Raw genomic sequence first — 72089 nt, 5'->3', positions numbered from 1 at the left:
CCCGCTGTTAGCTGACATTCAGCTCCCTCCCGGTTTACATCAGCACACCATTCAGCTATTGGAATAACCACATTTATTAATGTCCCAGCTGTAATAGAGGAGAAACTGATCATAATTGGACTTCAAAATCTGCAGCTTAGAATGACACACACCTTACAGATATTGTTAAACCTGGGATATTGAAACGTCACTTGATTCAGTGCATAGGTACATATCTATATATAGTTAGATTCTTTCTGCAGTGACTTTCTCTCAAGGGATTTTTAGTGATCACCATCTTAATCTTCACAAAACGACAGTGAAAGTAAATTGAAAACAAACCCAAGTTTGCACAATACAAGGGCCCAACATAGCAACAACAGTCTTGCTACGGCCAGGATTCAGTGTCAGTATACAGATTTCTTTATATGGACAGCAACACTATTTTCATTAATACACAGGAAAAGGAATTAATTTATTATCTACCTACTGTATGTGCACCAACTTAACAGTTTATGGCCAGAATACACAAATTTCATAACATTATAGTGTGTTACTAGTACTTAACGTAGGTAAAGTTCAACTTAGTACAGCAGGATACATTCTTATGATTTAGGAAAGTATATATGTTATAGCTAGAGATGAGCAGTTCGGATTCCTTGGAATCCAAACCCATCTGAACATCAGCAATCCGTGTCAATCCGAGCAGCAGCTCTGGTCTTCCTGTCTGACTCGGATTCCACTTCGAGGCAAAACGTCATCCTCGCGGCGTCAGATTCTTGCGGGTTTTGGATACTATATACGGCATCACGGACGATACTCTGTGCCATTTCCTTGTCAGGGACTCTGCTTTATGCTGTGCTTTACTCTATTGCAGGGGTCTTCAAACTTGGCCCTCCAGATGCTGTGGAACTACACATCCCAGCATGCACTGCACATAGTTTTAGCATGCTGTTATATCAAAAAGGTGGCAGTGCATGCTGGGATATGTAGTTCCACAGCAGCTGGAGGGCCAAGTTTGAAGACCCCTGCTCTATTGTATAGGCTGTGCTGTGTCCAGACTCACAAGTGGCTGTTTTGCTTCGTGAATGTGTATGGGGGTGTGCGCTTCTGTATGCTGTGCTGTACTCTGCTGTATAGACTGTGGCCAGACTCACAAGTGGCTGTGCTGCTTAGTCAATGTGTATAGGGGGTGCACTCTGCTGTATGCTATTTATAAGCCATGTGGCTCCAGTCCACGAAGGAATAGAGCGCATTACATAAAAAAAAAAATAATTGTATTGTTTGTACTGTTTGGTACACTTTGTTCACATGCATATATAAGTCCTGTGGCTCCAGTCCACGCACGAATAGAGCTGTGACATATAAAAAATAAATGAAATAATTGTACTGTTTGGTGCGCTTTGTTAACGCACATATACCAATGAAGAGGATATTTTGTGATGGTATCTGGAGGTGTTCTCCCCCCCTTCCCTCCCAGTCTTCCCATACATAATCCCAGAAGCACGATTATGAGAAATGTTTAGTACCAGACTTTAATAATCCCTCTGTTCCATTCCTGTTCAGAACTTCCGTTTTGTGTGCTGCCACATTAATAGTTCTTCCACCCATCGACCTGAGTAGGTGCGACAACAGCATTACTCCCGTTGGTGGGAGGGTTCAAGGACAATTCCATCTTCCACCTCTTTTCTTTGCATTATGCACTGATTGGGGCATTTATAACTGTCTTTTTGTATAGATGACAAACATTATTGTTATTGTTTATTAAACTGACATTCTGTCTGCCACTGCAGTGCCATTCTCTTTCCTCGATGTGCCATGTTGGTAATTGAACTGGCACAGTGGTTGATGAATGCCAAAAATGTCCACAAATTTTTATGGCCACAGACAGCATCTTCTGCATGCCACTTTATTTTTTTTTAAAAGTCGGGACTACCAAAGAGCTCAACTGGAGCAAGGGCTGATGTGAATGAGTCAATTTTATTTGTAAATGCCTCCGCTCCTCCCTAATAAATTTGCTTTGGAATCCAAAACTTAAATTACATTTACTACGAATTAGCACTTCCTTTCCCTGGCTTCAACTACATACATACTCCATCACCCTCAGGCCTCTTGATTAATAAAACCATTTGTTTCCTGATGTGCCAGGTTGGACCTTGAACTGCCACAGTCACTGAAAAAAGAACAAAATAGGCTCAAATTATGTGATTTATAACTTTTTTTTGTACATTTGTGAAAAAAAATCCCAAACCAAAACCAATAATCAGACGACAAATTAGAATCAAAACCAGCAAAAATGGTCTGACGCACAGCTCTAGTTATAGCATGTGTATTTAATGTGAACTACTAACTCAATTTGCCTATACAGTACAAGCATTAAAGAAGTTCCAGTTTAATAAATATTTTGTACCTTTTTGCAACTTTTTGTGTTATATAAGTGTGGAAAGTTTGCCTTCATATACTGTTGTATTGAAAAAAAAAAATCTCTTTTAATTTTAATGCTTTGTTTCATTGAATAACTAAATAGTTCTTGAATAAAGGAAATTCTTCTTTAAAAAAGTGTTGGTTATTGTGCTAAGGACCATACTCCTTACCTCTCTTTTGGAGCCAGAAGGAAAAAGGGAACACAATGGTGCAGAGGAATACGCTTATACCAGGTAACATATGCAATCAATTGGGATTGTACCATTTACCTCACCCGACGAGGTGTCACACGTGCTCACTTGAAAATTACCCTGTAGCCCTTTCCTATCTTGTGCATAGATATGACTTTTTCTTTAATTGTCTTAAAGTGCTTTTTTGTCTCAATTTTCACAGCTTTCCTTCAGTATGACCAATGTTATTTGAATTAAATTTGAATTATTTGAATGCAATTAAATGTTATTTGAATTAAATTTGCCAATAGGGCCGATGGCCTAATGGGCTAGTCGGCTGTCTGGAGGCCTAGCTGAGCAACTCCGCCTCCCAGCACACTGCTCAGCTGACAAACTTTCTTTAATTAGTGGGCGCAATGTGATGTTATGACGTCACGTCGTACAGCCATATATTGGGTATGAGGCGTAATGCAAGGACATGCCCTTACAACTCACGGCACGCACATGTGACTCATAGCAACACATCTGTTCCCATGCTATGGTGCGTGTGGAATGAATGCCAGGGCGAAATGTAAGCCCCAGTCTGTCCCTGTTGGTGCATCTGAGTGAGTGATACTCCCCTCCCAAGAGTACTCTTACTGCTTCACCAGCCAGGCCTGGAAGCCTTTGCTGGTTCATGTTCACAGTGGACTTGAACTTTGGACTTGTATAAAAGGTATATTAAAAGAATTACGTTAATACGCTCTCAAGATTCACCACGTCAAAGCCTTCCAGCTCTCATCCTAACCTGCTGCTTACATGCTTCCTCCTCACTGTCTACCTTATCTGTCTGTCTATCCTATCTGTGTTTTCTGTCTGTCTCCCCCCCCCCTATAACATGTAAGCTCTCACGAGCAGGGCCCTCTTCTCTTGTGTGCTTTTCCTTCCCTCACTCATACGTTCATCTACTCAAAACTCTTCACAAGGGAACTTAACACTTGGTAGCTGACGCCCTACTGCTTTTTTGAGTGTTATGAACGCTGCAGCAATGTTTATAAACCATGTTCTTATTCTGTACTGTCTTGTACTGTAAGTCGCTGTTTTACGAGTTTGCTCATTTGTTAATGTACTTTGTGAGGCACTGCGGAACCCTTGTGGCGCCATATAAATAAAGGATAATAATAATAATAATAATAATAAAAAAATAACCTTATAAAAAACATTTATACAATATGCCGTAATTAGCAGCATGCTAGCAGCTGGTATTCTGTATGACCGCCTTTGTCAGTGGTCTCGTGGACTTTACGGTGGACTACCACCATCTTTCAAGAATGTGGAATCCCAAATCTTCTTAAGCTGGGTACACACTATACAATGGTGCAATGCGATGAAACGAGACACACTGCATTGTCTGGTTTACGACGGTGCAATGTGTTGTTACATGCTGAAACGTTGGATCGGGCGTACACATTATTCAATGTGTACCATATATTGTTCCAATCCGAGTTGGGATGATATATTGTACAATACATCCTGTAGTGTGTACCCAGCTTTAGACTTGAGTATAAAAGAAAAGGACTCCTTTGAAATGCCCGCTAATGCTTTCAGAAGCAAGCTGCATCCACCAACCATTTATGCATCCATGCATAAATTATATGAACACTTAACCCCCAATACTAAAACTTGTATGACTTGCAGGATTTATACATCTATTAACAACATGTTGCTGAATGTTTCTTCATTAGCTTGGTCTTTAACATCAGTAGCCGGATGCTAATAAGTGCAGATCAAAATCTATTTTACTATATGATCGGAGATAATATGTTTCGGTTTAACATCTATTAATATAGCCTAACATATTTCATTATCTGTGGCCACAGAGTAGATCTAATTACAATACTTGAGAGCTTGTATATTTGAACCATTTCTATGCTGAATCATATAAGCATTAAGTAATTAGTGTTATTCACTGTTTCCAAATTTTTATTTCATTGTGCTTTAATAAATATATAATTTTATTCAGAAGCAGTTCACCAGCTCCGTTATTATCTATTCAGCAATCCTGCCTGAAATACAGGAACATTAATCATGTGCTATCTTTGTTCAAAAGTGGGAACTGAGCAATACTACTTCTTAAAAACAAAGCATTATGGATATAAGAGTGTTTTATCAATAGCCCCAGAGGGCTTCATGAAAATAAACCATGTTTTGTTGTAAATTGCCATATATTCTGCCACCACAGCTGGGTTTAGGTTTAGGTCAAGATGATTGTCCTATTGATTTCTATGATTATGCTCAACTCGAAGTATTTAATTTGTTTATCTCCCAGTTGATTTGGTTGTAGTATAGTTTCCTACCAAGTTGCTTCAGCTTTCTGTTCATGATGCATTTATTTTTCTGGTCTTTGCCACCATATTCACCACAATTTCATGCAGTGTTTCTTCTGTGTAGTACTTGTCACAAGTCAGGGTTCCTAGCCTAACATACCCCCTGTCGCTCACATATTCCAGTCATCTGCAACTTATTCCTCAGCAGCATCTCTGTTCCTATAGATCAAGGGTGGCCAACCCGGTCCTCGAGAACAGGTATAGTCACATTTTAATACATGTGGTGCTTTCATTTTTACTGACACATTCTAAAGATCCACAGGTGGTCTGGAAAACATGAACTGTTCTGTTAGGGTTCCTTGAGGTGGTTTGGCCACCCCTGCTATAGATATTAGATTCTCCAGTACATTTAGTGGCCATATTGGGTTCGTCAGGTGATCCAGCCTCATCCAATCAGACTCTAGCTGCAGCGCTCACATGACCTGGTCAGCCTATGATCAATGAGTGCCCTATTTAAACCTGCCTCTGTCACCTCCTCATTGCCAGAACAACTCACCTCTAGGTAGAAGTCAACTATCTGGCTCCTAGTTCTAATCGCTGCTTATAGTTCCTGATCCATTGCAAACAATGGGGCAGATGTATGAAGCTCTGGTAAGTGATAAAGTGCAGAGTGATAAACGACCAACCAATCAGCTCACAACTGTCATGTTACAGGCTGTGTTTGAAAAATGATAGGTGGGAGCTGATTGGTTGGTCATTTATCACTCTCCACTTTATCACTTTCCACAGCTTCATACATCTGCCCCATTGTGACTCTACTCCGTTTTCCTGGCTCTACTACACTTTGTGCCTGTACACAGTATTTCCAGCAGGGATTCTGCAAGTCTCCAAAACACCTGCATTCATTCTGCTGCATTCAACATCTATTCCTGCAGCAAGTATTTGCATTTACCATCAGTGCCTGATTTCTGCCAAACAGCCTGCATTACTGTCCGCGCCTGTTCTCTATGCTAAGCATTAAGCAACACCTGTCGCACTTCACAGTGTAGCTGCCCTCAGATTCTGTTCCTCCTGTGCATGGATCAGTAAACCTATTGCGACTCTGTCATCTGTCTGTGGGCCTGATTCAGCAGCGATCGCAGCTGCGAATTCGCACGGAGCGCAGTTGCAAAAATATGCTAATGCTTGCAAAGCACCGCTGACATAACGACACCACTGCTGCTTTCTCACATCCGTCCACGGTCACTCTTCTGTTTAAACATTGGTACCATCAACGCACATCAACCACTCAAGCAGCATTTACACCAGGTCTGACCTGCCACAGACACTGCAAGTCTCATTGCATGCAGAGAGCTCTTAAGCTGCGTATGCAATCACAGTGGCTAATTTATCCACGCCCAAGCAACGGCGTTTAAACGGATAGGTACGCCTGCGTTTTTCCTACCACTTCCCAGTCACCACCTCCAAATGCTCAAGCCTGTCACCCACTCTGCGATGGATTCCTCTGTGCGTCCCTGCACATGACACGCAGTGCGGCTTACATGTATGCACAATGGCAAACAATCGCTCAATTTGCGTACGTAGTTGCATTTGCGATTGCTGCTAAATCAGGCCCTGTGTCCGGCTCTCCAGTCACCTACCAGTGTCCAGCGCCTTACTGCCTGTGTTTGGTGGGGGTGCTACCACCATCTGATTGTATATACTTTATTTACTGAGCCTGTACTCAGATTATCAGTACTAAACTGCTACTGTTCCAGCCTATGCAATACTGTCTGGCCAATTATTACAGCTTCTACTTAATAATATTTCCTATGAGTCTCCCAGCAAGTTATTCTTTTTTTTTTCTTAAACGTTTTTTATTGCAAGAGACAGAATGTACAAGTATAAAGAAAATGTACAAGTATAAAAAAAGCATCTACACTCTTGACCCCCGCCAGACACACAAATATAAATGAATATATATATTTATTTATATGTGTGTGGCAGAGGTCGAGGGTGTGGGTGCGTGGGTAAAGTGGGGTCGAGGACGGGAGCCCCAGAGATATCGGGCCCTAAGGGTGTTTGGCGCCCCCCTGCAAACTATAAATTTGCGCCCTCCCTCTCATTTTTTATAAAGGGTTAGCGTGCGCCAAAAAAAGGGGTGTGGCCACACAAGACAGGGGCATGGCCACTCATTAGTACAAGGGGAGTTGCCCTAAACTGCACACCCTAATGTAAAGAGAGAGGTGCTATCTTGCTGAGATTTATAGTATAGAAAAAATGGATGCAGATGCCCTATGTAATCATTACTACTCAAAATTTAAATTTATAATACAATGAAATATCATATCAAAGGTTGTTAGCATATATTTGGCCAAAAATATGGGCCTGCCCAACACTGTCTAGATCACCTCTTGTCGGGCAAGTCCCAAAACACTTTGGGGTTCACATCTGGGGCACAGGGTACCACCAAACCATCCTAGTCAAAATCCACCCCAGGGGATTACACTGGTGAAAATTAGTAGTGGAGTGTTAGAGATTATCTGGTGTGTTAAGGCAGCTACTCAGTGTTTAGAGTGTTACAGGAATAAAATGTGTGAAAAAATACAGAGTTAAAAAACAAACAAAGTGATATAAAATGTGAATATAAGGGTTAATGCCCTGAAGTGGCCCAGTCAGAACACACTCAATAGTACCCCCAATTCAAATTATGCCACACAGTAGTACAATCTTATTCACATTACAACACACAGTAATGCCCCTTATACACAATGCCCGCAGTACTGCCCCTTATACACAATGCCCACAGTAGTATTGCCCCTTACATGCCATGCCCACAGTAGTAGTGCCCCTTTCACACAATGCCCACAGTAGTAGTGCCCCTTTCACACAATGTCCACAGTAGTATTGCCCCTTGCATGCAATGCCCACAGTTGTAGTGCCCCTTTCACGCAATGCCCACAGTAGTAGTGCCCCTTATGCAATGTCCACAGTAATAATAATTTTATTTAAATAGCACTTTTCTCCAGCAGGACTCAAAGTTGCTTTACAAGCATGAAAATGCATAGCACATAGGTTTAGTATTACAGCAAGAAGAAAGCAGACCAAAAAAACAATAACCATAGTTAACAGGGACAATTAACTTAATGCAGGGTTAGTGCAGCCATTTTGGGCAATATATTCAACAGGTTACATAACCCAAACACAAAAGGTACCAGATGAGGCAGCCATTATGGTCACGCTAGATAGGTTACCCCAGGGTGGAATAAGCAATGCCTAGAAGCAGAGCCCTTACATGACCATCAGTCGAGGCAGCCATCATGGGCACACTATAGAGGTTACAATGTGTAGGATAAGCCATACAAAAAACAATGACATATATACGGGTGACTGAAACGTTTGTAATATGATACGCACTGAATAGATAGATCCACGTGTTGTTCATTATGCCTGCCTCAACATTCTGAGAAAAGGGTTAAACTCCTGTAGCCAGGGAGGAACCACACCCTAACCTCAATTAAGACCAGCTAAGGTATAAAAACCTGGTAAGTTGAGTTAGTCAGTGAAAATGTGAGGGAGAGGTTGCACCTTCAGCAGCTCTCTCTATGCTGGACAATCTGAACCATGACTGTGATGTGAATACTCTGCTCGTCTGCACTGGTGTCTCATGTAAGCTGATTTATTGTTCCTGAACTGTGTTTGCCTTATGTAAGAAGCTATTATATTGGCTATGCCTTGCAACTCTGGATTAAAAAGCTTACTTGTTTGAAACACCTCAGTCTCCCACTGGTTGTCTGAACTTACCCGTGACATAGTGGTGTCAGAAGAGGGATAAAGTGGGTCCTGTGTCAGGGATCCTAAAGAGACCACCATGGAAACCGGTTTGCAACAAATGTTGGACTTTTTTAAACAGCAGCAAGCAGTGGTAACTGCTCCAGTACTCCCCAAAAATACAGGCCTCAGATGATGTAGAGGACTTTCATACCACTTTTGAATGGGTTGCTACCTTGCAAGCATAGCTCAAAGATTTTTGGGCCATACGGATTGCCCCTCTGCTAATGGGGGAGGCTCAAGCTGCATACGCCGCCCTCTCCCTGGAAGATGCAAAAATATATGACCAAGTGAAGGCTGCCATAGCGGATTGGTTTGGCCTCTTTCAGGTCTGTGTCCTATGATCCTGATGGAAGGCCACGCGTCCTGGCTCAGAAACTGCCCGACCTCACAGTTAAATGACTAAAGCTGGACCTACATAATTCCGCCCGGCTGGTAGAGTTGGTCACTGTGGAACAGTTTGTTGCACTTCTCACTGCCTAAGTTGCTCGCTGTGTCCAGCTGTATTGAGTTGAGAATTTGGATTCTGCTGTCCGGCTAGTGGAAAATGCCTTGCAGGCGCGGGATGGTATGGAGAACCTTTCTTCTTTAATTATGCCACTCCCCATCTTTCTCCACAGTGGGCGTGGTCTCAGGATAAGGTGCCCCCATGTATGGATTTGGCTATGCATCAGTACCTCTTGCAGGCAATGGCTTCAGGGAAATTGAGGCCCACAACTTTGCCTTTCTCTTCACGTAAAGAGGGTTTTCAGCCCAAAAGTAATTCCACAGGGAAGGTGATGGCCGTCCATTTTCCAGGAGTTGGAGGTCCAGAGAGGAGGACTTCCCCAATAACTCCAGCTCAAGTGTGTTCCTCATGTGGCCAAGGTGGACATCAAGAATGGGCGTGTCCACAGATGGATTGCTCTTTTTCTGGTGTCTTTACAGCTATAGAGACTGGCCCTCTTCCGCCTAGAATACAGATATGTGTGCAAGACGGCAATAGACTGGTCGAGTGCTTGGTGGCCTCTGGCTATGCTACTACGCTGATACAAAGGGATTTGTTGTCCCCAGACACTAGCGCATGCATGGGGGGGTTTCTGGGTACCCAGAAACCCCCCTGATAGACTGGAGAACAGGCAACATCTTCTTAAACCCTGCCCCCTCACTGCAAAATGGCACTATATATATGCGGGTCAGTTGGTTGAAGGTGGAGCCAATATGATGTGATTCCATTAGAATTGCATAATTTGGCTCTGCCCCTCCTGATTGACATGCAAATTGTGGCATTTTGTTGCTAGGGGGACAGGCCTAATGACATGGTGCCAGACTACCAGAGTTGTTGTTGCCCCATGAAACAGTCTGCATCTGTTGTGTGCATGGTGATGCTCGGGCATTTCCTGTTACCATGGTCCCTTTGATAATCAGGGGAAAGGCTATCAAACTACATGTCGGTGTTTATCCTTGGTTACCAGCCCCTGTGCTTGCTAATAGGTCATGACTGGCCTCACTTCCGGGCTCTTGTTCTGCTGGAGGAACAGGTGCCTGCAGCAGCCCTTGGAGAGACATTTCCCTTCTCCCATGATTTGCTTCTGTCTCAGGTATAGGCTCCTAAATCTAAGAAACAAAGGAGAAGGGATCACAGAGACTGGTTTGCTCGTGATACTTTTTTGGGAAAAAAAGGTCTCTTCCCATAATGTTACTGCTCACAATGTGCCTGTCATGCTGATGTTCTTGTTCATGTCAATGTATCTAATAATTCTGATGAACCTGTCTTTACTAATGTGCCTGTGCTTGCTGATGTCCATGGTAATGCTGAGAGGTCTAGGAACACTGTGTCTAGCAGCCCACCTAATCCATGTGGCATGGGGAATAATACTGAGGTTCAATTAAGTATTATTAATGAAGAGGTGATACGACAGTTGGTGGTCCTGGGTCCTTTCAGAAAGCAGGTTCTGGTTTTAGCCCATGCAGTTCCTTGGGGGTGGTCATTTGGGATGGGATAAGATGGTGGAGAGAATAACCTCCTGGTTTATTGGCCAGGTGTTCATGCTGAGGTCTCACGGTTCTGCTCTGCTTGTTCAGAGTGTCAAAAAACAGCAGTAAACTGACCATCTCCTGCCCCGCTGATCCCTCTCCCAATTGTATGGGTTCCCTTTGAATAAAATAAAAATAGGGGTTGATTTAGTGGGTCCGGTTGAACCACCATCTAAAGGCTATAAATTAAATTTAATTGTGGTTGACTATGCCACCCGTTATATGGAAGCACTTCCCTTAAGAGTCGCTACAGCCAAACAGGTAGCAACTAAGGGCCTGATTCAGACCCACTCGCGAGCGGCTGTCCGCTCGCAAGTGGGTCGATTGTGTGCACTGCGCATGCGCACGACAGAGGGAGCTCCGTCGTGCGCATGCGCGAGACGCGACGAGCGATGGACTTTCCTTTGTTCGTTGTGTCTGATCATAGGGGGCGTGCTGTCGATGTTGATTGACAGCACGCCCCCTTTGGTGGGCGTGCCGGGGCGTGCCTCCCAGAAGGGGGCGTTCCCAAGGGAACGCCTACCGTCTGAAGCCGGCCCCACTGACATCACTAGTGATGTCAGTGGGAGTGATTTTGGCTCTGATAGAGCCAAAATCACTCCAGGCCTTGCAGTTGAGAAACTCAACCACAGGCTTCGGCTCGCAGTGGCGATGTATATGCTGTGGGTGGTGACCCACAGCTATACAAGCGTCCAGGAGGACGCTCCATAATTATGGAGGTGGGCCCTGATTCAGAGCGAGTGCTCTGGTCAGAGCGTCCGGCTCTGAATCAGGGCCTAAGTTATTAGAGCTGTTTTCCAGGGTTGGATTACCTAAAGATATTCTTACAGACCAAGGGACAAACTTTATGTCTAAAGCTGGCCACACACTAGACCAACTTACATCCAACCATCCAACTAGTTGATTGGTTGGAATGAAAATCTGGTAAGGTATGAAAGAAAATGACAATCAGCAATTTGCTCCCAAATGCCAGAAAATGAACAAAAACTGTTGTTTGAACAAATTGTTTCGATCAAACATTTAACAAACTTTTCTGAACAACAATTTTCATCTGGTTTCTGGCATTTAGGAGCAAATTGCTGATCATCTTTTACTCCCATACATTACCAGATTTTCATTCCAACCAATCAACTAGTTGGCTGGTTGGACAGATAAGCTTTAGATGTGTGGCCAGCTTAAGTTAATGCAGGGGGTGTTAAAGTTGTTAAATCTGTCAGAACCTCAGTATATCATCTCCAAATGGATGGCTTAGTCGAAAGATTCAACCGTACAATAAAGTTTATGTTGAAGTTTACAGAGACAGAAAAAAGGTTGGATGAGCTTGTACCCTATTTTTTTATTTGCAATCAGAGAAATGCCCCAGGCTTCTACTTGCATTGTCCCTTTTGAGCTTCTTTATGGGAGGAAGCCACAGGGTGTTCTCGACCTTCTATGGGAAGCATGGGAAGAACCACCAATAGAGGACGGAAGCATCCTTCAATATGTGATCCAGATGCGTAATTGCATACATCTACTAGGTCAATTGGCCCGGGAAAATTTGGTAAATGCACAGAAGGCTCAAAAACTTCTCCATAACCATAATGTCCGAACTCAAGTTTTTTCACCTGGGAATAAAGTCCTTTTGTTGTTACCTACTCAGGGAAGTAAATTAGTAGCAAAGTGGCATGGGCCATTTGAAGTAATTAGAAAGGTTAGCAAAGTAAATTATGAAGTCTCTCAACCTGACTCCCATAGAGGTAGGTAGATTTACCATGTTAACCTGCTGAAAGCATGGAAGGATCAAGCAGTGTTTTTTGTAGACCATGGTAATGGCCACACATTCCTCAGTCTGATGGGGTCTCTCCACCCCTTGAACCTTTGAATTCAGACAAGCTAAAGCCTCCCTTGGGGAACCTTGTTAATGAATTCTCAGATGTTTTTTCTGATAAACCAGGGAGGACCAATTTAGTCTTACATGACATTGTAACCCTGGGTGTAGTATGTAATACCGCCGGCCGCATGACGGTTCAAATCCCAACAGCAGAAGACGGCAGAGGTGAAGATCCTGACAGCTAAAAAAGGTAAGTGTAACTAACCCTATTCTCCTCCCCCTAACCCTCCTTTAGGGGTGCCTAACCCTAACCTCCCCCCCTAGTGCCTAACCCCCCTGTCCCTGCAGCCTAAACCTTAATCTCCTGGGGGGGTGCCTAACCCTAACCTCCCCCTGGGGGTGCCCAACCCTAACCCCTTCCCCTAGCCTTAACCTAACTCTCCCAGGGGGATGCCTAACCCTAAGTCCCCCCAGTAGCCCTAAAACCTAACCCCCCCCCCCAGACGGCAGTATGCGACTGGCTTACCTTAGTTTGGTATGCCGGGCGTCGGGCTCCCTGCGTAGGTCTAATGACAGGCGTCAGGTTTTCGATGCCTGTCATTAGTACCTTGCTGGGATTTGACAGTCGAGAAGCCGGCAGTTGGCATTGCGACCATCATTGCTTCCTGACTGCATCCCGTAACCCCACCTGCGTAGTAGTTCGACAAAGACCCTATAGGCTATAGGTTTAGCAGGCTATTACAGGAGGTTTTTGCCTCAGTTTTCCACCTTAGCGGCTCCCTTAACAAATCTTTTGAAAAATTCTGCCCCAAATACACTTGAGTGGTCTAGGGACTGTCAGTCTGCGTTCACCAAAATGAAAAATAAATTTGTGTAAAGGACTGGTTTTAAAGTCCCCAGGCTTTACTAAGCCTTTTGTCGTACAGATGCCTCAGATGTGGGTTTGGGGGCAGGGCCGGATTTACCGCTAGGCAACCTAGGCACCCGCCTAGGGCCCGGCGAGTTCCATGGGGCCCGCGGACGGGCCCCCCAAAATCCGGCCCTGATCAGCTGGCATGCTCAGTTGTGGTGCCTGCTGCAATGAAGGGGGCCACACAGGAGCAATGACATTAATGAGCCACACTGACTCATTACACTGCGGCCGGCCATAACAAAGAAGGATGAGATGGTCCGGCATGCCTCTTCTCCTCCCCTATCGTCTCCTCTCCTCCTCCCCTCCTCCTACCTCATACTCTCTGTGGTGGGGCAGCCGGTGATGTCTGAGGGGTGGGGGCTTTAGAGGCCGGGGGCTGTGGGGTCTGAGCGGGCTTAGGTGGCTTCTGGGCGGCGTGCTTATTCTCCGGTGCAGGCTGCTGCTGGGGCTCCTGCTGTGTGGGCTACTGTTGTTGCGGTTTGTGCTGCTGAGCCGGAGACTAGTGCTGCTACGGTTTGTGCTGCTGGTGCTGATGGCCAGCTGGCCTGCGATTCGAGTCCATGTTAGCCCCCTGACTGCGGTAATTGGACTTGCTGCCCATTCCTCAGCCATAACTGCCCCGCATGTAAATATTCAGTCCCATTCCTCTGCCTGCTCTAGTGACCAGCCCCGGCGTGAAAACCAGAGGCTCTCCAGGATTTTTATTTTGAAGTCCAGCACAGACTGGGACGTCTACATATGAAAGCAGATTTTTGTCACGAACTGGGCTGGAGAGTCGGGATTTCTCCGCGGGTGTTTTAGGTTCGCCCTTTAATGGGGGAGGTATGTGACAGAGTGGGCCTCTCCCACATTCTAAGGAAAGGGATAACCTCCCTGTAGCTAGGGAGGAACCACACCCTTACCTCAATTAAGACCAGCTAAGGTATAAAAACCTAATAAATTGAGTTTGTCAGTGGAAATGTGAGCAGCTCTCTATGCTGGACAATCTGAACCATGACTGTGCTGTGAATGCTCTCCTTGTTTGAACTGCTGTCTCGCATTTGGCATGGGATCCCGGCTGCCGCCTGACCGGCAGTGCGATTCCCGGCTGCGGCAGCCCGACAAAACAGCAGAGCCCGGCAGCGGAAGGCCGACAGTGCTGGAAATCCGATCGTCCCTAAGGTAAGTATAAACTAACCTAACCAACCCCCCTAACCCTAACCCTCCTTAGGGGTGCCTAAACCTAATCTCCCCCCAAGTGCCTAACCCTAACTTCCCCTCTCTAAGTGCCTAACCCTAACCCCCCCTTCTCTGCTGCCTAAACCTAAGTTCTCCGGGGGGGTGCCTAACCCTAAGTCCCCCCCGGGGGTGCCTAACTCCCCCCCCTCCCCCTAGCCTAACCCTCCCGGGGGGTGCCTAACCCTAATTACCCCCCGGTGCCCTAAACCTAACCCTCCCCTCCACGGCTGTCCGCTTGCGGTGCCCGGCATCCCTTCGATCCCTGTCTCCTGGCTTCAGGAAATGACAGGCGTCTAGATTTTAGATGCCTGTCATTTAACCCTAGGTGGGATAGAGGATTCGGGAAGCCGGCGGTCGGGATTGTGGCCGCCGGCTTCCTAAACGTGTCCCTGCTGTCACATGTGAGCTAATTTATTGTTCCTGAACTGTGTTTGCCTTCTGTAAGAAGCCATTATACTGGCTATGCCTTTGCAACTCTGGAAATAAAAGCTTACTTGTTTGCAACACCTCAGTCTCCCATTGGTTGTCTGAACTTACCCGCTACATTGCCCAAGAAAGAACCACCTGAGGCGGCTGCAACTGGGTCGCACTGCGGTGTGCAATTAGCAGAAATATAACATCCAATGAGAAGCTAAATAAACAAAGTTATAAAAGTCCATATTAAAAGAAAGGTGACAGCATTATAAGTTACAAACCATGTTAAAGTTAATCAGAAGTTAAAAATAATGGAGTAAACTGCAAAAAACCACATGAGCCTAGCGTCTCCCTCAAGTGTGCCATCTTGTTGCATCCAGCAGTTTGTTGAGTGCGATTGGGCTGCAGCATGAAACTACCCCCAAACCCAGTCTCAGGGGGGTTGAATTGAAGGTGGGGTAGTAGCATTCCAAAGCTACAGTGTTTCAGAAATTGTTGCATTTTAGGTTAGTGCGTAGTCCAATGTCCAAATCCAGTTCAAACTCCAAATCCATGCTTCATTTGACATGCTTAAGATGCAGGACAGTTGTGCAACTTACACATAATGTTCACAGTAGTAGTGCCCCCTATACACTGACCTCAGTTGTAGTGCCCCCTATACAATACCCACAGTTGTAGTGCCCCCTGTACAATGCCCACAGTTGAAGTGCCCCCCGTACAATGCCCACAGTAGTAGTGCCCCTTAGGCAATGCCACAGTAGTAGTGCTCCCTATACAATGTCCACAGTATTAGTGCCCCTTACACATAAAGACACACACAACACTGTAGTTACCTGAATCCCCGCTCCTGTGCCCGCCGCCTGTCAGCTCCTCTTGCTCGCCGCATCTCTCCCTACACCCACTGCGGGAGCCGGAAGGAGTCAGCTCCAGCTACAGGGAGGGAGCCACAGGGCTCCCGCTGGTAACAAAATCACAGCGTTCGCCTGGCAAATGGATTAGGTGGCAGCAGCACCTCTCCAGCCCAGCGCCTCCTTGCTGTGCAGGGCCAGCTGAGCGTATTGTGCCGGACCTGAGTACATACACAGGCGCATGGGAAATGCATTTGACACATTTTCAAATAAAAACCCTTAAACTGTAGAAGGGAATAGAGACCAAAGGTGAAGAAAAAGAGAAAACAAGAAAAAAAAAAAGACAGAGGAGGAGGGAGACCATACCCTAGGACGGGAGCACTGCAAGCAAGTTGTACTTTTGTCTACTCTTTTACTCATTGCAAGTTCCCACCGAAGTTGCTCCAGTCACATGATCATTACTCCGCTGCTGCTTTCCCAGTGTGCACCTATGGTGGATTCCTAGAACCTCTATTCTCATTTCTCCCTCTCCTATACACTGGACTTTACATTTCACCAGCTTCTGAGACTGTCACACCGTACCAATGGTGATACCATCAATGGTGATGCTTCGTTCTCTTGATTCCATCTGCTGGTAGTTGAGATCTGCGCTGAGTTAATGGTGGTTTGGTCGGCATTGGGTGCTAGGGTGTGGGTTCCAGGTTTGCATCCCTTTATTAGGGTACACAGCTGAGCCACCCACCTCTGTTTCCTGAGAAGTGCCTTACTTACTGAGCTCCAGTCAGGTTATAGGTTTCTTAGTTTCTGCTTTTGAGTTCCTAGCAACAGGTTTAAGGTCATGGGGTTTGGGTCTGGTGCGGAGTTCTTCTCATTGGTTCTAGGGGATAACTAGTGGCTTCCAGTTGCCTGGTTCAACAACACTAGTGATCCAGTCATTCCCTACTTGTTGGTCTACTTTGTTCAAGCCCAGCCTAAGGATCCTACCTTGGATCTGAACCCCAAATCTGTGACAGTCCTTATCATGTGCTCTCATACATCCTCTGCAGTTTTGCTGCTGCGTAGCTATCAGGAGGAGCAGATAAGGCTAACTGCCTGTGTTATACTTGGCTCTTCATACCTGCCACCTGCCTCAACTAGTCAACTAGTAGCCACACAACTGACTCAACAAGGATGTTGCTTAATTCTATCTTCGGTATACCAGTCAGAACCATTGCAGTTCAATTGGATCCTCAATGACCTTACGTGAAGTTATTATTGTTGTGCACAGGCTCCCTTCCATAGCACTGGAGAAACCTATACAACAGGGTGAAGCACTGCACAGATCACTAAGATCTGTGAAGGCTTTGTTATGTTTAAGGGGATAAAAATAGTTTTAAAATTTAAAAAAACAAATGTCCCACCATGATGTGACTTGAACCACAAGTGTCAGCATGTCCAGACATTAAGGGCCTTTGCAGGATTCTGAAGCGAGTGACAGGTAACTCCCAGTCACTCTCCATTGAATGAATGGCTAAGCACTGATTGGCTGAGAGTGTAGAAGTGGCGCTCTCAGCCAATCGGTGCTTCCCCATTCATTTCAATGGAGAGTGACCGGAAGTAACCTGTCTCTCGTGACGGTATCATGCAAAGAGAGAGAATTTTTTTTTATTCTATTCCCTAGATCTTAGATGTCTCCATGGATAGAAGAGGAACAGCATCATAGATTTTGTAAGTATTAAAGTGGTGAATGAGGGTTGTGTGAGGGATTTTTTTTTTCTTTTTCTTAAATACTACAACAATCAGTGGATGCAGCATGTGTAGTGTGGGTCAGCTAGGACTCAGGGGTCCATGTGCACCACACACCTTGCACCAGTTACAGATATGCCACTGTATAATCCTTTCTAACAACAACCTATCAGTGTAAGCTTCCCATTGGTCGTTCAGGGCTTCATTTAGAATTCAATGTAGGCGCTGTAAATATATACGTTCCATTCTGCGGATGTGTACCAAAATACATCCGTATCTGATTTAACTAGGGGTGTGCACCGGCCACTTTTCGTGTTTTGGATCTGGATCTTTCTTCATGTTTTGGATCTGGATTGGTTTTGCCAGAACCACCCTACCGTGTTTTGGGTTCTGGGTTTTGTGTTTTGGATTTGTATTTTTTTGAAAAAAAAGCATAAAAACAGCTAAAATCACAGAATTTGTGGGTTTTTCTGCTCCTATGCTATTATTAACCTCAATAACCTTAATTTCCACTCATTTCCAGTCTATTCTGAACACCTCACACTAATGTTTTTATGTCCAAAAGGTTGCACCGAGGTAGCTGGATGACCATGTTAAGCGACACGAGTGGGCAGCACAAACACGTGGCCCATCTAGGAGTGACACTGCAGTGGCAGACAGGATGGCAGTTTGAAAAACTAGGCCCCAAACAGTACATAATGCAAAGAAAAAAAAGAGGTGCAAGATGGAAATGTCCTTGGGCTCTCCCACCCACCCTTATGTTGTATAAACAGGACATGCACACTTTAACAAATCAATCATTTCAGCGCCAGGGTCTGCCACACGACTGTGGCTGAAATGATTGGTTCGTTTGGGCCCCCACAAAACAAGCTGGCAATTAATCTGTCCCTGCACAAACTGGCTCTACGGAGGCAAGATGTCGTCCTCATCCTCCTCATCCACCGATTCCTCACCCTCTTCAGTGTTGTGTACATCCTCATCCTCACAGAGTATTAATTCATCCCCGCTGGAATCCACCACCACAGGTCCCTCTGTACGTTCTGGAGGCTGGTCTCCCTGGAAGAGTTGATAATTCATTTTTATGAACATCATCTTCTCCACATTTTGTGGAAGCAACCTCCTACGCCTTTCGTTGACAAGGTTCCCGGCTACACTAAACACTCTTTCGGAGTATACACTGGAGGGGGGCAACTCAGGTAAAATAGAGCCAGTTTGTACAGGGGCCTCCAAATTGTCTGACATGCCTACTTGGATGCTGTCACCGATGTAATCCTCCACCATTCTGTCAATGGTGACAGTATCATATGCAGTGGCAGTAGACATGTCAGAAATTGTTGCCAGGTCCTTCAGTCCAGACCAGATGTCCAAACTTGGTCCTGCCTGCCCTGCATCACTGCCAGCAGGTTGCTTAGGATACCTAAGTTTTTTCCTGGTAGCCCCAGTTGCGGGAGAAAATGAAGAAGGAGCTGTTGACGTGTCACGTTCCGCTTCAGCTGACAGTGTTTTCACCAGCAGGTCTTTGCACCTCTGCAGGCTTGTGTCAGCCGGAGAGAGAGACACCACATAGGCTTTAAACCTAGGATCGAGCACGGTGGCCAAAATGTAGTGGTCTGATTTCAACAGATTGACCACCCTGGAATCCTGGCAAAGCGAATGAAGGGCTTCATCCACAAGTCCCACATGCCGAGCAGAATCGCTCCGTCTTAGCTCCTCCTTCACTTTCTCCAGCTGCTTCTGCAAAAGCCTGATGAGGGGAATGACCTGACTCAAGCTGGCAGTGTCTGAACTGACTTCACTTGTGGCAAGTTCGAAGGGAGAACCTTGCACAACACAGAAGTCATTCTCCACTGTGCTTGAGTCAGGTGCATACCCCCTCCTTTGCCTATGTCATAGGTGGATGTATAGGCTTGAATGGCCTTTTGCTGCCCTCCATCCTCTGAAGCATATAGAGGGTTGAGTTCCACCGCGTCATAACAGCTTGCTTCAGGTGATGGCGGGGCAGGTTCAAGAGTGTTTGCTGGTGCTCCAGTCTTCGGCACGCAGTCGCTGAATGGCAAAAGTGGGCAGAAATTTTTCGGGCCACCCAAAGCGGATCCTGCACGCCCCTGTCGCTTTTCAGAAAATTCTGCACCACCAAATTTATTGTGTGAGCAAAACATGGGACGTGCTGGAATTTGCCCAGATGTAATGCCCACACAATATTGGTGGCATTGTCAGATATCACAAATCCCCAGGAGAGTCTAAGTGGGGTAAGCCACTGGGCGATGATTTCCCTCAGTTTCTCTAAGAGGTTGTCGGCGGTGTGCCTCTTACTGAAACCGGTGATACACAGCGTAGCCTGCCTTGGAACGAGCTGGCGTTTCTGAGATGCTGCTACTGGTGACGCTGCTGTTGTTGCTGCGTAAGGTGATACATCTACCCAGTGGGCTGTCACAGTCATATAGTCCTTAGTCTGCCTTGTTCCACTTGTCCACATGTCCGTGGTTAAGTGGATATTGGGTACAACTGCATTTTTCAGGACACTGAGGACACTTTTTCTGACGTTTCTGTACAGTCTCGGTATCGCCTGCCTAATGAATTGGAATCTAGATGGGATTTGGAATCGGGGACACACTACCTCCATCAATTGTCTAAATGCCACCGCACTAATGGCGGATACCAGATGCACGTCTAACACCAACATAGCAGTCAAGGCCTCAGTTATACATTTTGCTTCAGGATGACTGCTGTCGTACTTCATACTCCTCGCTAAGGACTGTTGGAGGGTCAAATGCTTAGTAAAAGTAGTGGTGTTCCTACTTCCTCTCTGGGATGATGAATGACTCCCAGCAGCAGCAACAGCAGCAGCAGCGGCAGCAGTAGGCGTAGCAATGCAGGATCCTCCGGAGGAATCCCGGATAGGAGAGTCAGTTATGCCAGTGACATGGCCTGCAGGACTACTTCTGATCCTGACTAAGGGGGAAATTGACGAGGAGGGAGTTGACGGTGTGGTTTGCAGGCGCTTGGATACAACAGGACAAAGGGATTTAGGTGTCCCTGGACTGCTTATGGTCTTAGCCAATGTTTCTGAACTTGACATAAACTTTTTATGAACGCGCTGCAGGTGACGTATAAGGGAGGATGTTCCTAGATGGTTAACGTCCCTACCCCTACTTATTTCACCTTTACATATGGTACATATGGCAAGACAGTTGTTGTCCGGATTTGGATAGAAATATTGCCAGACCAAAGAGGTGGAATGTTTGGTCTTCTGCCCAGGCATGACCGTGATGGGCTTTTTCATCCCACGGACAAAAACTGTCTCCCCTGGAGCCTGATTTAAACAAACCACATCACCATCAGAATCCTCCTAGCCAACTTCCTCCTCAGCGCCAGCTACACCAGTATCCTCATCCTGTTGTACTTCAACAGTGACATCTTCAATTTGCATATCAGCAAGTGGACTGTGGGTGCTCCTTTCAGCACTTGCAGAGGGCGTGCAAATGGTGGAAAGAGCCACCTCTTCCCGTCCAGTGCTGGGAAGGTCAGGCATCGCAACCGCCACCACACTTGGACTCTCCTTGGGGATTTGTGATATCTTCTTAGAACGCACAGTTCTTCGCTGTGCTTTTGCCAGCTTAACTCATTTGATTTTTTTAGCGGGATGAGGGCTTCCATCGTCATGTGAAGCTGAACCACTAGTCTTCAACATTGGGAAAGACCTTAGCCGTTCCTTGCCACTCCGTGTCATAAATGGCATATTGGCAAGTTTACGCTTCTCCTCAGATGATTTAAATGTTTTTTTTAAGGTAATTTTCCTGAACTTTGTCATTTGGGATTGTATATGCCCTCTACTATGACATTGCGCAACGGCCTTGGCAGACGACGTTGATGGCATGTTATTGTCTATGTCATGACTAGTGGCAGCAGTTTCAGCACTAGGAGGAAGTGGTTCTTGATCTTTCCCAATTTTATTTTTATCGGAGAAAGTTTGATCCTCCATTTATGTTATATTGATATATACGTGCGGCTAAGGCGCACACAAACACAGAAAATAATTTTTTATTTTTGTTGGAGACTAGTGCACTTTGTGGGTTACACCACCCTTTAAGAAATTAGCCAGCCGGCTCTTTACTTATGGGACACAGACGCACGCTTGGCGCTGCTCCTTTGTTGATGCATGTGCAGCTACAGTGCACACAATTCACAAAGACAGAAAAAAAAGAAGATTTTTTTATTTTTTGTGGAGTGCACTTTGAGGGTTACACCACCCTTTAACAGACAGACGCACGCTTGGCGCTGCTGCTTTGAGGATGCACGTACAGTGCACACAATTTACAAACACAGAAGAATTTTTTTTTTTGTTGGAGTGCACTTTGGGGGCTTACACCATCCTTTAAGAGATGAGCCAGCCGGCCCTTTACTTATGGGACACAGGCGCACGCTTGGCGCTGCTCCTTTGTTGATGCACGTGCAGCCACAGTGTACACAATTCACAAACACAGAAAATTATTTTTTATTTTGTTTGGAGTGCACTTTGGGGGTTACACCACCCTTTAACAGACGAGCCAGTAGACCCTTTACTTATGACACAGGCGCACGCTTGGCGCTACTTTGTTGATGCACGTGCGGCCACAGTACACACAATTCCCAAACACAGAAAATAATTTTTTATATTGTTTAGAGTGTACTTTGGGGGTTACAGCACCCTTTAATGGACAAGCCAGCCGGCCCTTTACTTATGGGACAGAGGTGCATGCTTGGCGCTGGTCCTTTGTTGATGCACGTGCAGCCACAGTGCACACAATTCACAAACACAGAAAATATTTTTTTATGTTTTTTGGAGTACACTTTGGGGGTTACAGCACCCTTTAACGGTCAAGCCAGCTGGCCCTTTACTTATGACACAGGCGCACGCTTGGTGCTACTTTGTTGATGCACGTGCGGCTACTGCGCACACAAATCACAAACACAGAAAAAAAAAAATTTTTTTGAGTGCACTTTGGGGGAGCACCCCTGATGGACAGATCACCCCCTGGACAACACTACAGCACCCCTCTAGGACTACAGCCTTTATGGGACACTGCACAACACAGTCCAGCCAGCCCCTTTAGACTTTGGAGTGGACACAGCCCCTATGAACAACTGACTGCACAACACAGCCCAGCCAAACCCCTATGACAGCAGCACAACACAGCCCAGCCAGCCCCTATGGACAACAGCAGCACAATACAGCCCAGCCAGCCCTAGCTCCCACGCTTCCTCTTCACTATAGACAGCCGGAGTGAGAAATGGAGCCGACGCGGGGACCTTTTATAGAATCCAAAACCCGCGAGATCCAGAAGGCGGGATGATGACGTTTTGCCTCGATTTCAGATCCGAGTCAGGCGGGAAAAGTTGAGCCTGACTCTGATACGACTCGGATCATGGGGGCTCGGGGGGGTTCGGATTTCAGAAGTCCGAACCCGCTCATCCCTAGATTTAACTATCTCAGACTAGAGGCCCCTCATCCCTTAACAAGAACAGAAAGGCATACAGTAAGTTTTACGTAGGAAATTATATGTAAGTGTAATTATGTAATTATATGTAATCTCCATATGTAATTATATTTAATCTCCCTGGAGATTCAACCTAATCGTAATCGGGCGTTTCTATAAAGGGTGAGTCCAGGGGGGCCCACACTGCGCACATATTTTTAATACTTACCACTCTGCCGCCGGAGTCCCACGTCGGCACCGGTGTCAGTGATGTCAAAATCACCTGGAAATTGCCGCTGCTACCATTTTTCCTTGCTTTTTGCACACACGCTGTAAGGAAAATACTGGGAAAATGGGCGTGGTGCCATTTTCCTGGTGATCTGCGCATGCACTGTAGACTCTGGGCACACTCTAGTGCCCAGAGTCTACCGATGCGGCACTGCACTCAGTGCGCAGCTGGCTGCCAGAAAGAGAGGAGGTGGCCCCAGACAGAGACTGCACACAGGCCCCCTCCTCTCTTAAAATGCCCCTGAACCTACTAGTACTTGGATACAGGGGCAGAACTATGGGAGAAAATGGAGGCACCTGCAGCCGGGCACTGGCACTGAAGAGGCACCTCCTCCATTGCCCACAATATATTCATCCAACTTAGTGCTGTAAATATGTACCCAGAGTGTACCATCATAGCCACCCAATACATGGCACCTCTTCCCGGCACCTGAGAAGCTACCATACCATATACTAGTGGAGGGCTCCATGTCAGACCCTTAGATGTCGCTTTCGTCTATCTATAGCTTGTCCCCGCTCATTGATGTTGCTGATCCACAGCAGCTTCAATTCTCATGGCCTCCCTCACCCACAACTCCCCATCCCACTCCTCCCTGATGGCAGCTCAAGACGTGGACCTGTGCGGCGGGCCTGAGCATAAGCGCGGCTGCAGATCTTTTCAGGAGCTGATGTCAATAAGGATGCACCAGACGGAGCAGTGGGTAAGAGGGCATTGGAGGTGGGGTCTTGGGGCACCAGCGACTGAGTCTGGGGGCAGATCTTTGGTGGAGCAACTTCCTGACATGTGAAGCAGTCGGCACTAGACTGGGCTATTTGTGATTTGTAGTTCCACCACAGTAGTAGTCTTACAGTATCTTGACTCAAACTCAGTCCTCAAAGCCCCCACATCAAGTGGTTTTCCCCTCTATCTCGGGTATCAGAAGGGCTCCCCACCCACATCTGTTGGTTTTACCTTCCATCAGGGGTATCAGGAGGGTTCCCTACCCACATCTGTTGGTTTTCCCTTCCATCAGGGATAACAGGAGGGCTCCCCACCCACATCTGTTGGTTTTCCCTTCCATCAGGGGTATCAGGAGGGTTCCCCACCCCACATCAGATGGCTTTCGCCTCCATCAGGAGGACTCTGAGCCTCATGTTAATTGCACTATACAGGTCACTATCTTATGTGTGACTAACGCATAGCTGTATATACCCAAAAAAGGGGGATGAGATGTCCTTCAAATTTAGATGGAATTTCTGTTTGCTTATTATTTGCTTATCTACTACTCAGAATACACATCAGGTCAGCAGTTTGCAGCCTAGGCTAGTGGGATGTAGAGGCTACTGCAGGCTTAGGGGTAGAAGGGTCACAATTAAGCTTCTGGTGAGGGAAAAGTGCCCTGAGGAGGCACCATTCCTGGAAATATTTAATTAATGCAAATAATTTGGTATGTAAATTAATACAGCTGCCCCAGATTTTGCCCAAAACGTGTGTGTGTGCTATTGGGTAGAGCAAGGTAAAATTGGGCACCGGAAATTCAGCTTTTCCCCCCTTACTAGCATGAAATGGGTGGGAACCAGCAGTCAGACCCAGAGGCGTCATAAGAGTGGAGGGGGCCCGTGTGCACTCTCTGTGCGGGGCCCCCTCCTCTCTCCCCGGTGGATGGCAGCCAACTGACACGGCTTGCCATCCACCGGCGCATTAGTAGACTCCGGGCACTAGAGTGTGCCCGGAGTCTACTGCGCATGCGCAGAACGCCAGAAAAATGTCCGCGGCCATTTTCCTGTGTTCTGAGCAGCGCTGACACCCGACGTGGGACCACGGACAGGTAAGTTTAAAAAAACATGGGTGCATTGTGCGTGGTGCGGGGTCCCCCTGGACCCAGGGGCCCGTGTGCCCCGCACACACTGCACCCATTATAGATACGCCACTGGTCAGACCAGACATCACAGAAAGAGGCTACATTAAAACATCTTTATTATTTTAACATATTTAAAAGTTTTACACTCTCATCTATTTTAAAATGTGTGTCTAACAATACTTGGATATATCTTGTATTTTATATATGTTAAAAATCTTGTATAAATAATTATGCCACCTCTAGAACACTGCCAGATGCACACAGAACTACTAATGTTTGTTTTATTTGCAAAAAAAAATACAAATAGTAAATCTGGGCATTAAATTATTACTATAAAATGGGATTGCTATTAAAATTAAATTAAAATTGAAATATGTTATTTCTGCGGTATGGTTATATGGGTTAATGCTGACAAAAACAAAGTGAATCTGAATAACAAATGTAGATGTCAAGGACTGCAACAACATATTATCATTGGCTTTGTAAGGGTGCCAGAGGCACTGTAAACTGTGTGCTAGTAGTGTAGGAGTGCCTCGGGTGAGGCGTGCCTTATCAGCCTGTGTAACTCCTCTTCTCACTCAGTCACAACCTGGAACAGCCAAGATAATATGGGCATCGAATCTGATATTGTGCTACTTGCAACTGTGTCATTTCTTTCTGCTTGTCAACAAGGTAAGATACAATAAACCGTAGACACAGGAAGATTATTATGAGGAAAGTCGTGATCTATAATGCACAGCTGGGGAAATGTCTTCCTATGTACCAAATGACAAGTAGAACACCCTCCCCCTTCCTGTGTTTCAGGCCTCATTATGTGATTCTCACAGCGTTTCCACTTTCAAGCTGTCAGATTGCCTGATCTCTACCTATTTTGTTCCTGGTTTTCCTGGCCAAAGTCCCTGTAAAATGTTATACTTAAAATAATGTGGTAATTACATAACAGTAGAGCTAAGAAAACTAACTGCAGACAACAAAAAATCAAATCTGAAAAGGAAATTCTATCTGACCAGGAAAAAAAATCCAAAAGTGGAAACACTATACCTTAACATTGCAGATATCCCTGCAAACAGACTGCTGCAAACCAAGAAAACGAGAGAAAAACCCAAAAGTGGAAACCAGGAAAAAACAACAAACACACACCTAAATGGTTTTATTGCTATGTAATACACAGATGCACCCTGGGTAATCTCAGGTTGTACATAAGTATATAGGTAGGCAATATTATATAGCACACATACAGTACACGGGATGTAGTCAGGAAGCCGGCTGTCGAAATGCCGACCGCTGGCTTCCCAACAGTGAAATCCCGGCATGGGACTAATGATAGGTGTCTATATACTGACGCCTATCATGAGCCCCACGCCGAAATCCCGATGCCCGGCATAGCGAATGTAGGTAAGACAGGCGTCAGGAGGTGATAGCCGCGCAGGGGGTTAGGTTTTGCGACTCCCGGGTGATCTTAGGGTTAGACACCCCCCCTGGGAGGGTTAGGGTCAGGCTAGGGGAAGGGGGTTATCGTCAGGCACCCCCGGGGGGAAGTTTGGGTTAGGCACCCCTCCCCCCCCCCGGGAGGGTTAGGTTTAGGGTGCGGGGAAGGGGGTGAGGTTTAGGCAACCCTGGGGGGAGGTTAGTGATAGGCACTAGAGGGGGGGTTAGGGGGGAGAGGGGAGGGTTATGGGTCTTACTTACCTCTGTCGGGATCTTCATGTGCCGGCTTTGTAGTGTCGGGATTTCATCCACTGGGCTTAGGTCCAGCGGTAATTCATACTGATTCCCACATAAGTTCCAGACTCTGCAACATGACCCCTTCCACCAGGTACAAAACAATCTGTTCCTGCACGTGCCTCTTCATTTACAATTGTATTGAACTAGTTCATTGATGAGAAGGGTGCTACACTTATGGATAAGTACACACAGTACGACTTTTATGAGCTATTTGAACGATATCGTTCATATCGTTCACTTTTTTGCAGTCACCAACCTGACAAAGACCAATGATGCCCATTCCCGCATGAAAGATAACGATATCTATGGTCTTTCTGATTGCAGGCTAACTCGGATTATTTTGTATTAATTTGCCTGTAAAAAGATAGCTTCACTGAAATATCTATCATATATATCTATCAGTGTGTACAACCAAAATCGTTTGACCTGCACTACAGAAAGTTGGAGGGAAATCTATCAACGATATCTATTGTTGTTCTAGTTGTTCTGTGTGTTTGCACCATTACACACAGGTGACTGCAAACATAAATGAAGCTGAAAGTCCAGGAGCACTTTGTACTCTGTGGAAGGGTCAGGTTGGAAGGTTTGCTATAGTGTGTGCAAACAAAATAGTTATTCCTTACTGTACTTCAGTATCCATTTAGCGTGGAGCAAAATAAATATTTTATTACAGGTTGAGTCTCCCATATCCAAATATTCCGAAATACGGAATATTCCAAAATACGGAATATTTTCAGCTTGACTGAGATAATGAAACCTTTGATTTTTGATGGTTTAATGTACATAAACTTTGTCTAAGGCACAAATTATTAAAAAGATTGTATAAAATAACCTTCAGGCTGTGTGTATAAGGTGTATATGAAACATAAATGAATTTCATGTATGTACACAAACTTTTTTTGATGCACAAAATTATAAAAAATATTGTCTAAAATGACCTGCAGGCTGTGTGTATAAGGTGTATATAACACATAAATGCATTCTGTGTGTATATTTGGGTCCCATTTCCAAGACATTTCATTATAATATGCAATTATTCCAAAATACGGAATATTCCGATATCCAAAATACCCCTGGTCGCAAGCATTTTGGATATGGGAGACTCAACCTGTACTTTGATGCTGTATTAAGTAAATTTTGAATTTTTTTTTTTTTTTTTTTATAGAATAAGCCTGCAGCATGCAATGCTAAGACTAGTAAATATATATGAACTCCCACATTCATGACATTTAACACAATAATGTATTACATCACTGACATACACGGGAACTGTACGTCTAATGAGACAGAATCATTTTTTTAAACACAGTGTGAGATATTCTTTGGAATGTTACATTAATGTTAACAACAACCTTTATTGTTTTGCTTTCTTTGTATCAGTAAGTACAAAGGGCCTGATTCAGACCCACTTGCAAGCGGCTGTCCTCTCACAAGTGGGTTGATGTTGTGCACTGCGCATGCGCACGACGGCGGGAGCTCCGTCGTGCGCATGCGCCAGACGCGACGAGCGAAGGACTTTCCTTTGCTCGTTGTGTCTGATCAAAGGGGGCGTGCTGTCGATGTTGATTGACAGCACGCCCCCTTTGGTGGGCGTGCCTGCCAGACGGAGGCGTTCCCAAGGGAATGCCTACTGTCAGAAGCCGGCCCACTGACATCACTAGTGATGTCAGTGGGAGTGATTTTGGCTCTGATAGAGCCAAAATCACTCCGGGCCTTGTGGTTGAAAAGCTCAACTGCAGGCTCCGGCTCGCAGTGGCGATGGTCGCGATGGTCAAGACCATCGCGGCCATCAACCTGCACGCTTGTACAGGCTGTGGGTGGTGACCCACAGCTATACAAGCGTCCAGGAGGACGCTCCATAATTATGGAGGACGGCCCTCATTCAGAGCGTGCGCTCTGCTCAGAGCGTACGGCTCTGAATGAGGGCCAAAGTCACTTAACTAGCGAAGTTGCATGTGATGCGACCAGAGCCAGAAGTGTTTCATCTGACAAGGTCACATCACATGCGACCACGCTGCCTCGCTGAGATCAGCTGCAGCAGGGGAGACTGATGATCAGTGAGGGGGGAAGGGGGTTATGTTTCCCCATAAAAAATGTTTTGGCTGGGGGGGATATATTCAAAATAAACATGTAGATATATAAAGATACATGGGGAGGAGGGACACTAAACTGGGGGCCCATTGACACTGGAGGTGAGAGTTGATAATTCTTGGGATATTTTTGAAGGGGTGGAAAGTGATATTACAATGGGGGCCTATGGACACTGGGGAATGGGGGGTGCAAACCATCCCTAGGTATATTTTTTTACATTTCTGAGTGGGTTTTGGTGAAATAAATTTGTCAGTTAAGTGGTTAAGGGCCCTATTTATTACAATCCGCATCTCAGACACTGATTGGATATGATAAAATCGCCAGGATTTGCAATGCATTATTTGAATACATCACAAGGATGTATTAAATATCGCATGCAGGTGGCCTAGCAGACAATGTAGGCAGATGTGCTATCCCAGGGCTCCTGTCTAATACCCACCAAAAGCCTATTTCTATTGCCCCTGTAAACCCCTGGCCATTCTCACCGTACCCTTCCTGGCTTTTACAGCAGGCATACACAGAGTGGTAGAGTCCACAGAGCTGGGGGAAGCTTCCTGCCTCTCTGCAGATTGCGACCTACCTACCCATACAAAGCCGGGACCTGGATTTTGGAGGTGGTCCTGACACCCTTACAATGACGAAGATCTCTGATCAGAACGATCTTACTGTTCAGGTCGACTATAAGCTGGAAAGGAAACCCCCAGCAATATCTAATTCTCCTGTCTTGGGAGGCCTTGGCCAAGTCACGAAAGTCTCTCTTCTTAGCGATCATCAAGGAGGAGAGATCTTGGTAGATTTGGAGCTTGACTGTCGAAAAGGATGTGAGGTTTACCCTGGGTAGGGACAAAGACGAGTTATATATCTTTGTAACTGAGGAATTTCATGACGTTGCGTGGAGGTTCGTTGTCCCTGGGTTTTGGTTGAAGAGCCCGATGTGACCTCTCCTGTGGTAATGATCTCAAGCAGTGGTTCTCAAACTCAATCCTGACCACCCCACACAGTTCACGTTTTCCAGGTCACCCAGCAGATGTACAGGTGTATTTATTACTCATTGACACATTTTAAAGTATTTCACTTGTGTTTTTGTGAAGAGACCTGGAAAACATGCACTGTTTGGGGACCGAGTTTGAGAACCTGTGAGCTAGAGCCAAGATCAGTAAGAAAAAAGGAGGACAGTTTATGTAGGTACGGTTCCAAGGCATCAGGGGTGACGGATTCTGGAATGTTGCAGATACGTATATAATTCCTGCGCTCCCGATTTTCCAAGTCTTCATTCTTATTACGGAGATCAGAGAGTTCAGTAACATTGTGATCCAGGTCTCTGTCGGTTTCATTTAAGGCTTTCTGAAGATCGTCTTGGCAAGATTCAAGTTTAGCGGTTCTCATGGCAAGAGACTTCAGCTTTGATGGAAGCGACCACTTTGTCGAATTTGGTTTCAAGAGAGTCTCTGAATTCCGTCATAAGGGAATGGAGAGCTAAGATGTCCTCTTTGGTGAACGGAGTGGGTGAGAGCGAACCATCCTTGTCCATGGCACTTAGAAGTGGGGAGGGGGGGGACCACTTGCTGAGATTTTGTGCCTCTGGTGAAGTATTTTGCGAGATGTTGCCTCTCTCTTGCTTAGGAGTCTGGGCGGTAGATATCTGCAGGTGTGGGACACCAGGAATGAAACCACAGGAGAGAATGGTGCCAGTATATTTGTCAGGGGGAAAATGAGGGAGAGAGGGAGTAGAAAAGCGTGGGTATGAAAAAGTGCGCATCTCAGGAGAAGGTATGAGGGTTGGGGCACCCAGGGGATGGAAGGGAGTGCCTGCTAATGTGACATTATATTCAGGCAATCAGGGATTAGCGAAACCTGAAATAGTAATATTAAAGGTTGAAATATACCAAATACAGTGGGAGACGGAATTAATGACTTTGACAGAGTCCCACAACATAGAGGTAGAAGTACAAATAGTGGTCTATGTGGCTGTATTTCTGTATATACTATCAGGAGGTGTTGAGAACAGTCCTGACAGGGAGATGCAGAAAGCTGTTGTAGTGTGGTCACAGTAGTGAGCAGCCACCAGAGGGAGCCTGAAGTACAGTCAGTTCTCCCAGAAAGTTATAGGAGAAATTATACAAAACAATAGGGGTTGCCTACCTATTTCAAAAGCAGAGTCAGAGCTATATTATATATATATATATATGTATATATATATATATATATATATATATATATATATATACAATATACACAAAACCTTACGGCAGATGGACGGCAGATCCAATTCCAAAGTAGTTTGCACAAAAGCAGAGTTCACTCACCAGGGCTTCAGAAAAGTCGACGTTTTGACCACAGGAACGCGGTCATTTCTAAGACACCACCAGTTTCCTGTCCTATGCACTGGTTGCGTCTTGAAAAAGACAGCGTTCCTGCGGTCGAAACGTCGACTTACCTGATTACTGCACCAATGTTGTAACGATTAAAGTAGGTGTTTTTACACTATGATGAGAAGCCCTGGTGAGTGAACTCTGCTTTTGTGCAAACTACTTTGGATATATATATATAATACAGTATAGTAAAAAATAAAAAAATAAGGGGGGCATTATACTCTACATAATGGAGGGACTGTAACCAGAGGCGAAGAAGGACCAGATGCTTAAAAGGAGCAGACTGACCACTACAGCACAGGGTAAAGGAAGGGAGGAGGGAGTTATGTAGTGTCCTGAGGTCAGGGAGTGGTAGATCAGCTCAGGGACACCGTCTCAGTCCAGCCGGCGACCACTATGCCTCAGGTGTGAACTCCACTACAGACACCGCGACAGCCGGGAGTACCAAGATGGCAGGCTGCTGGTGAAACTGGAGGTCATTCTTCGGATCCAGAGCAGGAGTCAGGGCATCCAAAGGAGGGTGTCAGCAGGTGTCGCAGGCAGAAGGAATCCAGTTGGAATAGCTGGTGCGGGCTCCCACGCATCGTCAGCATCATTACCCATCGGGCCTGCATGCACCCGAATGCAGCATGGCCCCCGCCATCGCTGCCAGCATCGGCAAGTGTGTACGCCATGTGCCATCGCTAATGATGTCGGTACACACTAGACATCGTCTAGTGTGTACCGGCCTTTACTTCTCTACTTCTCTACCTCGAAGAATCTGGCCCCTCTCCCATACAAGCCGTCCCCTTTTCTTCTCCCCTTCCTGGAAGCTTTTCTCCAAGCCGAATGTTTTTATAGTTGTCTAGGAGTTTGTACTTTGTATTACTTCTACAAGTTACATTTCTCTCATTAGTACAACCCCATCATTGTAACTCCCATATACAGTATATTTTACTATCTCTGATGTCATATGCTTCCCTACCCCTTTTCCCCACATTTTTCGTCTGTCACCCTGCCCCCACTTTTGTCACTGTTCTTCTAGTATCAATCCTCTGCTATTTATTCCTTTCTTCACCCCCTACACCCAGGGGATGCTATTGCACCCAAACACCACTTTTCCACCTCACTAGGACTCTCCATCCTCTTAATATTAGTGACTATGGGCCTGATTCAGCAAGGAACGCAGTTGCTAATACGCACGCAATCGGAAGATTAATTCGCACTGTGCATGTATATGCATTGCGCATGCGCGAGCCAGACACTCCAGTCTGAACTGCATACGCAGAGGCTACGCAGACTCTTTACCTCTTTACAGAGTGACAGGAAGTGCCGTTTGTGGGGGGAGAGGGGGGGGGGGTGGTCGGGCGAACACAGGCATTTCAACCCCATTGCATGGGCCTGCATAAATAGCCACTGTGACACCAGACGCCTCCTGAGGTCTCAATTTCTGAGTGAGGTCTGGGCTTCCTTAACTGTGCGTACGGGTCCGATGTTACTCGATGTTACCGATTGTTTCGCTATATTGCTTTAGCATATGGATGTAAGGGGAAGTGAGCGTCCTTATGTCAGGCTGTGTATGCAATGTGAATGCAAACATTTAAATACCACCGCTAATATTAGGAAATGCGGTGCGTGCGTATAAGCAGAATAGCGATCCATGCTGAATCAGGTCCTATGTCACTACACTTGCCCTCACTTACCTCTTTCCCCTAGAGGTGCTTCAGGCTCTATAGCTTACACCTCCTTGGACCACGAGTCCTGAATCCTGTGTACACTTTCCTCCTTCTTGTAGGTATGGTTTTCTCTCTTATTTTTTCTTCTTTGTCCCTTTCTCTTTCTTTCTCTTTTTGCCTTCCTTCCCTATTTTTCTTGTTACTCCCTTCCCCAGCAAGCTGGGACCCCTGTCCTTATTTTGTCACTATCTATACCTCTACCCAACGTCTTCTCAACATGCTTTTGACTGTGGCCTCAATGAACGTCCAAGACCTTAATACTCCTCAGAAATGATTACACTTGTTCCATCAAACAATAAAAGCTGATAAAGTCCTCCTGCAGGTAACTCACTTTCATGCCCCTGGTCACACTAATCTGCTCTCCAGATGCTTCTTCACTCTGTTTTACTCCTCTAGCATGTCTAAACAATGGAGTGGCTATTCTAATCAATAACAAATGACCTTTTACTCAAGATTCGGTCTACACTGACTCAGATGGTCGGTAAATTATCTTAACTGGCAGGCTCGGACACACAGTCGTCACTATTGCCACGGTGTATGCCCCCAATGTAGACCAACACCGCTTCCTCAACTCTTTTTTTAAAGTACTGTATAAGCGCCGCAGTGGTCACTTGTTCCTCGGCGGCGATTTTAACTCCGTTCTTGACCCGACTCTTGATACTTCTCCCCGGCCCCACCCATCTCCTTGTCCAGCTTCCAGAACCCTCAATAAACATTTGAAGGAAGCCGGTCTTTTTGATACCTGGCGTTCCCTTAATCCCTCTTTTAGGGATTATACTTTCTACTATTATCCCCACCACACCTATTCCAGAATATTTAATTCTCTGTAGTCTTCCTATCTTCAAACATCTCACTGATGTGACTCTGATCCCTAATTCCTGGTCTGACCACTCCATTGTAACTTCTTCTTTTGACTTTCTGGTCACCCCAATTGTTGATCCCCCCTGGCGGCTCAATGAGACTCTCCTAAAAAATTCCTCAATACCAGACAAATATCAAAAGCCCGAGCCCGGTTGCCCCACCCTCTTGTTTGGGAGGCCCTTAAATCCGTTATCCGAGGTCATATCATCAGCCTTGCTTCGCACAGAAACAAGGAACATAAACGTCTCCTCCGGTCCCTTATGGATCAGGTTCACCACTTAGAGTCTCTCCATAAACGCTCTCCCACTGATACCATATATAAGCAACTTGCCTCAGCAAAATCAGCACTCAACGCCATTCTCTCTGAGAAAGTAGAGAAATCCCTTAGATGGCTAAACCAGCAATTCTATGAAAAAAGCAACATGGCAGATACCCACTTTGCCAATCGCTTGAAGGCTTGTAAGGCTTCTTTAGCAATGCCAGCACTCAAGGACCCATCAGGCTCTCTTCAATATAGTCCCACTAAATTAATTATATTTTTAAAGATTATTAAATATGGCATGCAGGGACAGAGCTTGCCAGAAAGCTCTGTCCCTGTAAATGCTCTCTGCACACTTTTCAGGATATTTTTCACAAAAAATACCATGAGAATGGTTATGCACATGCCCTGCCACCGGCTCCCACCTCTTCATTCGCCCCCAGAGCTTACACTTACTTCCTTCAGATGATCGTAACTCAATGAGCTCCTCCGTGATCCAGTCAACTGAGAAGGCAGCACAGAATTTCAGTTTACAGATCAGATGACCGGGTCATCAAGCCACTCACCGTTTCACCATTCCCTGGTTGAAGGTGTTTTTATTTTTCTTTATTTTTCCACTGTGATCAGCGCTGCAGTCTATCAGAAACACAGGCTGATCGCTGAAGCCTACTCCAGGCCCACCCTCCCCCTTCCTCTCACTTTAGTACATTTGAAGCAGATCACATTTCCCATTACAAGTATGGCACATGCAATCTGCTTACTAAAAGTATGTGAATTTAAAGGTTTGAAGTAGTTTTTTATGAAAACTCCTCCAATTGCCCTTTCATACATTTAAGTGAAACTAAAATAATGTGAAAAAGTTTGAAAACACTCTCAGGGGCCTATTCATTATAACTAAAAATTCTCTGGAGGTAATTGGGTTTAGAACTCGCATGGAGTTCTACCTAATTACCATCATTCCTCCTCTCTATAACTATCTATTCCGAAAAGCTGAATTTTTTGCGATGACAGCTTTTTATAGATAATTTTCCCTATCAGCTCTAACTTACCACAGCTGTAATCAGTGCTGTGCATGCGCCGTTACATTCACAAAATCGGGGCTTGCGGAGCACTACCTATAGTGGTAGTAACTATGTGTGCCCCTCAGTCCTTGCAAGAGCTACTCAGCTGCTGCAGATCTCTTACAGTCTTGACCCAGACAGCATGTGTTCTAGGACTTGTTCCCAGTTGCTGCACAGTCACCACAGCTGCAAGACCGCTACGGACATACAATCCAGATCAGGGATTAGGTCACCTCCTTTCTGATTTCTGGACTGTCCGGAATAACGTACAGGAACTCCCTCATGGATTACGTCATTGTTAAAGAGAACAACATCCCTGTGCATTCCCCCTAAAACATGGCACTGTGAATTTACTTTATTATTAGACTTATTTTTAGCTTACTGTTTAAAATATTCTGCAGGAAATTTTGGCATAAAGTATTGTGCACCATGCTAATATCTCAGTATATGCATTTGTTAATGGATGACCTATGTGACTCACTGCCACAATAAATTTATATGTTACGGGGGCGTGGCATACTGTAATACCGGCGTTTCTGGATACATTTAGGGACTTCCCCATCCCCAGTACCTTTCTCCTCAGTGCCAGCTGGTCCCCCGTTGCCTTTGGAACATGTCTATGGTGCTTGGCAATCAGAGGCCTACTCTTGTGGCCTGCTAGTGCTACGGTTGGCACTAGTGCATTTCGTGGCTACTATCCGTCCCTTCTGTCGCAGGCATCCTGGTCTATGGAGACCCTGTCCCTAGGACCTCTATATACCAGTGCTCTGGAGCCCTCACAGCCGGTGTGGCTGCCGGAGCAGCAGAAAAGGTGCCATTTTGATAAGGGATGCTGGGAGCCCACTGTCATCATCAACACAGCTGCCTCTTCCTGGGAGGATTTAGTTTGCCTTCACTGCTGTCCCTCATTTGCTCCTGTGGCTGCTCAGAGCACTGAAATGGCAGTCTGTCAGTGCCTGTATTATATCTGTTGGCAACAGTTACTGTCTAGGGCATATTGAATCACTTACCTGCTGTGGTGCTGAGATCCTGCCTGCTGCTATAAAGAGACTGAGGGGTCTATTTCCAAAGTTTTTATTGGAGATAAAGTGAATGGTGATAAGGTACCAGCCAATCAGCTCCTAACTGCCATTTTTCAAACGCAGCTTGTGAAATGGCAGACCCGGTTGCAAGCGCTTAGTGTCGCAACCGGGTCGATGTTTGCCCACTGGGCATGCACATGACGGAGAAGGCTCCATCGTGCACATGCACGAGACCCGGCTAGCGACGGGTGCTCCGTTGCTCTGCGTCTCGCACCAAAGGGAGTGAGCTACCGATGGTGATTGACAGCTCGCCCCGTTTGGTAGGCGGGCGGGGGGGGGGGGCTGGCCAGATGGAGGCGTTCCCGACGGAGCGCCTGCCGTTTCGGGGCAGCCCCACTGAGGTCAGTGGGAGAGCGAGCTTCCGGCTCTATTAGAGCCAGAAGCTCTCTGGGGCTTGCGGCCACGAGACCTTACCACAAGGGCCTCGTCGCAAGCCCGATGGTCGCGATGGTCTTGACCATCGCGATCATCAACCTGGCCGCTCGCAATAGCTGTGGGTGGTCACCCACAGCTATGCGAGCGGCCCAAAAATTACCCTGATTCAGAGCGAGCGCTCGTTCAGAGCGTCCGTCTCTGAATCAGGCCCGGAATCCTTTATATTAAGTCCAGATTTTGTGGAGCCTTGTAATTTATATCCCGTCTTACCTAAGTTCTGCTGATGCCTCAAACTCAGTACTTACTATGAGCTTCTTTTTTTTTCTAACTTCAATCCTTTTTATTTAATTTTTTTTTTAAAAGAAAGGGTTCAGAAAAAAAGGGGAAAGAAGGAGGAAGGGGTACATGAGTCAAATATACATAACAATATACAATAAGTAATGATGTAAAGAGAACTGGAAATAACAAACCCGGAGAAGCACATCAACATATAGAGAATGAAGTGATCTTTCAAGGAAGAATCTGTTTCATTTAGGCTAAATTGTAATGGGTCGGTCACAGATGAGTTGGTCAAATAGCGGGCACTTTCGCCGTCTGGAAAAATCCTGCCAAGCCATCCACTTCATGAGAGGGGACGAAGTTGATGTGGAATAGGGGACAGCAGCCATTTCCATGGTGAAATGGAAATGGATTTTATGAACCACTTTATGTAAATGAGGGTGGGAGAGGCTGCTTCCAGCATTGTGCTAGTACAGCACGAGCAGCTGCCAAAATATGGCCTAACACGTACCGCTGATTAGGTAGGACGGACGCAGGGTGGAGGCGCACTAGAGTAGGAGAGGAAGCTAGGGTCAGACTCAGTACTTTATTAATCAAAGAGAAGATGTCCTCCCAAAAATTGCGAAGGAGAGGGCATGTCCAAAAAACATGAAAAACATGGCCCACTTCGCAGCAATTCCGCCAACAAAATTTAGAGCAAGAGGGCCACATAGTGTGTAATCTATCAGTGTCACGCTCAGGCTATGCTGACCCTCTGCCGAGGTATTGGAAGACTTGGACCCAGATTGGGGAAGGAACAAGAGGCGAGGTGCCTAGATAAATGACTTCCTCATCTACTAGTACCTGATGTTGGCTAGACCTGACCAAAGGCGCGGAGTCTAACTTACTGGGAGGTGTTCACCAATGACCCCTCCAAGCGAGATTTGGGCTTAAGCTGCACCCAGCAAGCAGGTTGCGGCCCTTTGGTAAGGTGTCCAGCACAAGTGGGAAATGGAAGAACACTTATCACAGGGAAAGCGAAGGAAACAGATACTGGAAGTTTGTACTGGGGTAATGTAATGAGTGCATACTCTGTTGATCCAGACGCAAGGCTGACACAGGAGAATGGCACTAGGAGATTGTACTTGGATGACGTACTAAATACATATGCTGCGGCTTCAGACGCAGAACTGACACAGGAGAATGATATTATGAGATGGTACTTGGATGATGTACTAGGTACACACACTGTGACTTCAGACACAGAACTGGTACACGAAAATGGTATGATGAGATGGTACTTGGATAACGTACTAAGGGCCCGAATTCAGCAAGGATCGTTATTCTGCTAGAACGCACGCTACGCAGTTGCTAATATTAGCGGTGAAATGCAAATGTTTGCAATCGCATTGCGATCACAGTAACATAAGGACGCCCACTTCCCCTTACACACATCCGTATACTTGGGCAATATAGCGAAATAATTGGCAACATTGAGTTAACATCGGACCCATACGCACAGTTAAGGCAGGTCAGACCTCACTCTGGAATTGCTGACTTCAGCACATGCTATGAGCCCTCATGCTGTGTATGGTATTGCAGTGGATAATTTATGCACACCCTTGCAACGGCGTTGCAACGCACTGGCATGCCTGCGTTAGCCCGACCACCCATAAACGGCTCTTCCTGTCAATCTGGGTCTGCGTAGCCTCTGCGTACGCAGTTCCCATCACAATTGCTAATTCGCACACATGCGCATTGCGAATTAATCAACCAATTGCGTGTGTCTTTGCTACTGCGTTCCTTGCTGAATCAGGCCCTCAGTACACACACTGTGGCTTCGGACGCAGAACTGGCATAGGAGAATGGTATGATGAGATGGTACTTGGATAACGTACAAAAGTACATGCAGTGTGGCTTCAGACACAGAACTGGCACAGGAGATGACTTTGGGAGATTGTATTTAGTAGACGTACTGAGTAAGCACACTATGGATAAACACTAGAAACAAGACACTAGAAGCAACGGAGCTTGGGACCTGGAATGCTGCAACAGGAAGTCTTAACTGGAAGTAACAACGTTGTACAGGCAACTTCCTGTTGTCCAGAGCCCGGTAAAATAACCTAAGGTAGCAGTCCATTGAAGGAAAGTCGGCTGACAGCACCAATGATACCATTGGGTAAAGGGCTAATCAGGATATAGACTGTCATGGCTGCGTCTATGACGGTAACCGCAGAAATCATATCACGGTGCGAGCACATGGATGTCCTAGCAGACCCCAGATATAATCCTTAGCGCATCACACGCCGCCGCGCCTGGCGTCTGACCGCTCAGGAGGTCAGGGGAAGCCGTCTCTGAGGTGAGTAATGGCCGATCCTAGGCCGCAACCCGACAATCAGGAGTGAGATAAAGTCTATTAATCAATTTAATGTGCATCTCCGTGTTGTTTAGGCAATGCGATATGTGATAGGATGTATTATAAATTGTCTCCCATTGAGCATCAGATATAGAATGGCCCAGATCTAGTTCCCAGTGAAGCTGAGAGGGCATCTTAACAAAGGGACATAACCCCACCAGAAACTTATACCAGAAAGAAATGTTATGTCTGTTGCCCCCTGAGGTGAAACGGGACAATATAACAGTAGGGGGTAAACCTAAATGTGTCACATTTCCTGAACCAGTAGCGTATTCTATAATATTGAAACAAGTCACTAAAGAGGAAAGCGTATCGGTCTTGTAATTAAGGGAAGGAAAGGAGCACACTCCTCTATCCAGCAAATCCCCTATAGTTGTAACACCCTGAAAAGGCCACACAGATATTGAGGTCCTTAATGAGTTTAGAAATGGTGTGCAGGGAAAGATTTCTAGTATTAAGTGGCAGTTGGAAAAGAAACATCAGAGGAACTGTTCCAAGGACTGATTGGCCCGCTCGGTCTGAACGTTGGACTGTGGATGATAGCCTGAGGATAAGCTGATGTTGATACTCAAATCGGCACAGAAACATCTCCAAAACCGGGCAATGAATTGTGTTCCGAGATCTGAGATGATATCCACTGGAAGTCCATGAAGTCTGAAGACATATTGTAAAAACAGTGCTGACAATTCGTTAGCAGATGGTAACTTGCCCAGAGGAATAAAATGCACCATTTTGGAGAACCAATCCACGACAGTCCAGATGACAGAACAGATGACATAGGAAGGTCAACAACAAAGTCATTTTCAATGTGGGTCCATGGCTTAGGGGGCATAGGAAGAGGACACAGTAAACCTGGAAGAGTAGTCCGGAGAGTCTTATTTCTAGAGCAGACATCACATGCCAAAATGAAGTAGCGAGTTTCTCAAGACATGGACTGCCACCAGACAGGACAAGACAGAAGTTCCAAAGTTATGGCAATGCCTGATGACCCACCGCCTTATCAGAATGAACATCCTTCAACACATCCTTATGCAGTCTCTCAGGGACAAATAGCACCCCTGACAGTTTCTCAAGAGGGGCTTCAGACTGACAAGAGCAAAGAGAATCTGCCAGGGTCCTGGTCACAGCAAAATGAATCCTAGAAGCTGGAATGATGTTCTCTTCAGAGGCCCTTGGTGGATGACTGACGGAGAAGCTTCGAGACAGGGCATCCGCCTTAATATTCTTAGACCCTTGTCTGAATGGGACCACATAATTGAACCGGGTAAAGAATAGGGCCCAGCGAGCCTGCCTCGCATTCAACCTCTTTGCCGTTTCTATGTAGGCCAGATTTTTGTGGTCCGTGAGAACCGTCACTACATGGTTAGCCCCCTCTAACCAGTGGCTCCAGTCTTCAAAGGCCCATTTGATAACCAAAAGCATGCCGGTTGCCAATGTCATAGTTCCTCTGCCAAATCAAACTTCTGGGAAAAGAGAACGCATGGGTGAAGTTTGCCATCTATGATATCCTTTTGTGAAAGGAAAGCGCCCACTCCAACCTCAGATGCATCAACCTTGACGATGAATGGGAACTCTTGTTTAGGGTGCCGAAGGACAGGACCAGACACAAAAGCCGCTTTCAGAGTATTAAAGGCCTGAATAGCCTCAGACATCCAATTAGTGACCTCAGCTCCTTTTTTCGTTAACTCGATGATGGGCGAATCTGTGGTAATAGTTTGCAAAACCCAGAAATCGCTGGATGGCCTTCACCTTTCCAGGCTCCATGGAGAAGCCTTGCGAAGATATTATATAGGCCAGGAACGATACCTCCTTCACATCAAATTCGCACTTCTCCAATTTGGCATACAAGTTGTTATCCAGAAGTTTTTGCCAGATCTGCCACTCATGCCTATGGTGTTCCTCCACAGACTTAGAATAGATGAGGATCTCTTCTAAATAAACCACTGCAAAGACTCCCAAGAAATCTCCTAGCACCTCATTTATGAAATCTTGAAAAATGGCTGGGACGTTGGAGAGTCCGAACGGCATAATAAGATATTCAAAATGTCCTGAATGAGTGTTAAATGCAGTCTTCGACTCGTCTCCTTCCCTGCTGCGAATGAAGTTATATGTGCCTCTAAGATCAAGCTTAGAAAAGATGGAGGCCTCTCGCAGTTGATCAAAGAGAATGGAGATGAGTGGTAAGGGATATGCATTTTTGACTGTGATCTTATTCAGTCCATGGAAGTCAATGCAGGATCCGAGGGATCCATCCTTCTTCTCGACAAAGAAAAACCTCGCTCCCACTGGGGATTAGAAGGACAAATTAAACCCTTTTCCAGAGCCTCAGGATTCAGGCCCAAGGTCTTGAAAACGGCAATGTCCATAAAGTTCTCCACAGCTCCGCTATCAATGAATGCAGGAACACAGACCTGACTGTTGTACAGAGTGATGACTGCGGTAATGAGAACCAAATTTTCTGGGGAGATGGATGCAAGGCCTAAATGTGCCTCCCCTAACTCATCTAGACCTTGCTTTTTACCAATTTTAAAGAACAAGCTGGCCTACATGTCCTTTACCTCTGCAGTAAAGGCACAGACCCAACATACATCTCCTATGTTTCTCTTAGGTAGGAAGACGAAACACACCCAGTTGCATCGGTTCTTCAGTGTCAGGCGGAACCATCCATAATGGAGGGTGCGGAGGCAGGGAAGGCAGACTCTTCTCTTCGATCGATTCAAATAGCCAAGTTCATGAGCTCGTCCAGGGTACTCGGAGAAGGAGACTGGACCAGGATATCCTTTATTTGGTCTGACAACCCCCAAGCCGTTGTTAAGGGTCTCGCACCAAAGGGGGTGTGCTATCAATGGTGATTGACAGCACGCCCCCTTTGGTGGGCATGCCGGTGGCGTGGCTGCCCAGACGGAGGCGTTCCCATGGGAATGCCTACTGTCTGGGGCCGGCCCCACTGACATCACTGGTGATATCAGTGGGAATACTATTGGCTCTGATAGAGCCAAAAGCACTCCAGGGCTTGCGGCAGCGAGACCCTACAGCAAGGGTCTCATCGCAAGCCCGATGGTCGCGATGGTCTTGACCATCATTTTGGCTGCTCGCTATAGCTGTGGGTGGTCACCCACAGCTATGCGAGAGGCCAGGAGGCCGCTCCAAAAAGTAGGAGGGATAGACTGTCAGAGCGTCCAGCTCTGAATCAGGGCCTCTGTGCTCAGAATACACAGTCCAGTGTGCGTTGCTTGTGTCAACCCGACAGCACAGGCCGCTCTATGGTGTCAGCTGCTGGTGTCAACCCGGTGGCTCCCGCCGCACTACAGTGTCAGCTGCTTGTGTCAACCCGGCGGCACAGGCCACAGTACAGCATCAGCTGCTTGTGTCAACCCGGTGGCACAGGCCGCACTACTGCTTCCAAAGTACCCACCCGCATACCAATGCCAGTGTCTTCCCAGTAGCACCTATCTTGTCTGCCACATCTAGCCAAGTTATTCCAGCCCTCAAGGCTGCTGCATGGCCCAAAGGCCGCATCTCATCTCACGGCCCACCATCCTCAACTAGCCAAGTTATGCCAGCCCTCAAGGCTGCTACACGGCCCAAAGGCCACATCTCATCTCACGGCCCACCAGCCTCAACTAGCCAAGACCTTCCAGCCCCGACTCTGCTGAATGGCCCAAAGGCCGCATCTCATCTCACAGCCCACCGGCCTCAGCTTGCCAAGGCCTTCCACCCTCAAGGCTGCTACACGGCCCAAAGGCCGCATCTCATCTCACGGCCTACCGGCCTCTGATAGCCAAGGCTTTCCAGCCCTCAAGGCTGCTGCACTGCCAAAGGCTGCTTCTCATCTTACGGTCCATAGGCCCATCCAGCCAAGGCATTACAGCTCTCAAAGCTGCTTTTCGGCCACATCTAGCCAAGAAATACCAGCCCTCAAGGCTTTTACGGGACGTTACCCTCAAAAGTCACACCTGGGGCATAACATTATCACCGGCTGCATAGATTATTCTTGGGGGTATTTTTGTGATCTCCTGTTATGGAGCCGGCTCAGAATCTTGCTCAGGTTCTGACCACACAGGTTCAGCTGCTAACGCAGAAACTGCAGGAACTCTCCCTTTGGGTAGAGTTCACTTCCTGTCAATCACTCTGCGATGGGCCTGGATGGTCATTGAGATCGCAGTCCCAATCGCAGTGGCCGGTTCGCGCACGCAGTACACAAGAATCGTCCGACTGCGTACGTATAAGCAACTGAGATCCTTGCTGAATCAGGCCCATTAACTTGAAGCTTCAAGTAGAGTTAGAAACTCAGATTGCTGTCTTGGAAGCTCAACAAACACTCTCCCTCTGATACTAATCTTTTTAAAGAGTTAGTTAAAGCAACAGATAAATGGAATGTGTTTTGCTTGAGGTGCATTAAAATCTGTTTGAGTTGAAACAGAAGCTTTAGGGCAGGTAGCATGCTGGCACGGAAGATGAGAGGAAAAATCGCTAAGGAAAGAATTTGTGCTGTTCTCAGGGCTGCCATCAGGGGTGGACTACTGGCCCGGGACTAGAGTGCCGGCACTAGAGGCCCAGCCTGTTATCTTCAGTCCCCGCACACCGGATTTCCTACCCGGGCAGATGTTTAGTGCCCCGTAGCCGCTGGCTATGACATCACGCGCGCCACATTGCTGCTCTTACTGAGGAACCTACCACAGCCCCAACACAGCAGGAAGATACGGTAAGTATCTATGTGGGCTGCAGGGGCTGGATGTGGGGGGGGGCAGCAGAAGGGGGATGCATGGGGACTCAGAAGGGGGATGTCAGGGTACACAGAGAAGAGATGGCTGGGGACACAAAAAATGGGAAGGCTAATGACTGGGGAGACAGAAGAGGGATGGCTGGGGACACTGAAGGGAGATGGCTGGGTAGAGAGAAGGGGGAAAGGCTGTGGAGAATGAAGGGGGATGGCTGGGGTAACAGAATGTAATTATTCAGAAAATATGGATGGAGGGGGGCACCAGTCCATTTGCCAGGGGCACACAGACCCCTAAATACACCCCTGCTGCCGGGACTAGAGGCCCGGGCCTGGACACTGGCAGAACAGGTGGGGGCCCACCTGCCGGCCCACTCCTACCCAGTACCACCCACTCTACTGCCGCTGCACAGACTACACTACCCCCTTGAGTGAAAGGGGGGGCACTGCTACTGCCCGCCTGCTTGCACTAACCCACTGAGTAAAAGGAAGAGGGCCCGCTCCAACCTGCATGTCTCGCTGAGGCCTGCCCCCACCCACTCCCTTGTTCAATAGTTGTTTTTTTTTCTTTGGAGTTGGCACATCATGAGGTCACCCCACACTGCTGGGAGAGGTCAGAGGAGCCGAGGCGCGTGAGGAACAGCGCCAGCCAGATCAGGAGGAAGAGAAGCCAGAAGGAAGGGGCCTTCTTCAAGGATATAAGTTAAGTCATGACTCATGAGACTTAGCGGTAGCGGGGGAGGGAGGGGGATTTAGGAGGGAGGGGAGGCCCAGGGAACCTGACTATTTTGTCAGTCCCGGTCCTCACAATTTCTGATGGCAGCCCTCGCTGTTTTTAATAATAATGGGACTAAGGTGACTGATCCTCTGGATGTAGTGATTCTTACTTTCGTTGTACAATTTGACTGGTGACCCATATGTACATCAACCTACTTCTAAAGAGATTGATACATTTCTAGATGCACTTTATCTCCCATCGTTGGATTCTGAGTTTAGTCAGTTTCTCAGTAGTCCTTGGTCGGAAGAGGAAGTTGGTATGGCGCTAGACTCCTTACCATTAGACAAGGCCCTTGGTCTTGATGGCTATATTAATTTCTATCATTTGTTGAAGGATGTTTTGGTTGTTTTGATAAGGGTTTTCTCCCACAATAGAAGTTGGAAGCACAGATTGTGGCATTGTCCAAACCTGGGAAGAATCACTCCTTGGTCAATAACTATCCTCCTAATGCCCTTTGGACATTAGGAGGATAGTTATGGATATGGACATTAAGATATATGCCAGATTGATAGCAAACAGGCTGGGCCCACTATACCCTCCTTGGTCAAAAAGGACCAGGCTGGGTTTGTTCTTGGTAGACAAGATTTGGAAAATAGATAATGGAATAAATGATCTGAACTGTATGACAATGTAAGCTGCATGGATCAAACAACACTTGTTAAAAAGCAAATAAACGAACGCTAGTGTAAAAATAAAAATAAATGCAAGCACAATAAAATGCAAAATGCCTGCTGTGCTGCCGGCTGCCTGGGGCTATGGCTTCCTGTGAGAACAGTTTACAGGGATGACTGGACAACGCAGCTCGGATAAGTAATGCACAGGAGGTGTGATGCCTCCTGCTGCATTACCATATCTGCAAGGATCGCAATTGCAAAGCTGCATACATCATATATCTATAGTCTGCGTGCAGCTTTGCAATTACTATTTATGCAGAATCAGGCCCACAGTCCACAAAAGAGTATAAACATTATTAGTGCATTTTATTGTGCTTGCATTTATTTTATTTTTTTTTCATGTTTATTTTCACACTAGCACTCATTTATTTGATTTATATCAAGCTTCGGACAATACCCGCCATTTTTTTTATATTATGGAATCTCTTGCTGCATCTGGGGACCCTCAGATACAAAATGTGCAGAGTGATTTAGATTTGGGAGGGGTGTGTCCAAACTGCAATCTAAATTGCAGTGTAAAAATAAAGCTGTCCAGAATTTGTATTTAGCCTACATGCAAAATAATGTACCGTATGTATTTGCAGTTTGCACCCCTTGCATTGCAACATGGTTTGTTCAGGTGCACAGTTACTTGCTCTATCTTAATCTATCTTAATCTGGGCCTTATTCAGTAAGGAACGCACACTAGCAGAAGCACGCACCCGGCCGCTGCACGCACCCGGCCACTGCAAGAATATGCTAATGAATGCATATGCATGGAGACCGCACCACGAGATGCAGACGCCCGCACCATGAGATGCAGACGCCCAGCCCCATATTAAGGTGCCCATCTCCCTTTACTCACAGCCTGATCAGCACGCAAGATAGTGTAAACATCAGTATCATCGAGAGCCTTTGGACCTATACGCACAATAGTGGTTGACCTGACCTGCCGCAGGATTTTAGTTGCTTCCTATGTACAGCTTACAGTATGGCTGTGTATGCCGCCGCGCTGCCTTCATTATACACGCCCCTAGAACAGCGTCCCAATGCACTGGCATGCCTGCATTCGTCTGACCACCCCCCGTCACCACCCACAAACGGCACTTCCTGACAATCAATATCAAAGAGGTTTGCGTACACACTGCATGTAGTCTGCGTATCCTAACCCGATCATACTGGCTAGTTCGCGCACATGCAGCTCGATGCATGCGCAGTGCGAAAACATCGCGTGCATTCTCTCCTTTGCGTTCCTTGCTGAATCAGGCCCTCTATTCCCAAATCTGAATTAGGACCTATGGGCCTGATTCACTACGGATTCCAATATTGCGTACGCATGCAGTTCAACTGCGATAGCTAATCCATTGCGATCACAATGCAAACTCAGCACAACATAATGACGTCCACTTTACCTTACACACATCCATAATGTTTAACAGAATAGCAAAACCATCGGTACAATCGAGTACCATTGCAGCCTCACGCACAATTGCACAAGCTCTGACCTTACTCAGAAATTGATAACAACCACGCATGCTATCAGGCCTCAGGCTGCGTATGGTATTGCAGTGGATAATTTATGCACGCCCATACAACGGCGCACGCCTGCCTTTCCCCGACCACCCCCCCATCACTATCCACAAACAGTGCTTCCTGTCACTCTGTGAGGGGTCTGCATAGCCTCTGCGATCGTAGTCCATGCTTGCCGACTATCTGGCTGCCCCTTCCGGGAGGGAGCAGCCAGATCGGCATTCCTGGAAGGGCGTGGCCAGCAAGCGGGGCTGTGGCCGGCCAGATGACACATTTTGTGGGTGGAGCCACGCAAGCGCGTCATTTTGGCCGCGCCCCCGCTACACACTGCCGATATTACAGGCAGTGTGATGCAAGGGGCGGTGCCAAAATGGCGCGAATCGCGTCACCGCCCCCCTTCGCTGCCGGGGGTTTTACAAACAATTGGGGTGGGCCAGGAGGGGTCGGAGGCAGCCAGGAGACTTGCCTGCCTTCCCGGGAGGTCTGGAGTGGCACACGATTTTCGGGAGGCTCCCGACCAAATCGGGAGGGTAGGTATGTCGTAGTCCCGATTGCAATAGCTAGTTTGCGCACGTGCACTGCGATTTACAGTATACGCATGCGCAGAACGCAACAATCGTCCGATTGCGTGCGTATTAGCAACTGTGATCCTTGCTGAATCAGGCCCTATATCCTTACCTGGTCTAAGGACGGGCTTAGCATTTACAGACTTGGAACTTTATCATATGGCATGTCTTTTGTGTTAAGTTAGAGATTGGTTTGTAATTGACAATCCTAAACCAATGGTTCTTTTGGAGCAGGGCATGCCTCATCTGTTTTCATTCATTGATTTATTATGGTTGCTCCTGACCAGTAGACGCCAGACGATATTATATTCCACTGCCTCAATGTCATTAAATGGTCCATCACTCAGATGATTTTAGTTTACCATCTACTAATCTTACATTGGAGGGTGTTGCTAATATCATTCCTAATTTGAGATTTGGTTATTGGAGGGAAAGTGGGGTAATCTGCACCATTTTGCGGAGTGTGTTTAGGCCTCTCCAGCATGCCTAGGTCGCTAGAGAGGCACACATACTTTGTGCCCGCTCCTTGCGCCCCTTGGTCAGATACAGAATAAAGTGAATCATTCACAGAACAGTATAGAAATGTTGTCAATCTCTCTTTGTATATAGGTACTGGTGATGTATGCCCCTGAGTTCTGAGTAACATACTGTACATTTTCTAGTATTATTCTTTCGTTATGTGTTTGCATTTAATGAGGTGTCCTTCTTCCTGACAGGATACTATGCCAGGCTAGTGGGGAGATCCAGAACGAAACATAAAGTAATGCCTCCGGCAGTTACAGGACCTCCAGAATTCGAGCGGACATTCCGGGCACAGTACGTTTCTAGTATGACGTTTAGAGCAGCACTTGATCTTGAATATTGTCTCATCACAACCACAGCAGTACCGGGTGCTGTATTGATAGGATTGGTAATCATTCTGTGCATGGAAGATTTCATTCAACAATAGTTATCGGGCAAAATCTTTATTTTAGCAAATAGTTCTAATAAATGTAAGTGTAACATCTGTGCCACCACTTACCTCAATGCACCTGATGGAGAAATGGGGTAAACCTCATAGCCCCCCCTTGTAGTGCCCCCAGTAGTAGCCCCCCCTTGTAGTGCTCCCAGTAGTAGCCCCCCCTTGTAGTGCCCCCAGTAGTAGCCCCCCTTGTAGTGCTCCCAGTAGTAGCCCCCCCTTGTAGTGCTCCCAGTAGTGGCCCCCCTTGTAGTGCCCCCAGTAGTAGCCCCCCCTTGTAGTGCCCCCAGTAGTAGCCCCCCTTGTAGTGCCCCCAGTAGTAGCCCCCCTTGTAGTGCCCCCAGTAGTAGTCCCCCCCAGTAGAGACACACGTAATAAAAATTAAAAAAAACCACTTACCTGAAACCCCGCTCCTGCCGCCGCTATCAGCTCCTCCATCCGTCCTCTCGGGCCGCTTTGCACCATGGGAGAGACATCATGATGTTTCTCCCATTACCCAATGCGGGAGCCGGAAGATGGCTCCGGCAGTGAGCGCAGCAGCCGATGAGAGTCTGACAGACTCTCATCGGCTGCTAAAACAAACACACAGCTGCCGTCGCCGGCAGCTGTGTGTTTGAAACTGTGTAGTCACAGAGACACAGACGGCCCGCATGGTACGCAGGTGAGGCGCCCTCCACTATGTGGCACCCTACTCAGCTGCGTACCATGCGTAATGGTAGAACCGGCCCTGTCTGCAATTCAGCAATTATCTAGCCAGGGGTTAACAGTAATAAAAGAGGCCTCCAAATGTGACAGGCTGTTTCTCTCTCCAAGCACAACAACAAGAGCCATACTGGAGCTATTAGGAATTTAGCAGCACTCCTTTTACACAGCATACAGTGTGACAGTGCTGCTCTCCAGACTGACAACCACCCTCTCTATCAGGTGGGTTATTGACCAGTGTGCCAGGCTACAGGAGCTTCACCAGGAACTTTCATCCATCCATGTCACAAACCAGGACTCTAGGAGACAAGGCATGCCAGTGCTCAGGCTCTAATGTTTTCATGCTGCTGACAATGCCTCATGGGATTTGTAGTTTATCTTTTACTGGTCAGATTGTGAGCAGTATAAGATAAACTACAAATCCCATGTCACTCCTCCCCCTTCTCTGGCCAGCGTGGGTGTCTCAGGCTAACAGCTGACTGCCTGCCTGCTTGTGATGTGACTGCTGCGGGGAGGTCTCGGCTGCTTGGCTCTGCTCTCCCACATCTGCACTGCTGTGTAGCCTACAGGTACAGTAGGTGGGCTGAGCTGGGGCTGTGTTTTACGGGGGGCGATCACCCTTATCGCCCCCCCCCTGATCCGCCACTGGCTGAGATGCACTTTTATTATGATAAATCCCTATGATAATATTTAATATCGCAATGCAATATTAATATTATCACATCATAATCACATGTAAAATGTTAATTGTGATAAATGTGTCCCTATATAACCTAGAGGCCGGTAATCTGATAAATAGTACAGTATCTAAATCAAGTCTAATGTTTGATAAGCATAAACGTATCTAATGGGAACGGCAACATAAATCTTGGGGCCCGGCACACTCATATCTCTGGGGACCCCCTCCCCCCCCCCTTCATCCCTGAGGGTGGCATAATTTACATATATATATATATATATATATATATATATATATATATATATATATATATATATTCTACTTCAGGGTCCATAGGGTATCCACAGGATACCTTGGGGTATAGGTGTGACGTCAGTCATCGGGCACCATAGAGTTAAGCTTTCAGCCTCCCAGGATGCACTAGGGTCCCCCTCCTATACCCCGCCCCCGAGCCAAGGCACCTCAGTTTAGTTTGGTGCCCAGCCGGAGTCGGGTGCACCTGTTGGAGTGGGGGCTAGAAGAGCCCCTGAAGCTTTTTCTTCATGCAGCTGTGGCTGCACATCTGGATGAACAGCATGGACAGTCAGTCCTGACGTCCATGCTGTCTTCCCTACACCCCCGCCGGTACCAGAACGCCGGTACCGATCCGGGGATGCTGGTGAGCATCTGGGGTCACAGCTAGCGGTGACCCCAGATGTTCCGGACCATGGCCGGATTCAAGGGGGACAGCAGGTAAGCAGCGGGGTCCCGCGGTGGGTCCCCGCTGTCACATGGTCCTGAGTCCCCAGGCAGGGGGCTCCCTGGGGACTGGCTGCAGCGTGGAGCCAGGTATTGAACCTGCGCTTCCACTACCCCCTGGGACAGCGGACCGCAGCAGAGCAGCTGCGGCGTCCCGGGGGTTAAATGCATGCCAGGGGAGCGCGCCTTCCCTGTCTCACAGCCGGCGCCTCCCCCGCTGCACACAGCCCTCTCTGCACACTGCCGACTGGTCCTGTAGCAGCGCTCCTCCCCCAGGCCAGCCTCCTCTCTGCTCCTCGGCGGCCATCTTTCAACGCATGGTGAACGCTGCTGGAAGCGCTGGATGGAAGCATCGTGGTCTGGGTCCCCCCGCATACCTCTCCTCTGATTTGGGTCAGGTCTGTGTATGCTGCGCTGTGTCCTACCAGGCCCTGTGTCTGCGTAGTTGAGTGATTAGCGCTGTTAGTGCAGGAATTGATTTTTCTTTGCATTGTATGTGACTGTGCTAGCGCTGCTGCCTGTAACTTTTCTCCTAACTGTCAGCTTTATTACTGTCCCTGTCCTTTCTGCTAAGCCCTTGCGGTGCGGTGCTGCAGGGTGGTCTCTCGCCTATTTAATATATAATTGGTGAGAGGGGTCACATACTTGGTGCCATCATGTCTGAAAGTGATTTTCCTCTCCGACTACAGTGTGCTACGTGTAAAGTACCGTTAGCGGAGGGGGAGGGTAGCGCGGAGGGCCTCTGCCGGCAGTGTTTATCTATGGCGCGGCCTATTAAGGTTACAGCACCGGTACAGGAGCCGCCCTGGGCTTGTTTCGCTCAGGCGCTTACAACCTTAGTGGACCAGTTAGCTCCCCTCCGCTAACGGTACTTTACACGTAGCACACTGTAGTCGGAGAGGAAAATCACTTTCAGCCCGCGTTTACGCCAATGGGTTTGTCCCAGCAGTCAGTGGTGTCGTCACCCATGCAGGGTTTCCCACGACAATTGGTGGTACCCCACAGTCTCCCTATTTCCCCGCTCCCGGTTTCTCAGGAGCCGGCGTGGGTTAACTCCCTGACGAGTTCTGTACAGCACTTGTCGGATGTGTTGCAGGGGGAGGCTGTGATGCGGCCACATAAACGGCCGGTGGCGTCTCTGTCGGCTCCTTATGAGGATGACGAGGGGACGTCTGATGATGGGGAGATTCTGGATCCTTACGATCAGGAACCTCTCCATACTAAGGATGCTGACGCTAAGTCCAAGGTATATATTCCTGGACTTATTCGGGCAGTCCGCACAGCCTTTGTGATTGAGGACGAAGTTCCCCCAGCGGCTAAATCCAAGTATGCCTTTTTTAAAGATGTGAAGGGCGATGCCACAGTTTTTCCTCTTTCGGGTCAGTTAGTGGACCATTTAGAGGAGGCGTGGAAACAGCCTGGCAAAAGATACCAGCCGCAGAGGCGCCTGGCAGTGGCTTATCCGTTCGCGGATAATTATTTTGCAAAGTGGGAATCCCCTCCACAGGTGGATTCTCACGTGACCCGTCTTGTCTGTAGTGCCACATTGCCGATGCCATCCATGTCCTCCCTTAAGGATGCTACGGACCGCAAGGTGGAGATCTGCCTGAAGTCCGCTTATTCCCTTGCGGGGGGGGGCAGCACGGCCGGCTATGGCCATTTGCTGGGTTGCCAGAGCGATGGAGCGCTGGGCGGATTCATTAGAGGCGTCTTTTGATTCCGACTGTCCGGCCGAATAGGCGGAGTTGATTGGTAATCTCCGTGATTCGGCCACTTATATCAACGAGGCGGCTTTAGACATTAGTACTCTGGTGTCTAGAATTTCTTCAGCAATGGTGGCTGCTCGTCGCACCTTGTGGCTGCGATCCTGGAAGGCGGACGCGGATTCTAAAAAGGGTTTGGAGGCGTTGCCATTTACCGGAGAAGTTCTCTTCGGTCCAGATCTGGACAAGATTGTGGCCACGCTGGCGGCAGCCAAATCGGCTTGTCTCCCGTCGGCCGCTGCTCCTTCTGGTTCTGGACCATCGTCCTTTCGGTCTTATAGGGCCCAGGGCAGGCCCAAACCACAGTCTTTTCCTCGACAGGCTGGCCCTAAGAAATCGGCCAAGCCCCGGAAGCAGGCATGGAGTACCAGACGTCCGGCCCCTAAGCCAGATGACAAGCCTGCGGCCTGACGGCCCGGGCCTCCCTTTGGGGGATCCCAAAGTGGGAGGCCGTCTGCTGCAGTTCGCCCAGTGTTGGTCGGTCACTACGACAGACACTTGGGTGCTCAAGGTGGTCTCCCACGGGTACGCCCTCTCTTTCTGGCACAGACCCCCGGCTCGATTCTTCACCACGGGTCTACCATCAGACCGGAACAAGGCTACGGAGCTGTGGAAGGTATTGCACACTATGCTCCAGGCTGGAGTTATAGTGCCTGTTCCATCCCCCAGAGGGGCCAGGGTTTCTATTCAAATCTTTTTTTGGTACAGAAACCCAATGGGTCGTATCGTCCAATTCTCAACCTCAAGGCTCTCAACAAGTCTTTGCGGGTACCAAAGTTTCGGATGGAGACCCTACGGTCCATCATTCTGGTGCTGGAACCTGGGGACTACATGGTGTCATTGGACATACAGGACGCTTACCTGCATGTCCCTATTCTTTTGCGCCATCAACAGTTCCTCAGGTTTGCAATCCGCAGCGACCACTTCCAGTTTCGGGCGTTACCTTTTGGCCTGGCGACAGCACCACGTGTGTTCACCAAGGTGATGGCGGTCATGGCGGCTTCTCTGCGGCTGCAGGGAGTCCGCATGTTGCCGTACTTGGATGACCTTTTATTGGTGGCAGGATCTCCAGAGCTCCTTCTACGCCTCTTGGACCTGACCATTGCGCTACTGCAACGGCACGGCTGGCTAATCAACTGGCAGAAGTCCACTCTAATCCCGTCTTGGTGGATTCTGCACCTCGGAGCCTTATTGGACTCGGAACAGCAAAGGATCTTCATGACGGGGCAAAAGATCTCTGCTTTACAGTCGAGGGTGCGCAGTTGTCTGCACAGCCGCCGGGTGTCTCTACACTCGGCGATGAGGTTACTGGGCTCCATGGTGTCGGTGTTCGACATGGTGGAATATGCCCAGTTTCACTCCAGACCTCTGCAGCACCTGATCCTGTCCAAGTGGAACGGGCTGCCTCAGTCTCTGAAGTCCCAGACGATTGTGCTCACCCCGGAGGTTCACCTGTCCCTTGCCTGATGGTTACAGACGACCCATCTCAGCAAGGGACGTCCGTTATGGGTTCCAAATTGGGTCCTGTTGACAACGGACGCCAGTCTTCGGGGCTGGGGAGCAGTTTCGGGTCCACACTTGTTCCAGGGCAGGTGGACGCCGACAGAAGCGTAGCTTCCAATCAATATCTTGGAACTCCATGCGGTCTTCAATGCTCTCCAGCAGGCACATCGGGTTCTCCAGGGTCGTCCGGTACAGGTCCAGTCAGACAACGCTACCACCGTGGCCTACATAAACAGGCAAGGAGGAACCCGAAGTCGGGCGGCTCTCGTTGAGGTCTCTCGGATCCTGGTATGGGCGGAGCACAATCTTCCGGCCATATCAGCGGTCTTCATCCCGGGAGTGCTAAATAGGGAAGCGGACTTTCTAAGTCGCCAGGACGTTCATCCGGGGGAATGGTCCCTGCACCCGGACGTTTTTCAACTGCTGGTGGACAGATGGGGTCTTCCAGAGATCGACCTCATGGCGTCCCGGCACAACAACAAGTTGCTGGTGTACGGGTCTCGCACAAGAGACAAAGGGGCATCTCTGGTGGATGCTCTGTCCGTCCGGTGGACATTCCGGTTCGCATACCTGTTCCCTCCGGTCTCCCTTCTTCCACGGGTAATCCGGAAATTCAAACAGGAAGGAGGGACGCTCCTGTTGATAGCTCCCGCGTGGCCCAGACGGCACTGGTTCTCAGACCTTCAGGATCTGTCCGTGGACAGTCCTCTGCGGTTGCCGCTATGACCGGACCTTCTGTCACAGGGTCCTTGTCTTCACCCGGACCTGACTCGGCTGTCTTTGACGGCGTGGCTGTTGAGACAGCCATGCTGAGGTCCAGGGGGTTTTCCAGCTCTGTGGTGCGTACCGTGTTACGAGCTCGGAAGCCGTCTTCCACGAGGATATACCATCGCGTGTGGCATACGTTCTTCCAGTGGTGTCGACCGAGAGGTTATGCACCGCGGGAATTTCGTCTGTCTCGTATACTCGCCTTCCTACAAGCGGGACTAGATCATGGGCTTCGCCTTGTTTCTTTGAAGGTACAGGTTTCGGCCCTGTCTGTCTGGTTTCACCGTAGGATTGCTACAATCCCGGATGTGCGCACCTTTATGCAAGGTGTTCTCCGCATTCAGCCGCCCTTTGTTCCACCTGTGGCGCCTTGGGATTTGGCTGTGGTCCTGAGGGCTCTCCAGGGACCGCCGTTTGAACCACTGGGCTCAGTGGATCTTAAATGGCTAACAGCTAAGACTGTTTTCCTTCTGGCTATTGCTTCGGCCAAACGTGTTTCTGATTTAGGGGCTCTTTCTTGTAAACCCCCTTTCTTGGTTTTTCATGGGAACAGGGCAGTGCTCCGCACTCGGCCCGAGTTTCTTCCCAAAGTTGTTTCCCAGTTTCATGTTAACAAGGAAATCGTTGTTCCGGCCTTTAACTCACCTGGTCTTTCAGTGGGTGAGGCCTCTTTGGATGTCGTGCGGGCCTTAAGGACTTATGTTGACCGCACTTCTTCGTTTAGGAAGTCGGACGCCTTGTTTGTCCTCTATGGCTTCCGTAAAAAGGGTTGGCCTGCTTCAAAGCAAACTTTGGCGGCCTGGATCCGTATGGCTATTTCTGAAGCTTATCTTCATGAAGGCCTGCCGGTTCCTCCTTCTGTGAAGGCTCATTCCACTAGGTCTGTGGGTCCTTCGTGGGCAGCTCGACGTGGTGCCTCTGCAGTCCAGATCTGCAAGGCTACTACGTGGTCCTCTGTCCATACCTTCGTGAGGTATTACAGGTTTGACACCTTCGCCTCTCAGGATGCTTCCTTCGGCCGGCGGATTCTCCTTTCTGCACAGGAGCGTCCCCACCCTTAAAGGATACTGCTTTGGGACATCCCCAAGGTATCCTGTGGATACTCTATGGACCCTGAAGTAGAAAATATGAGATATGGTAAGAACTTACCCTTGTTATCTCTATTTCTACGAAGTCCATAGGGTTCCACAGGACTCCCGCCCTGTCGCACCTGTGCTGCAGATGGGCTTTGCTCTGGTCACCGGTTTTTCCGTCTCCCTCTGGTGAGAATGTGATTCTTGTGTGTGTCCAGATCTTTTTTCTCTCTCTTCCTTCTCCTCCTCCGGCCTATGGCTTGATAACTAACTGAGGTGCCTTGGCTCGGGGGCGGGGTATAGGAGGGGGACCCTAGTGCATCCTGGGAGGCTGAAAGCTTAACTCTATGGTGCCCGATGACTGACGTCACACCTATACCCCAAGGTATCCTGTGGAACCCTATGGACTTCGTAGAAATAGAGATAACAAAGGTAAGTTCTTACCATATCTCATATTATATATATATATATATATATATATATATAATGATACTGACTGCGGCACTCACAGTAGTTCTATAAATTACCAATAGGTCATAGTAACTGCCCTTTCACTATTGGTGATTTCTTGATCCTTTTTAAGTCTTGTGAGTGCCGCCGTCAGTATCTTGTTAAATAGTGGTTGGAGGTTGGAGTCTTTCATCTGGGGAGGGCACCAGGGCCAGGTACATGTTCTCATATTCAACCAGTGGAGTGCTAGTCTTTTGTGTGTGTGTATATATATATATATATATATATATATATATATTTATATATATATATATATATATATATATATATTTTTTTTTTACATTTATTTGGAAGTAACAGCAAAAGAACTATCAACAAAACGACAGTAAAAACAAATAGGCTAATTTACCTCACAACAGTCTGTTGGTGAAGACAGGCTGCTGATTTGCCAGTCACTCTGGCTCCTGGGGAAGACTGACATCCAGGGCAGGTGTTTGTAGGAGAGATGCAGGCCTGCAGCTTTATGCCGCCATGAACTGAGTTTTTACCGGGGGTCGGCACCGACGGTTACTCCCTGCTCCCCGGCTGCAGTCTTGCCCTTCTACTGTAGCTTTCCTGGGGGCCGCAGTGGAAGGAAGTGGCCGCGATGACGTTGCGCGTTGCGACGTCATCCATATACACATTGCCCAGGGTACCGGACCAGACCAAGTGACAGCACTGGTAAGGGGGAGGTATTGGGGCGGCTTAATCATTCTTTTTGGCCTATTTGTGGAATACGCTAGTCTGGCAGCTGGACCATTTAGTTTGTAATTAACTATTAGGTGCCAGGGTCCCATTTTGTGCCCCTGAACCTTGGGGCCGCTCTAAACATCGGGGCGCAGGACAGCAGTACCCTTTGTACCTCCCTGTCGCCAGGGCCTCGGCACACAGGCCTTTGGTTCCAGGAGACGCACACCCTGCACCAATAGAATATACTTACCTCTCCACCGAGCACTGCAGAAATCACGGCACCAGTGCCATTTTCAGAGATATGCCCATGCACAGTAGAATAAACACCAAGAAAGTTGTTGCCCCAGTAGTGAGCCCCCAGTAGTGAGCCCCCTGTAGTTGCCCCCAGTAGTGAGCCCCCTGTAGTTGCACCTAGTTGCCCCCAGTAGTGAGCCCCCTGTAGTTGCCCCCAGTAGTGAGTCCCCTGTAGTTGCCCCCAGTAGTGAGCCCCCTGTAGTTGCCCCCAGTAGTTAGCCCCCTGTAGTTGCTCCCCCCCCCCTGCTGCCGTCCATACCCCGGCGTCCGCTCCTCGGCACTATGGGAGTGACGTCATGACGTCACTCCCATAGTGCCCTGCGGGACCTGGAAGACAGAGGAACCCCGGGAACCCCTGCCGCTGGGGGTTTGAATAGGAGCCGGGCGCCCGCCGGTAACACACTCAGTGGGCGCCCGGCAGATGGAGGGTGCAGGGGCTGTGAGTGGCGTAACTACTGACCCCAAGCTACCCAGCGCCTAAAAGCCACCGCGGGGGCTGCGGGGGCAGTAGTTATGCCACTGATGCAGGTAGGAGAATCAATGGACACTGAAGCTTAGTGTAGTGAGGGGAGAGTTACAGTGAGCAGGGGCACCAAGAGGGGGGGGGAGTGGGTACAGATTACCCGGGCCCAGGCTTCCCGAGGGGCGCGGCGGGGGCGCGGGTCCGACGCTGCCCCCCCCTCCCTCACAGCAGCCCAGCACACAGTGTGTGCTGAGCTGCAGTGGGAGACTGCTCGTGGCTGCTGAGCAGCAGCCACAGCAGCGTCCTATGCCTGTGGGGGGAGTGATCACACTGATTGCACCCCCCTGGCTTTGAGAAGGGCTGAGGGGGCTCAGAGCGCCCCCCTCACCAACGGTGAAAATATTTTTATTCATTTTTCCTGAAGGGGGCGTGGCCACGCCGCCTGCAATTAGGCCATGCCCCTGTTACCCAGGCCCACTGCGGCTCTTGGCGGGCCTGACAGTGAGTAGGGGTAAGCCAGGCTCCCAACATTCAGACCCATCTCCATGTGTGCCCCCCAGTCATTAACCTCACCGCACGGCACTGCACTGTACATGTGTCGTGATGGCTTACTGATGGCGGTCGTAGTGACTATGTGGATGCAGAGTGATTGACTGTTAGTTTGCCTTTTTGGGAGGTAATGGAGGTGTCTAATCAAAAGCTGGCATGTCACAACCATTTTGTGGGCAGCGTCACTGGCCCTGGTGGCTTACATTCTACAGACATTCTGTGCAGCCATAGAATTGATAACTCGTATTGCTGCCTATATGTTTCAGGCAGAAAACGAATTCTGTAAAAAAATATACTGTTGACAAATGGTATCTCATTGATCAGGTAACAGCACTACATCTAAAACAATCTATTTAAGCATTGTAACGTATATATAGGGAGATTTATCAAAGCTTTGAGAGATACAAGTATCAACCACTCAGCTCCGAACTGTCCCTTTACAGGCTGTGTTTGGAAAATGACCTGATTGGTTGGTATTTTATCACTTTCCACTTTATCTCTCTCCAAGCTTTGATAAATCTCCCCCATAGTATTTAAAAAACAACGACAACATATTTTGGAATTCACCTACTGTAGGAAAAATAGAACCAAAATGATTTCTATTCTTTCATATATTGGAATTGTCAATAGTAGCTGTAAACCATACTTCCCTACTTTTGTATTCTCCTCCCCGGGAGAAGCCCGGGGATGAGAAGCAGGTAGGTTGCATCGGAAGCAGGGCCTGACGGGTCGTGTCATTAAGCCCCGCCCCCTCCGCAGTAAATTCCTGCAAATTTAAATAGGGGCGATTGAATAATCACGTCATTAAGCCCCTAGGGTACACGCGATTGCCGCAGGAAATTCTCCCCATTCTGCCCACTTCACTAGGAAGTGGGCAGAATGCGGGAGAAATGCCTATTCTACCTGGGATGCAGGGGGTTACCCGAAAAAATTGTGAGCCTCCCGTGACTTCCGGGAGAGTAGGCATGTATGTTGTAAACCTAAGAGCAGGATATTTCAAATGAAAGACAGAATGATTTCCTATTATTGTTTCAGAATAGTTGTTTATCATTGTATAACTACATATACACAAAATAAACAGCTAACCTGCAACTTATCTCAACTATTCTCTGCCCTTTCTAGACAGAACTGTGTAGAGTTCTATCCATTATTCCTGGTTGTACTGTGGATGGCCGGCTTATTCTTTCATGAAGGTAAGGTGATATTTTTATCAGGGGATGAATCTTCTTATTATCTCTAACTTATTTCTGATATTTTCTCTGTAAACCAATAAAGACACTACTTCTGGGATTTAGTGCAAATGCAGTGTATATCCAGGCGATGGTTAAAATAAATAATTACAATCAGGGAAGGACTGGGGCACTTGATCAGCCTGCGTCACGCACGCTCACAAAATAGCCTCATGAAAAAAGGTGCATGGTTAAGTCTCAAGGGGACGTGCCGTGAGCCACGGGAGGCTGGCCTCGTGGCATGCCCCATCTCTTAGTATACCTGTCGAGCAGAGGCAGTGCTGCTCGACAGGGATACTGTGCTGCTCAGCCAGGATTTAGGACCAGACTGGCCCATCAAGCCATCCAAGGCCATCTCAGGGCGGCAGTGGGCCATGTGCTGTACTGCCACCACCCCTTCCCTCCCCCTGAGCACATACCATGAACCCCAGCAGGTGGGTGGAGGATGGGACACCTCCGGAGACGGCCAGGTGATTTCCACCCTGTGCAGCCACACTCCTCGAGCCAGCTCTGAGGCCATCAGCCCTTCTGGCATTTGCCAGATGGCCAGTCCGGCCCTGATTACAAGGATTACTGTTGTCAATAGATGTGTTAGCACAGAGATTCATACATATGGTTGAACGTAATATACAGCTATTACAGCCATGGCCAAAAGTTTAGAGAATGCTACAAGTATTGGTTTTCACAAAGTTTGCTGCTTCAGTGTTTTTAGACCTATTTGTCAGATGTTACTATGGTATACTGAAGTAAAATTACAAGCATTTCATAAGTGTCAAAGGCTTTTATTGACAATTACATTAAGTTTATATCAATATTTGCAGTGTTGACCCCTCTTTTTCAAGACCTCTGCAATTCGCCCTGGCATGTTGTCAATCATCTTCTGGGCCACATACTGACTGATGGCCACCCATTCTTGCCTAATCAATGCTTGGAATTTGTCAGAATTTGTGGGATTTTGTTTGTACACCCACCTCTTTACTATTGACCACAAGTTCTCAATGGGATTAAGATCTGGGGAGTTTCCTGGCCATGGACCCAAAATTTTGATGTTTTGTTCCCCGAGCCACTTCGTTCTCACTTTTGCCTTATGGCAAGGTGCTCCATCATGCTGGAAAAGGCATTGTTCATCACCAAACTGTTCTTGGATGGTTGGGAGAAGTTGATCTTGGTGGATGTTTTGGTACCATTCTTTATTCATTGCTGTGTTCTTAGGTAAAATTGTGAATGAGCCCACTCCCTTGGCTGAGAAGCAACCCTACACATGAATGGTCTCCGGATGCTTTACTGTTGGCATAACACAGGACTGATGGTAGCACACACCATTCCTTCTCCGGACAAGCGTTTTTCCAGATGCCCCAAACAATCTGAAAGGGGATTCATCAGAGAAAATAACTTTACCTCAGTCCTCAGCAGTCCAATCCCTGTACCTTTTGCAGGATATCAGTCTGTCCCTGATGTTTTTCCTGGAGAGAAGTGGCTTCTTTGCTGCCCTTCTTGACACCAGGCCATCCTCCAAAAGTCTTCGCCTCACTGTGCGTGAAGATGCACATTCCTGAGCAAAATCTGCACTGGTGGTGCCCTGAACCCGCAGATTAACCAACTTTAGGAGACGGTCCTGGCGCTTGCTGGACGTTCTTGGCACCCTGAAGCCTTCGTCACAACTATTGAACCTCTCTCCTTGAAGTTCTTGATGATCTGATAAATGGTTGATTTAGGTGCAATCTTAATAGCAGCAATATCCTTGCCTGTGCAGCCCTTTTTGTGCAAAGCAATGATGACTGCACATGTTTCCTTGCAGGTAACCATGGTTAACAGAGGAAGAACAATGATTTCAAGCTCCACCCTACTTTTAAAGCTTCCAGCCTGTTATTCTAACTCAATCAGCATGACCAAGTGATCTCCAGCCTTGTCCTTGTCAACACTCTCACCTGTGTTAATGAGAGAATCACTGACATGATGTCAGCTGGTCCTTTTGTGGCAGGGCTGAAATGCAGTTGAAATGTTGTATTTGGGATTAAGGACCTGATTCAGACCCATTTGTTAGGGTCTGCTCATAGCTGGACGATTTTCACTTTCTGTGCATGCGTACGCATCGCAGTGCGCGTGCGAGAGATCGGGAAGCGGTCGCACATTGCACATAGCCTGGCCAGTAGAGTGTGTGACAGGAGAAGCTGTCTGTTGGTGGTAACAGGGGCTGGCCATTAAAAATGGGGGAGTGGAGGTTCTTACGCAGGCGTGCCTAAGCGTCTCAACGCCGTTTCAGAGGCGTACATAATTAAGAGGCAGCATTATTGTACACGTCACCTGGCTAATTTTTACACTCAAGTAATCGCAGTGCTAGCGGCAGGGTATTGTCAACCTCAAGCACTGCGTTCGCTTCCAATGGTACCCGATGTACCGATAGTTGCATACACTTCCTGGAGATGATGTGCGCTAGTGGGCGTCTTAAGACAGGCTGGTGGGCGTCTACATACACAAAGCGATCGCACGCCAAGACCTAGTGGGCGTGATTATGCCTTGCCGTGCGATCGCCTGCCTTGCTGGGTGTGTGCCGGATTTGCATACGCTGGGTGCGAGCGTACGCATCTTGCGAGCAGGTCTGAATAAACTCCTAAGTTCATTGTCATGGCAAAGAGGGACTTTGCAATTAATTACAATTCATCTGATCACTTTCCATGACATTCTGGAGTATATGCAAATTGCCATCATAAAAACTGAAGCAGCAGACTTTGTAAAAACCAATACTTGTGTCATTCTCAAAACTATTGGCCATGGCTGTAGTCTCATTGGATTAAAAAGTAATTTCCACCATATGTTTAAACTCATTTATGACTAGTTTTGTCATCTCTTCAAATCAGGTGTTTTCTGTCATTACAATTAAAGTCGATCACTGTACCAGTGATCCGCACTCACAATATACCTGGCTACAAACGATTCTGCATGGACTTCATTATTCACCCTCTGTGGTCCATCATTCACCCTCTGTGATCCATTATGCAGCCTGTGATCCATTATGTAGCCTCTGTGACAACAGCTAATACCATAGGAGACATGCGGAGAGGTGCGTTTCACTATAAAACAGGACTTCTTTTATCTTTGATTTTGTTTTTTGTTTTTCAGAAGTTGCTGCTGCCTCTGGCTTACTATACATATTTGCACGTCACACCTATTTTAAGGGTTATGTGGAGTCTGCTCAGGGCAGGTAAGTATTGCACCTTGTTTAACAATATCAGCAATACCACATCATCTGTAACCCAGAGCACGTTATCTGAAGCCAGTGTCGGAATGGGATATACTGGCCCATCAATAATTCTAGTTAAAGGAGCCCATTGTAGAGGTGAAAAGAATGGTATATAGTTATGAGACCGGCGGACGCATGGCCGCCGGTCTCAATACCGACAGTGTAATCTCGGCAAGGGATCTAACATAGGCGGCGAAATACCGACACCTATGTTAATCCCGACGCCGGAACTCCGACAGGACGCCGGACCATTCATCCAATGCCGGGGGTAAGTATCCACGTAGCCGTGGATGGGGGGTTAGGCTTAGGGATCCCCCAGGGGAACTTAGGGTTAGGCACCCCCCCCCCCCCGGGGGAGAGTTAGAGTTAGGCTAGGGGAAGGGGGGGTTAGGGTTAAGCACTAAGGGGGGAGATTAGTGCTAGGCACCTCCCAAGGAGAGTCAGATTTAGGGTGCGGGGAGGGGGGGTTAGGTTTAGGCACTAAGGAGGGAGGTTAGGGTTAGGCACACCTAAAAGTGGGTTAGGGGAGGGGAGAGGGTTAGGAATAGTAAACTTACCTCCGCTGTCGGGATCTCCTTCATCGGGCTGCCGGTGTCGGGATTTGAACCATCGGGCTCACGTCTGGCGGTCAAACATACTGATTCCGAAGACAACATCTTTCATATTGAAGAAATCATTTATACCATAAAACTCACAACCTGGACATAGGGTCTGATGCAGAGTTGGACGCGGTAAAACAGCCGCTGCGTCTTTGTATACAGCAGCGGTGCTACAATAAACAAAATCCACAGTAGATGTTTTATTATTGCCGGCTTCCTGATACGATGCTGCGTCCAAAGACACATCCATGGATCAGCTGCATGGACATTGGTCATCTGAGTAACCCTCGGGTTGACCATGTATCTCACGCTGTATACAGCTCTGAATTAGGACCATAGTTGTTAATAATACAGATGAGTCCACATACACCTATCCTGAAACTGCGCCCATTATCCCCGTTTGGTGTGCCAGAAGTGTGCGAGTTACCCACACCATGCAACTATCTTGTATAATATGCATCTTATACCTCTGCTTTTTACCATTTCTTTTGTGGCCAACATACTAATCTTAAGTACCTAGGGCCTGAAGTACGCTATTGCCGTAGCTGCTGCCATTTTGTACGCAGAGGATAAGAGGATATGTGAAAATATGATGTCACAGACGCTGCAATTTGCATTGAGCCCATGAAAATCCAAGCAACTCTATACTAATACGTAGCCGCGTACACAGATCTTTCCATAATCGGCCTCTTGAGTAACCCTATGGTCGAGCAGAATGGCCGCCTGAACTGAGACGCCAGAGCCATGTTTTGTGTATATGGGATCGCAGCGACACATCCTGAAAACTGGTGCGACACGTACGCGCTTTTGACGGCAAACTCCATTACCTCTCCCAAACGACCATTACCTGTTAACAACTCTGCAAATAAAAAGTCACTGCTTGTGACTACGGTAATGGGCTTTGCCGCATGCGCAGCACAACTCAGACACATGCGCAGATAGCCGATAATAGCTCAACTGTGCAAAGTGTACCTCTCTGAATCAGGCACCTAGTACACTATTATCGAATTAAGGTGCAAAATTCAGGAAAAGGCACAAAATCTGGATAAAAAGGCAAAAAACAAAGGTCCTATATGAGTGACTGGTGTCCCACATCGTTATGCTTAATCTGCTACTTTATGCTAATTCCTTTGAGACAAAATATACTAATCCTAAATACTTAGTACATTATTAGTTACTTAGGGCCTGATTCACTACGGATCGCGATATAGTGTACGCACGCAGTTCAACTGCGGTAGTATGCTAATCCATAATGATCGCAATGCTGCCGCACCACTACATAAGGACGCCCACTTCACCTACATGCACATCGGTAATGTTTAGCAAGACTGTGAAAACATCGGTACAATCAAGTAACATCGGACCCATATGCACAGTGAAGGCAGGTCAGTCCTCACTTAGGAACTGCTAACTTCAGCACACACTATGAGGCTTCAGGCTGTGTATGCTATCGCAGTGGATAATTTATGTAGGCCCCATGCAACGGCGTTGAAACGCACTGGCACGTCTTTGCTCGCCTGACCAGTCCCCCATCACCACCCACAAAACGGCACTTCCCGTCAATCACTCTGCGATGGGTCAGCGTAGCCACTACACTGACAGTCTTGATCGCAGTGGCCGGTTTGCGCACTGCGATGCATATGCATGCGCAGTACCCAATAATCGGCCGATTGCTTGCGTATTGGCAACTGCGATGTAAGCTGAACCAGGCCCTTAGTACACTATTAGCAGATTAAGATGCAAACTTCATGGAAAAAGTACTTAAGCATGGGAATTGCTATTCGCAGCGAAGCGTATAAGTTGTACCAGGCGTCTCGCGCCATATGGCTCTAAGAGGTGTATGAGGACACATTTGTAAAATCTCTTGCACCATGTTGTTATAGACATTGTATAGGGGCACGCTTGTGCTTCTGGGTCACTGGTGGATCCTTTGGTTTTATTAACGGCTAATCTGAGCCTTCTTGTTTGCCCCATAAAAGAGACTGGAAGCTTTTGGAGGGCCAAAGTAATAAAACAGTAATAATTGTCTGATCCCGATAATCCTGATACATCTGGGGCCGTAGAGAGAGCTGATTTTCTAAAAATAGTCACGCTGCCCAGGGGCACTCCATGTACCGCTCAGCCAAGGGCAAATCCAGGGGGGACGTAATCAGTGTGATCGCTCCTCCCCACCCGCACAGCCAGAGGAGAATGCTGCTCAGCAGCAATAGCCTCCCTGGTGCCTCTGCAGCCCAGCACACAGTAGCGTTTGCTGGGCTGGGGAGACGTATGTTTACATTCTGGGTATGCGCAGCATGACAAGATACACCAAACATGCGTACTACTCACTCATCAGCCCCTCTTCGGTTAAGTAACTGGATTGTTCTGATAAATGGGGTAACGTTTCATAGAGTTTTATATCCGATACATATACAAGTTTGTCTTCTCTTTAGGATCCCTGGGTTTTACCTCAGTTTGGTCTCATTGTTCCTGTTACAAGGATTGACGGCAGTTGGGATTACGAATGCCCTTCTAAAGAAATACCTGGATGTGAACATTTTTAAACAGCTTGATAATATGTTCTAGATTCAGGCAATCTATTGTTTACATCAGTGGTTCCCAAAGTCCACCATTACAGTCCACGTTTTAGGGATATCCATGCTTGAGCACAGGTGACTTAATTAGTACCTCAATCCATTTGATTTAACCATCTGGACTCAAGCTTGGAAAACGTGGACTGTAATGAGGGACTTTGGGAACCTCTGGTTTACATGAAGGATCTTTTTTTATTTTTTGCTTTGTACTTGTCCAAAAAATCATCTGTAAACTGTATCTTAAAATATACATGTTGTATACATTAAATTATTCTGCAATAAATAAATACAGTAATTAAATAGACAAAAAATAATATGGTTTTGTAGCTGTTGCTGGACCTCCATTTACAACAGACGTGTTAATTGCTGTCTGGTAGAGAATTCTGGTGTTTCAGGAACATATAAATTAACAGTGGCCAGTCCACTCTATCATTTTTTTATTGAAATGTAATATAGATTCAGGAAACCATAGTTTAAAAATTACAATATTTATATACAATCTCCAAGCACATTGTCGCATGTTCCATCTTCCACTATACTATACATGACTTGTTCTTTAAGATAACATTTTGAAGTGCATTGAACTGTACTGTATATGGTTTTGAGAGACCTAACTACATAACTTAGAAATCATGGATACTGACATATTTATCAATATTATTTTTACTAAAATAACATGAAAACTGGTGTTTTTGCACCCTTTTCACATTATTTTAATACTACTTTAATATATTAAATGGTTTTTTTAGCAATTTTCGGAAACAAAAAAACCCACACTAAAGGTGCGTATCCACTTGCAGACAATAAAGGACTGAACGACTATGATATCATTATCGTGCAGTTGTTCCTTATACTATACAGTGCCCACACTGAATGATATGTCGTTCAGTGCAGGCACCCTCCCTCATCTCCGAACATACTCAACCTGACAATATCGTCAGGTTGACCGCCATGTTCGGACGATGAGCGATGCCGACAATGACCAGCGGGAGCGCGCATCACTGGTCGTTGCTGGCATTTTGCTGTAATCATTCAATCGTCCATTTATATCGGCAAGTGGATACTCACCTTCATCACAGAGCAGCTGACCGTGGGTCACAGAGCAGGATCCCAGCGATCATCTGATCGGAGTAACAGAGGAGCTCACCGGATCACCGATCACTGGTCCATGGGTTCAGGTAAGTGTCAGCTTAGTAGGAAATCGTGGGGAGGGGGGAGTTTGTAGGGGGGAGGGGTTAGTCGGCGGTACATGCGCGGTCACATATCGCATTGCAATTTTTGGTGACTTTATCACTGTAAAGGTCCTGGGACTCCAGAATTTCTCCTGGCATTTACAAATTTTACTAAATACCCCTAATATTTCTAAAATAGTCTCCCCCTCACATAAACATAAACATATTTTTCAGTTTTAGATCTGACCATTGCCTGGCCGACAAGTGTTAGTCTATATCTTCTAACTCGCTCCGTTTCATACTTTCTTTCCCTTTTGATTGTCCTTCACCCGTCAAGTCCATCTTTCCCACCCTCCCATTGCTGCATTTCTCAGTGATTGTTTGATGTTTCATGTTATTGAAACTTTTTTGTGGATTGGATAGCACAGTCGCTGGTTCAAATAATTTCTCTGTGTAATTCATATGTGTCCCGAATTAAAGGGAGCAAGTATATATACTGAGAGAGAGAGAGTAGTAATGTAGATTTTTTTTCAATGAAACAATATCAGTAGCAAACTCCAGCATTCACTATCCCTGTGTATGCAGAATATGGATGTTAGTACGCACATACATTTTAGGTGTGTTGCTTTACAGGAAAAGGAAGCCTGACCTTGCAAAGAGCTAATTTCTCTCCTACACTCTTCCTGTAGTCAAGGTAATATGTATTTGCTGCTGGCTGTGCACTTTCTGCACTATGTTATCACAATAATAAAAATTCCTTGCAACAGCTAGATCTTTGATGGGCAACCTGATATACTTCATGTTCGGCCCTTTACCCTTCAAGACGGCTGCACATTATCTTTAAACTCATTAATAAGTAAAAGCAGATTGGCTGGTTGCCTCATTACATAAAGAATAACGCACTAAAATTTTTTCCAAATTTGGGAGGGGTTCATAGATTCTCTGTCAGGGGACTTAAAAAAATCAATTGCATAAATGTTTTCATTCCACGCAATGGTATGAGACTATATTGCTGCTTGAGGACGCTCCAATTAATATGTAAACGACAACCCCCTTGGTCTAACTTGGCAGTAGTACCGGCCGCGCCTGTTGGTTTTAATGTGTCTCTCACCCTCTTTTCTTAGCTTTTTATGGATCTTTTTTATTTTATTTAAGACATGTACACTATTGGTCCTGGTTTTATATATTACATGTTTTATTTACCAATTGTATATCACAGTTTGTATTACTGTTGAATTACCAAATGCTGTATCTACTCAAAATTCTTTATTGAAAATTGTACAATTTTTGTGCCACATTTCCCTGCTCTTTAGTTGAATAAATATAATTTAAAAAATAAATAAGTAAAAGCAATAACCAAGGAGAGAGAAACCAATCTATAATACATATAATCTGGAATTTTAATGCAAGCAGTGGCAGATTTAAGGGTAAGGCCACCCCTAGGAACAACATTATTGGTGCCCTCCCCAATTAAATTTTTTTTATTAGGTCTGAACTTGGGGATTGCCTAACTTTATAAGTCCTAACTTGGGGATTACCAAGTCATAGATTCAGTGGCGTAACTAGGGGAGGTCGAGCAGAGTACCTGCCCTGGGTGCCGTGGCAGGCCCAGCAGAGGGGGGGTGCCGCCGGCCAGGGCATTGTAACCACACCCCCGCTGCCACCATTGCGCCCGGACCGAAGAAGAGGACTTGTTATGTAATGAGCAGGCAACTGGGCCTGCTGGTGCTGACTGTAGGGGCAGCTACAGCAGAAGCACGTAGCCCCTCCCAGGAAGTGATTCCCATCCTGAGAACTGCCGGGTGACAGATGGTCTTCCTTCCCCAGTGCTCTTTCAGCTCCGGAGCAGCCAGATATAAATTTTTTTGCGAGGGGAGCCGGAATGCCGCAAGTGGTGGGAGGGAGGTACATTTGTGTGAATGAGGTGTGTGTATCTGTGAGTGTTTGTCAGTGTGTATGTGTATCTATGTCAGTGTGTGTGTGTGTATCTTTGTCAGTGTGTGTGTATCTTTGATGGTATGCTGAAAGACGACAGGGGGAGGCGATGGTGTGGCTGAGAGAAGACACAGAGGGAGGCAATGGTATGGCTGGAAAATGACATGGGTGGAGGCGATGGTGTGGCTGAGAGACAACGCAGGGTGGGAGGCGATGATGTGGCTGAGAGATGATGCAGGGGGGAGTTGATGGTGTGGCTGAGAGAATGCAGGGGGGAGGCAAGGGTGTGCTGAGAGATGATGCAGATGTGAAGCGATGGTGTGCTGAGAGATTATGCAGGGGGGAGGCAATGGTGTGGCTGAGAGACATTGCAGAGGGGGGAGGCAATGATGTAGCTGAGAGATGATGTGTGGGGAGGCAATGATGTAGCTGAGAGATGATGTGTGGGGAGGCAATGGTGTGCTGAGAGATGACGCAGGGAGGAGGCAATGGTGTGCTGAGAGACGTCGCAGGCGGGATGCAATGGTGTGGCTGAGAGACAACAGGCGATGGTGATGGCATGGCTGAGAGAAGAAGCAGCGGGAGGCAATGGTGTGCTGAGATGCCCTGGACTTCCGTCTGCTGTCTGGTAATAAGCATGGAATTTATGTTAAAATATAAACAGAAAATATAAAGATAATATTATCCTAATAGCTGACAGCAGCCATCAATTTAGGAGGAAACTGGACCCTCCAACAATTACATCCACTAGAGACAGAACACTATCAGTCAGTTATTCAGTTATATGATTTATTAAACAACATCAATAGAAAAATATTGTTATAAAAAAATAAAATAATTATATGTACAGACAAAAATAAAATATATAAATAATAAAACACATACCATAAAATTACACCTTCTAAAAAAGAGGCTGAGAGCATTCAGCAATCGATTCCTCCAGGATTAAGCCTTCCTTAGTAGATATATTGCTTTAGAAACACACATTTCTTCACACAATTCAATAATGTAGCTATTATTCATAACTTGCAAGCTACAGTGTGATCAGATGGTTCATAACAATTGTAACCGTTTGTTTCAATTAGTTCAAAGGAAAGCAAAGCAGTGTTAGTACAGCAGCAAGTTGATAATTCCCCTAAGCAAATACTTTATAAAGCACAGTTCTGAGTACAAAGGTGCTGTACTTTTAATTCATCCAATTCTATTTATAGCAACCCGGATTTTTTCCCCTTTTTGTTCAGGTTAATTTGTTATCCACAAGGTGGCTGTTATGCTGCGTACACACGCAGCAATTTTTAGGACAAAGAAACGATAATGATATCGTAATCGTTCAGTCGTCCAAAAAATCATTCAGTTTCAGCCCTGAAACTATGAACAATAACAACAAATGCGCGCTCCTGTTTGTAGTTGGTAGTTGTCGTTCATCGTCCGAACCTCCCGTCCAACCTGACGATATTGTCAGGTTGAACATGTTCGGGGATGAGGGAGGGTGGCCGGCACTGAATGAAATCGTTCTTGATTTCATTCAGTGTTTCTGCTCAGTGTCATTAACGACACTGTGCACACCCCTGCCGGGGACACACGGGATGATGTCGTTCATGGAGCTAATCGTCCCATGTGTATGCACCTTTAGTATTACAAGCCACAGCTATTTGCATAGACTGCAACCCACTGTTCTCATGCAGTTAGTATGCCGGGGGTAAGAGAAAGTTTGAAACAATTTATGCATGCATGATCGCTTGGCTAGCAGGCAGGCACTTCTCTATGCGTTTCTCTACCTTCCAAACATCGGCGGCTTCCTCAAGAGATCCGCCTGTTTGCTGCGGTGACGGTTGCTTTGGGTCTGTGCACAGATACTGTCGTGGCCATGTAGTTATGTCTTCAAAGACTAGTCAGACCACTCCCGGTTTCCAGGTCTGTAGACCAATGGTCCAGAAGTGGTCACGTGCTGGTCCATGAACTGCATGTTAAGGAGCCTCCTGAAAGGGTCTACCCACTTCCCCATGGAGAAGTGAGTCAGACCTCACCCCGCCCTCAGAGGCACTCACGCTCCTATTCTTATATGTCAGCCACGTCCATCTGGCATCATATCCAAGTTATATCCTAGAGAAGCATTGTCTCTCCCTCAATAAAATAGGATTTACTCTTAATGTTCTTATGCTGCCTTTCATTTCCTCTTCGGAAATTCCAACACATATTACACCAACACACCTATCATTACCTACCACACAACCTTTCACCTGCCCATATCCTCCTTCTCGATCCCCTCCTGCACCCACCTTATAGGAGCGCACGTGACCTGCCGCCACCATTTACTCAGTCTATTGACAGTAGATCAGGTACCCCTACTATGCGTTGCAGCATCTACCCACCACCACCACCCTCCCTCCATATCACCCCCTACCACACTTGTTCTTGATGCAAAAATGTCCACTTGGAATGCACAATCCAATTGAAACAATCCAGGTTTACTGGGCAATGTTCAACTCATTCTCAAGGTAATCCTCAATGTGGCAATATATAAAAAAGAAAAAGATATAATCGTGTATAAATAATACTATATCAATCCTTGAGACAACACAAATAAACTATCAGGTGTTGTAGGAAATAACAAGTATGTGACCTTTAGAGATGATTCAAACATACATATAGGTCTCCCATATACCACAAAGGCACCTCAGGTGAGCTCATAGATAATGTAATGTTTAAATAAATGCTTACATTCCAGAGCAGGATGAAAACATATAAAGATTTCCTTAACATCAATACACCCGTGTCAACAGGACATATGAAAAGCGTACATACTGTATGTATAGATGCTCACGTTCAGGCTTACACAAAAGCAGGCAAGTAGAAGCACGTAGGGGTTTCTTTCACCTCAGATCTGTGGGCCTGATTCAGAGCCGCTCTTAAGCGGCCACTTGTTCACTCCGAGCGATGTTCGCACATCTGCGCATGCGTATGGGTTTTAGTACGCATGCGCGAACCAGT

At 47.1% G+C, this 72089-nt stretch overlaps 1 protein-coding gene across 1 annotated transcript; it reads left to right on the top strand.

Moving 5' to 3' along the window:
- The first annotated feature begins 25770 nt into the window (after positions 1-25770).
- Positions 25771-66305, top strand: LOC148500706 (microsomal glutathione S-transferase 2-like). The gene is made up of 5 exons (XM_088451443.1): positions 25771-25890; positions 48397-48496; positions 59472-59542; positions 62699-62780; positions 65851-66305. Exons 1-5 carry the CDS (start codon positions 25827-25829, stop codon positions 65981-65983), a joined length of 450 nt encoding a protein of 149 aa, XP_088307569.1. The 5' UTR covers positions 25771-25826; the 3' UTR covers positions 65984-66305.
- The last annotated feature ends 5784 nt before the right edge of the window (positions 66306-72089 follow it).

The sequence above is a fragment of the Taudactylus pleione genome, unplaced genomic scaffold (assembly GCF_031769625.1).
Source record: "Taudactylus pleione unplaced genomic scaffold, aTauple2 ptg000548l, whole genome shotgun sequence".
In the NCBI taxonomy this organism is placed as follows: Eukaryota; Metazoa; Chordata; class Amphibia; order Anura; family Myobatrachidae; genus Taudactylus; species Taudactylus pleione.
Note: the sequence above shows the minus strand (reverse complement) of the source record. Positions and strands in the feature narration are given on the sequence as shown.

Excerpts from the sequence above, each read along its gene's own strand:
- LOC148500706 (XM_088451443.1), top strand. The coding sequence starts at position 25,827 with ATGGGCATCGAATCTGATATTGTGCTACTTGCAACTGTGTCATTTCTT. Across the intron at positions 25,891-48,396 it reads TCTTTCTGCTTGTCAACAAG|GATACTATGCCAGGCTAGTG; the intron begins GTAAGATACAAT and ends TCTTCCTGACAG. Across the intron at positions 48,497-59,471 it reads GAGCGGACATTCCGGGCACA|ACAGAACTGTGTAGAGTTCT; the intron begins GTACGTTTCTAG and ends TGCCCTTTCTAG.